The sequence below is a fragment of the Nematolebias whitei genome, chromosome 11 (genome assembly GCF_014905685.2).
Source record: "Nematolebias whitei isolate Nwh7 chromosome 11, NemWhi1, whole genome shotgun sequence".
NCBI classification, from domain to species: domain Eukaryota; kingdom Metazoa; phylum Chordata; class Actinopteri; order Cyprinodontiformes; family Rivulidae; genus Nematolebias; species Nematolebias whitei.
The window spans coordinates 24570763-24642851 of NC_056508.1; the positions used below are offsets into that span (position 1 = coordinate 24570763).

At 41.2% G+C, this 72089-nt stretch overlaps 3 protein-coding genes across 3 annotated transcripts in view; 1 reads left to right on the forward strand and 2 right to left on the reverse strand.

The window, feature by feature from the left end:
- Positions 1 to 1486: 1486 nt before the first annotated feature.
- mfn2 (mitofusin 2) lies at positions 1487 to 38842 on the reverse strand. Its single transcript, XM_037684046.1, has 18 exons — positions 38644 to 38842; positions 34080 to 34258; positions 33192 to 33327; positions 28551 to 28713; positions 28339 to 28463; positions 28137 to 28245; positions 27913 to 28020; positions 25723 to 25876; positions 22781 to 22848; positions 19916 to 20037; positions 16515 to 16641; positions 16304 to 16408; positions 12074 to 12176; positions 10886 to 11106; positions 7214 to 7369; positions 4694 to 4890; positions 4450 to 4584; positions 1487 to 2189 (listed from the first exon to the last, which is right to left on the reverse strand). The coding sequence occupies exons 2-18, from the start codon at positions 34252 to 34254 to the stop codon at positions 2120 to 2122; spliced, it is 2274 nt and encodes a 757-aa protein (XP_037539974.1). The 5' UTR covers positions 34255 to 34258; positions 38644 to 38842; the 3' UTR covers positions 1487 to 2119.
- Positions 38843 to 50535: 11693 nt separating this feature from the next.
- Positions 50536 to 51853, reverse strand: LOC119416857 (zinc finger protein PLAGL2). The gene has a single exon (XM_037684047.1). The coding sequence runs from the start codon at positions 51770 to 51772 to the stop codon at positions 50558 to 50560; it is 1215 nt and encodes a 404-aa protein (XP_037539975.1). The 5' UTR covers positions 51773 to 51853; the 3' UTR covers positions 50536 to 50557.
- A 20132-nt stretch (positions 51854 to 71985) lies between these two features.
- asxl1 (ASXL transcriptional regulator 1) overlaps positions 71986 to 72089 on the forward strand; it is a 51077-nt gene continuing 50973 nt past the window's right edge. The window contains exon 1 of the mRNA XM_037684454.1: positions 71986 to 72089. This exon is cut by the window's right edge and continues 180 nt beyond it. The gene's annotated coding sequence lies outside the window, so the exon portion shown is untranslated.

Genomic DNA, 72089 nt, shown 5'->3' on the forward strand with positions numbered 1-72089 from the left:
TTCTTCCATTTCATCAACTTAATTCCCCTGTAGTTGCGACAACTCTGTACATCACTCTTGTTCTTAAAATTGGGCACCAGCTCCATTCCTCAAGTATTTCTTACCCCCAAATATGCTATTGAATATCTGAGTCAAAAACCTTTCCAACCTGATTGAAAATCGAGAAAAGTCCTTCTCGCCCTCTTTAGCGTCCAGCCTAGCATACAACTCATCATACGCCTTCTGCTTTGCCTTAGTCTACCCCCCTCTTTGTTCAACGATGCATTTTCTTATATTCTTGCCTACTCTCTTCAGTCTTCCCTTCTCCTCACTGTCATCATTTCTTGGCTAATCTTTCTTTGAACAGCGTCCTGCACTTCACCATTTCACCACGAGGCTTCCTCAAGTACCTTCCTACCTCTCTCTACTGTTGTAGTAGTCCAGTCATTTGGAAGCGCTTTCTTACCCTCCAGAGCCTTTTAACAGCTCCTCTTTGAACTCTTCACATTATTCTTTCCTCAGCTTCCATCATTTGTTCTTCTTCTCTGATTTTATTCTTTCTCTTCTTCACAAAAGTCATTCTACTCACAACCATCCAATATCATTTGGACACGCTGTCCCCTGCCACATCCTTACAATCCCCAATCTCCCTTGGGTTTCCTCTTCTACACAAAATGTAATCGACCTGTGTACTCCTGCCTCCACTCTTACAGGTCACTCTACGGTCCTCCCTCTTTTGGAAACAAGTGTTGAATACAGACATTTCTATTCTCTTGGAAAAATCCAAAACCATGTCCTTCCTGGTTTCTTTCCTTCACACCAAACCTTCCCATCTGGATATGATTAAATGCATATGATTGAATATGGATTTGTCCCGGGGATCAGATGGTGAGGGTTGAGGGCCTTGTTCAGGGGCCCAGAGTGGGACAAATGAGGGTGGAGCGTGCTTCACCTTTCTCACCCACATTTTGATGTCAGTTCAGGGAGTCAAACTGGCAACGTTCCGATCACAGGCCCACCTTCTCTAAACTCTGCGCCACCACTCCCCCTGCAGTTTTAATATAGACATGCTGTTAAAATAAATGTTATCCATAATAGCTGCTATTATAACAGTCCATATCATAATCACAATGCTGTTAAGCAAAGATCAAACCTGCAAACTGAACTGTTTAATGGAACGCCGCCTTGAAGTATCTTCTAAAAGCTGAGGACCAACATTCAGGCCAGAGAAAACTTCTCAAATCAAGATTAAAACGGTCAGAAAAAAAAACAATACGTGACCCCGGTGCAGCCAAAAACTTTACAATCACATGAATATTTCAGTAGTGTGGTAGAAACAACATTACTGATGACAGAGGAAGAGATTTATTCAAGTCAGAATTAATTTAATGGTTTATTTTACATTTTTACAAGAAAATTCCCCACAATGACTAATCTGTTTTATCACTCGTGACTAAAGGTAAAATCAGAGTACAGTTCTGACTTGCCTCTGCATTAGTCTGTAGGCATAAGGCTGATACACACAATAACCAGTTTAAATATTTAAATGTTTTGAAACATTTAAACAAAAGGTTTTAGCTTTACTGACAGAATTCAGAGTTAATGAGTTCTTCTGTTTGTGTGTTTATAGTGAAAACTAAAATATGTGCTAGCTGTTATTTCATAAACCAACTTAAACATGCTCTTTCTTTGTAAATAAATAACTTTTAAATTTATTCAGTTCATTAACATATTTATTCTCGTTGTGTTCTGTCTCGTATAACTTTTAAGTGGTGATATTGACGTAACTTTAAGCTAAAATGTGGCGTTTCTAGCAGAAACCCTCAAGTTCTGATCCAGAAAGTCAGCCTCTGGATCTTCTGGTTTCTGCTCAGATAATCAACAAAGTCTTAACATTATGGGATACCGAGAAGGGGTTGTTAAGTTTTGAATTCAGTCAAGTATACATTGAGTTTTTACATAGAGGCGTGCTTATTCAGGATTTAGGTTTAGCTGTATAATGAGCGACAGACACGTGAAATGACTGAATTCAAATATCACAATCACTAATTTACTGCCAGGTTCCTGTTCTGAACAGAACAATGCCATGGATGAACTCTTGGGTCAATCCAAGCGGTGCAGCTGGGGTTGTCCATATGTGTCACTTGCTGTGTTGGAGGTACTTCTGGGTGAACATGTTGAGCTCACTGTCCAACCAGCCCGCCTTGTTCCTAACAAACACACAGAAAGGCAAGAATCCATATTTACAGAGTTCACCTCTACTCACAGAGGAACTGAATCAGAACATCAGATCAAAACAACTTGTGCTGATGAGCGGCTGAACGAGCAATTTCTGTTTGTACAGCAGAACACGGTACAGTGGAAGTCAGCGGTTTGTGGTCAAAAATAAACCAAAGCCACTTTGGTTTAAAACCAGGACTAACCTTTGATAAGATGTGCTCAACCATCTCTGGGCTGATATTATGAGCTACAGACAGCTCTGTCACAGAGAACTCTCGTGTGGTCATCTTCTAACTTATCACCCAAACTGTCACAGCACATTATAATTTTAAAAGTTGAAACCTGCTGGGTAAAGTCTTTAAACAACTCACTTTTCACTGTGAAGCAGAGCGAGAGCACAAACCGAGGAGAACGCAGAGCGAGCAAGTGGATCTCAGGAGGAAATGTGTCACCACAGACAAATGGTAAATGGACTGCAGCATCTTTCGATCTAATCAAGATACTCAACAAGCTTTACAACATCTGTGCGCTCATTTACCTCCACGCACACAAACAGCACTCTACTACAGCTATACAACGCTAATCCAAACAAATCATTCTAAAGAGACTAATCAGTGCTTTTTGAGCACATTCATACACTGATGGGACACATCGGAGGCAATGAGGGGTTCAGTGTCTTGCCCAGGGACACTTCAGGATATGACTGCTGGTGGAATCAAACCCTCGACCCTCCCATTGGAAGACAATCATAACTTTTATGGACAAAATTTCTTTGCACTCAAGGGGTGGAGGGAGTCTGGTTCAGTGGCCTCGGGTATAGTCTATTTGCAGATGACGTGGTGCTGTTGGCGTTATCGTGCCATGATCTCTAGCAAACACTGAAGCCGAGCCAAGTGTGAAGCGGCTGGCATGAAGATCAGCACCTCCAAATCTGAGGCCATGGTCCTCAGTCAGAAAAGGATGGATTGTCCTCTCTGGGTTGAGAGTGAGGTGCTGCAATAAATTAATGAGTTCAAGTAACTCAGGGTTTTGTTCACAGTGAAGGAAGACTGGAAAGACAAATCAACAGATTGTTCGGTGCAGCTTCTGCAGTATTGTCAACTCTATTCTGGTCCAATGTGGTGAAGAGGGAGCTGAGCTGTAAGGAGAAGCTGGTCGTCTACATTCCTACACTCACCTATGGTCAGGAACTCTGGTAGTGACTGAAAGAACAAGCTCGTGGATACAGACGGTCTAAATGAGTTTTCGCCGCAGGGTAACTGAACTCTCCATTAGATAGGATGAGAAATTCAGTTATCCAGGAGTGACTCCGAGTAGAGCCGCCTGCTGCTCCACACCCAGAGCTCGCTGGCTTGCTTGATTGCTTGCTGGCTGGTTCTAGTCTTGTTTATTACTTGTTTAGGTTAGGTTAGATGTCTTTTTGCATTTATTATAGATCTGTTTGCATTTATTGTACTGTTGCATATCTGCACTGTGTGTTGTTTTGTTTTGCACTTTATGGGAACACAGTTTCATTTCAATATGTACTTGTACGTAGCTGAAATGACAACAAAACCTCTCGGACTCCGACTCTTCAGGACCACCCCTAATCCATTTCTCTTTCAATCCACACCATGGTAAAACAACTTAAACCCTACCCCAATACTGCGAGCCTTGCTGCCCTTCCACTTGGTCCCTTGTACACACAAAACATCTACCTTCCTTCTCTGCATCATGTCAGTCAGCTCTCGATCTTTACTTGTCATCGTCCCTACAGTTAGAGTTCAGATGTAATCCTACACTCTTGAGTTTCGTCCTCTCCTGGTTTCCCTCCATGTGGTCTTTGACTAACAGTAGCACAATTTCCAATGGCACCCTGTTTGTCAACAGCATCGGTGGTGGTGGTGAACCTGGGCCTCAACTGATATTGTACAGTTGTAATTTGGATGAAATTGCATATGAGTTTTATGCTGGATTCCCTTGCTGACACAACCTTTATCATTTATCTGGGCTTGGGACTGGTGCAAGAGATACACTGTCTGATGTTCCCTAGTGGCTGGTTTGAAATAGAAAGGTAAATTAGTTCAAATAAAGTGGAAAATATCATGGTGAATAATTGCCAATGAACTTCAACAGCAAATGGTTAATAAAGTTCTCCATCTTTCCACTCTTTACTGTTCTTGAATGGATGGAAGATAAAGTTTTATTTTCATATCAGTGATTTCACAGTATACTCATGCATTTACCACAGCACACCAGTGAGTTTCTTACCTAAGTAGCTTGGCTTTGCTCTGCAGGTTGTGTAGTAGCTCAGTCTTTCTGTTCATATCACAAATCTCATCCTGCAGGTTCTGGCGGGTAACATCCACCTGCTGGCAGAGCTGAGCAAACACACCTGCCAACTCCCTGTACACCACAACAGCAGAGAAAAAAAGAGCTTACAAAGCATTTGAACAGGTCTGATGGGTTCATGTGTAATCACGGTTTTATCTTTAACATCATTAATCCAACTCACTGCTGGACTTGGTGGCTGCAATTGGATCCAGTGTAACTGACTATCAGCTGCAGCTTCTCGCTGGCATATTCCACAAACTGCTTCTTAAAGGCTCTTTCTTTGGCTTTGGTGGTCCAGGTGAGGCGCTCATAGACGTATAGGAGCCCGTACAGACCCAGGGAAAGGGCAATGAGACGCCACCCCACTGCCTTCCAGATCTGCAAATATTAACAGAGCAAAGTGTGAAGAAACACTGTGTCCACTAAGGGTGACAATAGGCTACAACTATTTTTGTCAGTCCAACAAGTCACAACTGGCAATATATTTGTCTGGAAGCAAATTTTTCACCAACTCATTACCTCATGGTGCAAAGGCAGAGATCATGGAGATGAGCTCCACAGGGGGCACAAGAGAAAACCGCTACAGAACTCCACAAATAATGCGAACAAATAAAACTACTACAGTAGTAGTTTGTACTTTCTTTGAGCAGTCTGTGTTTAACAGCCGTTGTCAACTTGATGGAACTGAATCTACCCATTGATCCTCTGCAGAGCAGCTTCATGTTGATGTTGGGTATATTATTACATTAGGCTGTTGTCTGATATTTACCTTAAAAAGTACACTCAGTCAAAACATGCACTGTAACCATATGGTGAAGATAAAGTTTTTATGTCCTTTATTTGGCTTGATTGATCTAAAATAATACCAGCGTTCATATTTCATATGTATAACCATTTATAAGTTATAGTGGGCAATACAGGATAAACAACAGTTTTTTCTTATTTATTTAGTTACACATTCACTTTTATGGCAACTATTTTAAAATAATTTTTTTTAGCTGCCAGCTCAATCAGTTTATCTGATGGGCTGCAAGTCTTAAACAACGTGAAGCTCTTTGTAATTCTGGAATTGTTTGAGATCATTAACACTTAGATGACCAGAATCTTTTTTTTATCTCCAGAGGCCTCATGTACAAAGAGTGTGTACGTACAAAAACGCAGTGTACGTACTTTTTCACACAAAACTTCAAATGTATGAAGAATGAAATGACTGTGGAAATGTGCGCAGCTCCACGACAACAAGGTTGATGCACGCAAGTTTCTATGGTTATTGGTCCATTGGTGACACTTGGAGATGCTACTTGGAAACTGTTGATGGGAAAACTATTGTTGTACACACTGGACACACATGATGAACAATTAATACATCCACATGTATGTAATTAGATGAGTGGATAGAAAAGCATGTGCAAAGTGGTACAGAAAATACCTTCAACAACAATGGCTTTAGCCTTAGAGGATAACAAATGTCAAAATACGCAGAGAGCGTGTATTTGGAGACAGAGAGAAGTTTCTGGCCCACAATGATGACGGGCTCATCAACTGTTTTAGGTTTCCAAGGGCAACCCTTTTGGGGACTGTGCTTGGAGCTGCAGCCGGTCTTGGAGTGTGACACAGCGAGGAGCCGTGTACCACCAGTACACATACAGTTGCTGACCACACTTGGGTACAGGGACATTTCAGAGGGAGCTGACAGACCAACTGGGACAGTCGACCCTGAGCCGAGCTAGGCTAGCTGTGTGGGATGGAATTATTCATGTCAACCAGATATATAAAACTCTCTACAATGCAGTTGAACAGGTCAACATTAAAGCACAATTTGCAGCGACAGCCTGTTTTCTTAAGGTAATCAGAGCTATCGACTGCACACACATTACTATAAAAGCACAATCACAGGATGAAGATGTTTGTTAACAGGAAGCATTTTCATCCAATCAATGTGCAAATTATATGTGACAAAAGCAACTAACCAACATTGTGGTGCGGTGGCCTGGTTTAATGCTCGATTCATTCTAATGAACAGCATGGTTGGGAACAGACTACAAGCTAGCACAGTGTGGGATGGGGGGGCTTCTTGATAAGTAAATTCATTTAATAGTCCTAATATGTCTGACCATTTTTTCTTAATTTCTGCATGCGCTGCTCTGACCCCATAGCATTTACACCTTTGTGCCACTCATTGTTCCACTCACTCTTCTTGTGCTTGGCGCTAATGTCAAACAGAATGTGTTTTTTTTTTTTTTACTATCCTCTACCTCATTTAGAAGTGTCGCCAAACACATTCTATGAAGTTCCTCTTTTTCCTACATGAAGACAAGCTTCTCCATAGTGGAGAGGAGATTCCTCAGGTGCAGGGCAGATTTAAATCTATTTGCATATTTAAATGGAGGTGTGTCAGGGGAGGAGTGTGGTATTCACTCATGTGCGTTCAGTTCCACATTGATTGGGATGCACAAAGGAAGTGTGCTTGGAATCATGTGTACAAACAGTTTCATACATCTGGATTTATTTGTGCGTGCTATGTTTCAGTAGGAAATCCACGCAAGCCTTTGTACATGACACCCCAGGTCTGTTGTGCATGATTCTTCAGAGCTACGAACCACTGCTGGGATTTTCTGTACAAACTTATTCATAGAGTATAAGTCTTAATCATCCACGTCTCACAAATAATCCACTGTTCAATGCAATTCTGAGTCCTCACCACACCACCAACCACCAGGACACCCATGGAGGTACGAGAAGTCAGGGAAGCCAGACTGGTCACCATGGAGACCATCAGCTCCTCCTGGGTCACAGAGTTCTGCGGGAATGGAGGCATGCTGGTGTTGACGGGAGTTAAAGCCACGGGCCGAGGAACCTGCAAGTAGCAGAACATAACCTAGTCTGACATGGGATGCAGAGCTTCCTGAGATCTTTTGCTATTGAGCACCAGAAGAAGACAACAACAACAACAACAACAACAACAACAACAACAACAACAACTATAATAATAATAATACTAATAAAATATGTTGCTTGTTGATGGCTGAGACTGGCTTAAGAATTTCCTTTATGATAAATCTCATAGTTAGGGTTGACGTGGGTTTCCTTAGTTATACTGCTATAGGATTAGGACTGTTGGAGGACAAACAGATCACATCTCTTCACTCTGCTGCTCTATTTACTCACTCTACTGTTCATGTTTGTATTTGTAATTATTTATATCATTAACATCTAAAAATGTCAAGTCTGGTCCTCTGAACATTCAAAAAACAAAACAAAGCAAAACACACACACACAAAAAAAGTAGAAACGTTTCGTCTTTCATCTGAAAGACGAAACGTTTCTACAAATTTTTATTTTTTTGCTTTGTTTTGTTTTTTGAATGTTCAGAGGACCAGACTTAACATTTTTAGATTTTTCTACCTGGATTATTGAGCATGCATCAGGATATATCATTAACATGTTTATCTTTGTCTTTATTTTTTACAGAAACTACACCTGGACCACAAAAACTACACTTGGACCATATAAACTACACCTGAACTTGTCCTCTTAGACCCCAGCCAGTCTGGGGTATGGTCCTGGTTTTAGTTCTGCTGGGTGTTTCTTTCTGTTAAAAAGGGAATTGTTTCTTTCTACTGTCACCGATGTGTTGCTCAGAATGGGAGATTGTGGCGTAGTGAAGAATCGACACAATCGGCTGGCTTCCATAGATACATAACTTTGACTAAGTGACATTTTATAATGCACTGCCTGGCCCAAAAAATAAGTCGCCACCTGGATTAACTAAGCAAACAGGTACGAGCCTCCTCTTGGATAATTACTGCGTGGACAATTATCTTTCAGCTGCAACAAGTTATTTAACCCCAACTGGTGCAATGAGCTGCTTCTCATTTCTTAAACAACCATGTTGAAAGAGACATCGTGTGGTCGTGGAAAAGATGTCAGTCTGTTTGAGAAGGGTCAAATCATTGGCATCAAGCAGAGAAAACATCCGAGGAGTTTCTAGAAACTACTAAAATTGGGTTAAGAACTGTCCAACGTATTTTTAAAAACTGGAAGGATAGTGGGGACTCATCGTCTTCCAGGAAGAAACGTGGTCGGAAAAAAATGTGGCCTAGTGTACAAGCCTGTGGGGGCAGTCTATGATCTGGGGTTGCTGCAGTTGGTCAGGTCTAGATTCAGCAACAGTATGTTCTCAAAGAATGAGGTCAGCTGACTACCTGAATGTACTGAATGACCAGGTTATTCCATCAATGGGTTTGTTCTTCCCTGATGGCACGGGAATATTCCAAGATGACAACACCAGGATTCATCGGGCTCGAATTGTGAAAGAGTGGTTCTGGGAGCACGAGACATTATTTTCACACATGGACTGGTCACCACAGAGTCCAGACCTTAACCCCATTGAGAATCTTTGGGATGTGTTGGAGAAGACTGTGCAGTGGTCAGAATCTGCCACCATCAATGTAAGATCTTCATGAAAAATTAATGCAACACTGGATGGAAATAGATCTTGTGACATTGCAGAAGCTTATTGAAACAATGACACAGTGAATGCACGATGTAATCAAAGCTAAAGGTGGTCCAACAACATATTAGTGTGTGAACTTTTTTAGGGGGCCAGGCAGTGTAGATGTGAAGATGTTTGTACATTTTATAATGTATATGGCACCATATAAACTGAAATAACTGAATTGAATTTAACCAGTTTTACATGTTGATAGCTAGCTAAAACATGAGTTAACGTAACTCACATTTAAAAACTAAACACCTTTTCCTGAATAACATTTTCTACGTAACTTTTCTAGATGGTATATAAGAAGTTTTATAAGAATTTCTTAGAGGAGATGATGATTACAGGTTTAGCACATTTTGCTAATTTGCACAGACAAGTATTTTTAAGCAAACTTGTATTGAGTAGATATTTCAGTAATCTTTAACAAACAGGGTGCCGTAAAGTTCTTTTTAGTGGGGCCTATTTTGTAGGCCTTTAACAGTAGCATCACCAATAGGTTGACACATGAAGTTTTTATTGTTATAGTAGTTAGCATTCTTTTTTTCCTACAAAACTTTCTCAAAATATCGGACACTTTAGGCTCCATGTTTAGCTTTTTGTGTTGTTTTTTTTAGATGCAATAAGTTACAACTTTACTTGAGACTTAGGACTTTAGGCGTGACCTCAAGGCAGTGTCCTGAAAGTCTGTGCCTAATTGGAGATGATCCAATCAGGCATTTTTGCATTAGCTTTTTTCTTTATAGCAAACCTTATTGCTCGGTGTTTGTCAAAATGAGTCTACGAACTCAGAATTGGCTCCCCAAACAACTCAACAAATTTAATCTCATCTACTATTGTGTTGAAGATATGTTTTTGCTAGCTGGAAAAGAATATCTGAGCAGGCGTAGCTTGTCTATAACATCCTATAGTCAACAAGGTATCCAGATTTAACATGACAAGTTTTTGATTTGACAATCAAAAAGTAGGTTTTGCAAAACAAATTTGGGACAGACATACAGTAGGTGTGGGTGCATATCATCTGACAGTACAGTGCAGGTCACGTGCACAGATATTAGGCTTTATAAGATGTGACAAAGTTTGCAGGGAAAAATGCAAAAACCTCAAAGATGGCGGCCATTTTTTCACATATGCAAGTCTGTTACTACCATGTAGATATTATCTCAATACTCTTTACAAGCTGGGCTGCAGTGTGACTTTTACTGAAGCAAAAACTAAAAACAAATGAATAAAAAATGAAATAAATAAACTGAAAAAATGTTTCAAAAGGATCCCATGCTCTGTTGAAAGCATGAAAATACCTGTATGTTGCCTTGCCTCCACGGGCTTGATCTACCATTATTGTTTTTGCCCGTGTCTGCATGTTTGTTTGGTTTTGTCTTTTAGCAAAATATCTTGTAAACCATTGGTTAAGTTTTGATAAAAATCTCAGAAAGTAATAAATGACCGTACATCTACAACTGTTTAACTTTTAGAATCTTTGTGATTCAAGATGGCCGACACAGCCAAGTGACCTTACCCAACACAAAATGGCTATAACTCAGTCACTTTTACAGATATTAAAATAAAATGTGGTGCGGTAATAGCCGAGTCATGCTCAGCATACACTGCCAAGAGATTACAAATCCCATAAGATCTTGCAATATCGCTTGAGATGCTTGAGATTGTGCAAAACATCATTTACAAGAATGGAGCAAAGTGACTTGACCATCTTTTTATCAATGCCTTAGTCTGAAACACTGGTGTGATGACCGTTAATATGCATTCCTCCACTAAATGCCAGGCATTGGTTTGATTTATTTCATACCTATGTACAGTTTTTAATTATTACTGTATAACAGTCCAGGTAATCAGTTACATCTTCAGCAGTGTTACCTGGTCGCTGTAGCCCATAAGGGCCCGTCGGGTGTTTTTGGGGCCCAAGAAGCGACTGACGAGCATGGTCCACCCCAGAGAAAAGTGAAAGCTGATGTCCTCTTGAAAATCACTACACAGCTTGTCGCAGGCTAGGTCATAAAGGAGACTGAAAGACTGACGAAGAACGATCTTGTCTACCTGCTCTCTGACAGAAGCTGGCAGCAGAGGCTTCAGACCCTCTGTAGAAAAACAAAGAGATTTACATCTAAAATACCAACCTCCATCACATACAGCCTCATACAGCTAGGGCTGTTCCATGTGCTGTGTATATTTTATATTTTGTGGCTACTAGGAGTTTAGCTTCTCAGGCACTTCCAAAAAAATCACAACTAACTCTATGGGCACAAATTCTGCTCATAAATATTTTGTACTTGTAAATTAGTTTTGTAATCTTGTAACATAAAATGTGTGATATGAGCATAGGTGGATAGGAATTTGTGTGTGTAAAAAAGATATGTATTTGTAAAAAATAATTACTCAAGTTACAAATCTTTTTTTTAATTTTTTTTAGTCTGTTTACAGACACAAAGCCAAAAACTACGTGCACATCTCTGTCTGTGGGTTTCATTTTACAAGCACCAATTTTGACCAGACTTTTTCTTCCTCTTAGCTGATTGGTCAACGTCATGTCAATCACAAACTTAACAATCCAATCAGAGAACAGATGGGTTGTCAGGGGTGGCACTTTCTGAGCTCTAAGTCCAGGGATAGCATTACTTTATGGTTTAATGGAACAAAACAAGATCATTGTGCAGATACTTATTTCTGAAAATTACATGCGATTACTTTGGATAGTTCTCTGTCACATGACCTGCTAGCTACCCTGACGGGCACAACATTGCAGTGCACAACGATGATCTGGAGTGATCAATAATGCTGCAGGTGTGCCCCCGCTCCCCAGTTTACAAGTGCCCTGCCAGGGCCAGTTACTGTATGTAGGGAAAACACTGTATTGTCTGTGAATATTTGTGTATTTCTGAGACGTTTGTTAAAATTGATGCTGTATAAATCAACAAACTGAGATAACATCTGGTGAAAAACTAACACTACCCACCAGAGGTCCCCCAGTTTACTCTGCAGTCTTGTACTTGTAACAAACAACAACCATGTGTGTGTGAGGAGTTCAGCTGTTAGAAGTGTTGTTACCGATCATCTCAGTCTGCGTGGCCTGAATGGAACTGGTGATGGAGCTGGAACACTTCTGTGACATGTTGTTGCCCAGACCCTCCTCGATGTGGCGATGGAGCTCCTAAACAAACAACCGTCTTTAAAAGTTGTGTAAAATGCAAAAAGAAAAAGAAGCCTCTGTGTCGAACAACAAGCAGAAAACAAAACAAAACGATGAGGATACTTCAGGAAAGGAGGACAGGATCCAGAATGCTGCAGCTCGTCTTCTAAACACAGACAAGAAAACTTGAACATCTATCTCCATTTGGTTCTCTTAACTTACTCCCAGTCTGTTTTAAGGTGGCTACGGTTTTAATGTTGACCTACAATGACCTGAATGGGTAGGCTCCAGCTTCATATGCCCTCCTGACCCCGTAAAAGTAATATACATTTTACTTTTAGTCATCCCAAGATCAAAGATGGTCCACAGAGGTGATGAGTCTTATGGTGTTTTGCATTGTAAGGTCTGACCCAGCCTGGGTCAGCACAGCTCGGGTCTTCCTCGGCTCTGCACAGCCTTGATTGATTTGGCATATGGGCAGGATCATCATAGTAAGAATGTTTGCAACACCCAACAATAGAAAGCATGGAGCCCATGCTCATGTTTATTGTTCTCTCATTATTAACAAGTTAAAACAGAGCCAGAGAAGGCGGCCTTCTGCTAGAAGAAACACAGCAGAAAGATACGAGCGTAGGTCACACAGCAGTAGCATGTTGATGTGGGAGTGTAAGACGACGTAAGAAGGGAAGCTAATGCTCGCTAATGTTAGCTTGCTTACAGTTGTCATTTGAATTTGCATGTAAAACTACAGCAGTGATGACCTGCAGTCTGCTGACATCTAATCTTCAGCACCAGTCGGCCCCCATAAAACCCCGGGTCTCTGGGTTCCAAAATTAGACCTGGAAGTGGGCCGGACGGCGAAATGCAAAGGCTCAGAACTTGGGTGTGAACCCAGGCTGGGCCTTACAAGAGCTATTAGTCATCCAAAGTCCAAACTGGTCCACAAAGAATGTTGGGTCTTTCAGTCGTTCTTAGTTCCAGGCTGATTCACAGAGATGATAGGGTCTTTTACAGGGCTTTGCCACTGTCTCATCGGTTCTGCACCAAACTGCATCAGTTTTTAGGGACTGCTCACTGTCAGTACTCACCCCAACTCAGACCGGTTTATGGGACCACCTTATTTGTGTTTCCAAGCAGACTGCTCAGAGATGACGATTTTGAGCAAACAGAGCCGTTGACTGGCCAGCAGAGCTACGTCACTGGATGACCCACCCAGCAAAACTGCAAACTACATCTGAACTTCCATTTCCTCTCTGATCGTGTTGACGGACAGCGCCACAAGAAATGAGCATCTTTACAGAGGGATATGATGATGGTGCTGCATAGCTACACCCGGACTTCTACGCAATGTCAGGATAAGCTAAAGAAATTGAAGTATGATTATAGGGTGATTAATGACCATGATGAGTGGAGTGGCTTGAACACAAGGACCTGTTACGATATCGCCCACTTTGCATAGACGATCCCACCCACAGAGCAGGGAAACAAGTCACAGTGGCAAATCACTTACACCTGAGAAAAACTAATAAGTGAGAGCCAAATGTAGTCCCAATATCAACGGCAAAGTAGCTTTAGTTAGTGGTGTAACGGTACATGTGGGTATAGTGAACCATTTCGGTACAGCATGTTCAGTTCAGTCCATGTGCGTACCGTTGCAATTATTTTTTCGCTCATTAAATTTTATTAGTGAGAGATTACGCGCAGCGGAACCAATGTTGCGCTGGCTTTAAGCATATGATTAAAGTTCTTGAGCCCCACTAGGACATCCCATCACGTCAACACTTCAGCCAAAAAGTTGTAGCAGCACTTTCTGAAAAAGCTAAAACTGATATTGTCAACAAGTCCTGGAGCCCAGATTTAAAGTCCTGCAACATGATAATAATGAGCGAGAGAGGATATTCAACCACCTCATAACAGAAATGATGACCGTGCAAGAAGAGGTATTGTTATTGTATTATTACTGTTATTGCGTTATTATGATCTGATTAACTTTTTTAATTTAAAATTATCATCTTATTAACTCATTTTTTTTACCTCCGTGTTGTTACCAGTCTGAGGATGTCAGCGATAGCAGCTGAGTCTTCTTCATCAGCAGGGAAATCATCCACCAGATCACCTCCAGCTAAGAAGTCTGTGATGACTGAACTCTTTGGCGAACTTTTCCAGGGACAAGTGGGAAGTAGCAAGTCCCTTTGGGAGCAGGTCCAAGAAGAGGTTGTGAGTACAGAGCTTCAGGGTACCCTTCCCTTGAAGCTGACCCTCTTCTTTGGTGGAAAGACAGTGAGGCCAAATACAGCCACACTTTATTCCTGCTACTGTTGTTAGTGAGCGGTTTTCTCCTCCGCTGGAGATAATAACTGCAACTAGATCTATGATTTTGACCGAAAATATGGACAAGTTGGTCTTTTGGCCAAAAACTTAAAACTTGATTATTTAAATCGTAAATGGTCTGTTGCTGCTTAATGTTCTGGTTCTGACTGTTGTTGTATTTATTAAATGTTTTTATTATTGTTAGTATAGTTTATTTATTGTAAAAAGTGCAGTTCATTTAAAATATTATCCAAATGGGTTGTTTTTATACAAACGTTGTATTGTTTACTTGGCATATTTTCAAAATAAATATTTTTGTAAGTCTTTATTTTGGCCTTTTTTGTACTGAAAATTAACCGAACCGAGCCCTCCTTGAAAACGAAACGAAATGTGATTTTAGCAAACCGTTACAACACTAGCTTTAGTTGACCCGATGTCCAGGCTGGCCCATAGAAATGATCGGGCTGGTTCACAGAGGTGATCTAGTGTTTTAGTTGTTCTGAGGTCCAGGCTGATCCACAAAATGGACCCAAATATGAAGAAATAAAGGATTTTTTTGTAAAACATTAAGTCCAGTGACGTAGAACGTGCACAAAATTTTGCAATGAAATCCTTGTTAAATACGGTCATAGGCGTCGCAACCATTATATGTGAAGGGGACAAGCCCCCCCCACATTAAAAAAACGTTCATTTGGACGAAACATTAGTTCAGGCGGCGCAGTTTTGCTTTCTTCGTGAACAAATCCATTCCACTTGATTAATAGGAGAATACTCAAGCTACTAAAACTCCACTCCAGGTTTTCCAGGTTACCTCCAACTCTAACACACAGAGCAGAAACTGTGCAGGCAGCAGCTGCTGAGTCTCCTGCTTCAGCAGAAAACACACACAGGTGGAGGAGATGGAGACACTTCTGTGTTACTAGCTCGCCAGTTTAGCGAGCTTAGTGTGGGCAGTTGTTGACCGGGGGGGGGGGGGGGGGGGATCATAAAAATATATTCATGTTAGGAGGGTGCTTGAGAGGAGCTACATCTGTAGCATGTTAGCTTAGCAGTAACTGTGACGCTGCAGGTGTAAGAGACGCTGTGTTCAGGTGCATTAAAGTTGAAATGTCTTTAAAACCCCACACCTTATTGTCCTCAAGCTTCAAGAGAAACATCCTTTACATGAGGAGTGTTGAACACAAGTAAAAAAGTCCAGTGGAGATGTTTTTTATTTCTTTATAAAGACAAATAGTGCTGATCTGACGCTCTGTATTAAAGTGTATTAAAGTTAAAATGTCTTTAAACCCACAGCTGAATTTACACAAACTTGGTAAGAAATGTTTTAAATGTGTGGAATTAAAGAAAATCTAGGTGAAATGCTGCTTTTTTTGGTACATTAGTGTACATGTCTTTGCGCACGCACCTACACACATCATTGTGTCCCCCCCCACACACACACACATTACAGATGCTTCTGACGCCCTTGAATACGGTATGTATTGTAAGTATTAGGATGAACAATGACAAAGCTACAACCTGAGAAGTGCTTATAATACAAAGTGTTAGTGTAATCAGTGTCTGAGTTTTGTTTTGACTTGTGTCCTTGTTACAAGAGCGTCTGTTCAAAGGCGGGTAGAAAGGAGACGCTCACACTGTGGGTCATTATAGAAGCTAATTTCAAAAGATTCAGTTATTTAGAAGCTTTAGTGAGCAAAACTAATAGGATATGCTGATAACGCTTACTGTGAAGGACTGAAGAAAGTTCAGTAGTTTTCTCACTGGTCTTGCACTGGTTTGTACAAGCCAACAAAACTCATACTTAAAGTCTCTGTAGTGTCTGTTCAGTTTAAACTCACATTTTTGTAGACCTTCAGGACCACTGGAGATGGGTGGAAGTCTAGGTGGAAGTCATCCACCAGTACATGAAGCTTCCGGATCTCCTCTGCCATGGTGTTAGATACCTTGGAAGGGGCACAGAGCAGGATTGTACCATCATTATCAGCATTTAGTAATGATGGAGATAAAACACTCAGTGTTCAGGCATGTGGTAGTGTGTTGTGGTTTCACCTGTCTTTCCACCTCCTCGGTAAGCGTCTTGATTTTGGCCTTACAATCTAATGTCAAGAGGTCCAACTGCTTCTCAATAAAATCCAACCTATCCAAACGGTCCTCTTTTGTCTCAAGGCAGTAGACACTGAACAAATTAATGCACATATGCACATGCACACACGAACACACACACACACACACACACACACACACACACACACACATTGAGTCATTGAGTTATACAATGTAAACGTCAAAAGTGTATACTGTTGAAAATACTAATTTATACTACTTCTCATTCAATCTAGTCAGTGGGAAACTTAAACTGCATTGAGCATTTGTTTAATACTTTACATCCGTTTCTTCTATGAATGACTCTTACTCTGAACTGGTCTGATGATTTCTTGCACTAGTTGAAGAATTAGGGGCACTTTTGTTTAACCAGTTCAAACAGAAACTCAACAGTGAGACCTTTAATCAGGGAAGAATCAAACCGACCGGCCTTCTAACACAATATTGGACCAAACTAATTAAAGACTTTTTAGATAGTGACAGTAAATTTATGCACTAGTTACTAAAGGGTCAGTGATGAACAAGCAAATTTCAAAATGGTGACAAGTTAATAAGTCAGGACAGCTAAAACGTTTACTGGTACTTGCCAACTAACAAGGTAATACCAGCTAGTTGCACCAATTTACAACCCTGTTCAACTTGTGCATCTGAAAATGACTGAACTCACCAAGTAACTGGACAGCTGTACAAAATACTAATGACAATACTGATGGCAACGAGTAGCATTTTTGTCAAACTAATGTAGGTTAAAGTCAAAGTAGTGAATGCATGTGTCGTGCTGGAAAGAAAGAGTCAAACTAACTGAATTTTAAACGTGAATGAAACTTTGAAACTTTAAATAAAATCAGGTTATAATAATAATAATGTGTTACGTGTTGTCATCATTGTATGTTCCCATACAATGGTGAAATTGGCTCTCTGCATTTAACCCATCACACCTGGGATACACTCAGGTGTGATGGGTTAAATGCAGGTGGAGCAGTGGGCAGCTGTTGAAAGCACCCAGAGAGCAAATGGAGATAGGGTCTCCTGCTCAGACACCACGAGATGTGCAATGACTGGGGATCGAACCCAGGACTTTCAGGTCCCGAATCGGTTACCCTGCCTCTGTCCCATCTCATTATACCCATACCCCATTATCGATTCCAAAGAACAATTTAGCAAATTCATTTTATTGCATTTTGACTACAGTCATCCCTCGTTATATCACAGTCCACTTATTGTGGCTTCCCTGTATTGCAGATTTTTTCTAATTATGTATCGCAGAGTTTTCACTATATAGCAGGATTTTGTTGTACATACTGTACGCCACAAGTGGAGGAGGAAGCCACCTCTCATCTTGTCTGCCCTGTACACTCGCCCTCCTGCTACGTCTCGTGCACGGCCACATCACGCTGCTCTCAGCGTCTGTCTCTGCCCTTCAGAGATCAGTCTCAAGGACTTCCTCTGTCTGCTCAGCGCCTGTTACACTGAATGTGTGACGCTGTTTCACAGTCGTATATTTCCTCTGGATCTCAGCCTCCAGAGGGGCTCAGAGCTCACTCCACCAGAGGAATCTCATCCTCCACGGCTCCTAAATGGCTGAAGAAAAATGCTATTTGGGAGTCTATTCCTGGTCTAAGTGAAACAGAAACTGAGGTGGGGCACACACAGCAGGTGGGCATGGACTAAAGTTTTCAGTGCTAAGCTGCACGATGAGTAGGAAAGGGTTGTAGGAGTGTGGGAAAGGTTTATAAAGCATATATATATATATAAATAATAAAATGAAGAAAACGCCACTACTTTGTGGATTTTCTCCTATCGCAGAGGTCTCTGGAATGTAACCCCCTCAATAGATGAGGGATCACAGTAACTGTAAATGTGAAGTATCATTTTAAAAACTGGATCGTAAGACTTTTTGTTCTGGCTTCTGTTCAGGGTAATCAATCTAACATGTGTCATGAAGCCCACATCAACTGCTTGGTTCTGAGGTTTGTGCATGCTCTGATCTTGAGAACTTTTTGAAGCCGACTGGCTTGTAGTCCAAATCTGCACAATTTACGAATTCTGCAGAGCCCATGCTTTGTTTGGACTGTGCCATGGCTTCTGCAGGTGTAGTGAACTCTGCTAGTAAAGACACTTTACAGACCATTCTTTTGTTTAATTCTTCAGTCTGCCATTATTCCAGAAAATCCACCACTCCACCTCTAGTTTAGTAATGCGCTATAAAATCTGTAAAGTCAACACCAATTCAGTTTACTTGTCATCTATAAACATTCAAATGTATATACTTGTTAACGAGCGACAGCAAATATCTTCACTTGTTAAAACATTAAATTTCCCACTTACTAATTAGTACTACCCAAAATACTCACGCTTTGTAAGAAAATGTCAACCTGGTACCAAAGTCTTATCAAATCTTTCTCTGATACAGAGAAAGAGCAGATTTACAGCTTAAAAACCTAAGGAGGAAGACTTTTTTCCTGAATAGCCCTAACATGCAGCCGTACGGACGAGTAAAGGGAACTGACGTTCCATATTGAGAAAATCGAAAAAGTATTTAAAGTGCATGTTGCAGAAGCAGATGGTTTGGAGGTGGCGGTGGAGCAGTGGTAGTTCAACCATCTTGGAACTGAAGAGTTGCTGGTTGATCAGTTAACTTTTGGTTCCCTACTATTTCCATGTGTTGCAGTGTCCTTGAGCAAGACATGTATTCCCTGCCTGCTGTGCTTGTGTGTTATCTCCCATGTGTGATGATTTAAAGCAGAGAACACGTGCAGTCACTGTAAGAACACATGCAACGATGATGAAACAGAGCACGTTCCAGTGTCTGCTATAGTGCAGTTTAATTCTTCGTTCTAATCTGATGCTTGTTTAAGATCAAATTTATAGTAGGAAGACTTCTGTACAGAGTTTAAAATTTGAAAGCTGGTGCCTTCAGCCCAAACAGTTCGTTCAGCCTTTTATCGTCTTTTACCATGTGGTACTACATGCTCTGCAGTCGTTTCAGTGGTGGCACAGGAACTAAGTTCTCTACAATGAAATAAAACACGTTTTATGACAAATCACATGAATTACCACAGGGAGTCTAAAGCACTGATGAACATATGGTAGCATACTGTAGCTCACAGTTCCTATGCAGGTTCTTCACAGACATGTAGGTGCAGCTTAGTTAGTGTTTTTCTTTCACACACCTATACCACATGGTGGATATTTGCGAAAACTGCAGTAATAGTTTTACACATTCCAAACTCTTTAAGACATCAGTGTGACTTTATTTTACCAGACAAGCAATAATTTAACCTCTACAGCCCTGACTTGTCCAAACAAACACATTTCTTATGACCACTTTGAGGGTCCAGACTGACCTCTGATCTTGGGCAGCAACGTGCACAGAGTCCATTATCCGGCGCAGAGCTTCAGAGACCTGCTTGGCTCTCACCGTATGCTGCTCAAACTTGGTCTTCACTGCAGACTGAGAGATGCACTCCTACACCCAGCAGACAGAAGATCATTCACACCACAATCAGCAGGATTGGTCTGAAACTCAATTCAAAGTCAGACTTATTTTGTTTGTTTCTTCAACCAAGTTTAGAGATGAAAAGAAGCCAAAGGTGTAGAGATTTTAGAGACAAACTACCCATCCATCAGTTAATGCATCCATTTATCCATCAGAGTTCAGAGCCATTTGCTCTGAACTAAAGCAGCTTTATCACATTTGCTCATTACCTTCCTTTGTACAAGTCCTTTGTTCTTTATTATTTTTATATAAAAATTTAATCTATTTAAATTAATCATGGGCAGCACGATGGCACAACTGGTAGAGCTGCTGCCTCTCAGCGAGCAGGTCCCCGGTTCAAATCCCGGTCCGGGGGCCTTTCTGGGTGGAGTTTGCATGTTCTCTCTGTGCATGCGTGGGTTTTCTCCGGGTCCTCCAGTTTCCTCCCACAGACCAAAAACATGTATGTGAGACTGACTAGTAACTCTAAATTGTCTCTAGGTGAGAGTGAGAGAGTGAATGGTTGTTTGTCTCGTTTGTCTCCATGTGTCCCTGTGATGGACTGGAGACCTGTCCAGGGTGTCCCCCGCCCTTTGCACAGTGATTGATGGACATGGGTACCAGTGATCCTCGTGACCCAAAATGGAAGAAGCGGGTAAAAGATAATGGATGGATGGATAGCGTATTTTTTGTTACAGTAAAATAATTTAGCAATAAGAAGTTATTTCGTTTCTAATAGAAATCTGAAACACTTGACATTAAATATAACTTTTTAATTACTTTTTACAAATAACAGGTCTGTAATAAATACATGACAATTCTTAAAATAAACATACATTTTAGGAGTAATTGTATAATTAATTCTACATCTAATGGTATGGTTCAGAGTCCAGACTTTTAGGAACTCTGGTGTTGAAAAGAAAACTCACCTTTGGCCTTTTTACGTCACCTACAATAAAATGGGAAAGAGAAGCTGTTTTTTTGGGTCCTTCCTTCTGCAGGGGTTGGCACAGTGGGCAAATTTGCATGAAATAAAGAACTGCATTGCAGCATTGCCCTTCCTAATGCAACAGTTTCTACAAATGTGTTCATCCAAACTGCTGCAGCAACTATGTCTGGCCTGCATGGGGAGATATATTGTTGCCATAAAAATACCAGATATAGAACAGAGCTGTCATTTCTAACCCAAACCCGAAACCCGGCCCAGCCCAACCGGGATTAGGGTCGGGCCGTTACAATGTGATTAATGGGCGGGCCGGGCCGGTCTCAGGCTTTTAATTAGGTCAGGATCAGCCGGGATCCAATTATATGATAACATGACCTGCCTTACTTCCACCAGCCGCATGCGGCCATTTCACCGTGAGCTGACCGGCCTCGAAGTTCAGTTAAGCTTCAGATGGGACTGTACTGCCAGGCAGCGATCCATCACCCAAATGGACGTTCATTCTGCAGCTACACTCAGCGGACGAGCGCGGACGACGACCCAAACAGGTGAGATCTCAAAGCAGACACGCGTGTCAGAGCTGTCCGTGTGTCTCAGTAATCAGAAGAATGCAGTCAGAAACAAGGTTTAAATGCTTTTTTACGACCATGAAAGTACAAACACCTCTCAGCTCCGAATCTTCTGCCCAGTTTATTCAGCTGTGTGTCCCCGACCGTTAATAAATATCGGGGGGTTTTCCAGGTTCGGACTTGTAATTACTGTTAATTCGTCGGGTCGAGTGGGGTTCGGAAATTATGACTGCAGACTGGGGCCGGATCGGATCAGATTTTTTGGACCCGCATACAACTCTAACACAGAACAAGGTCTGCATACACTGTAAACAACAGGAAGAAAAACAATAGGATGGCTAATACGAGGACAACTAAAAAAAGGAAAAGAAAGAAGAACTTCTACTTTTGGCCTTTTTGCATTGCAGAGCCAATAACCAAGAACTATTAAAGTTTCCAGAGGAGTATACTAAAGTTCAAACTCAACAAAGTTTGTCTTTCTTCCCTCTGAGGCTGAGACTCCACTAAGTTACAAGATCTACGAGGGTGGTTCTGATGCGACTTCAGTGTTTCCCCTAGTTAACTTGCCATGGCGGAGTGCTCATCTCTCATCCATTATTTTTTGTTGATGGGGGGACGGAGACATGTCTGAGCGCAGCTTGTACCAACAGTTTTTGAGCCGGGGGGGGGGGGGGGGGGGGGGGGGGGGGGGGCAGCATGAGGGAAGAGGCACCTTTAGCTTTTTAGCTAGAGCGCCTGTATTGTGCGCCGCTAGCTTAGTGCTATATCAGTGCCGGGTGGGGGGGCAAGTTTGGTTTGGTAGGCGGGGTGTTCAGTTCTGTTGAAGGGGTAGGAAATCTCGCTTGTATAATGGTAGAGGAAACATTGGACATTGTCTTTCCTTAAAGACGATGAACTTGATGCTGAGTGGCAGCTCTGAGGACTTGACTTTATGGACGCGTGTGCACATTGTTCATTCAACCTTTTTTTAGACAGGTAAATCCCATTGAGCCTCGAGGACTCATTTACAAGAGAGACCTGATTTCAACAAAGAATGATGACAACAATGGACAACAGCGACAACAATAACAACTAACAACAATAACAATTGTAACTGTACTCTGCTAAACAGAGCTATAAATCAAAACATACCGTAGGAGCTAGTCTATTATACAAGAATATCAGACACCACAGATGTGACAGAGAAGCTAAATATTTATAACACCACATAAAAAGATCTTACTTCAAATCTCCTCTCAAAGTTCTGGAACTCAAACATCCTGGCTTGAAATCCTTCTGCGAGAGCTCCACCTGAAGCACAAGAACACTTTATTATTAGGACCTGTTTTTGTAGTTTAGAATTGTTATTAGCAGCTTAGCTTTCTTTACCATCACAGCACACCTACCTTTAAAAAACGTAGGTTTCTCTAAAACTTCAGAAGTTATCCTGATAATACATTATTACAACATGCATCATTTTAAAGACTACTAGACTTTAAATTGGTTTTAAATTAGCTCATAATATTATAAGAAGTGAAGTGAATTTACTGCTGTAGATTGTCAGTCATTCAGCACATGGTACAGTAATCAAAACCAATTAGACTTCTTAAAATCCTGACAGGTTTTACTCCTTGACTAAACAACTTTTTCAGTTCTAAACTGAAAGCTCTGGAAGCTCTGACTTGTGTACAGGTGGTGGAGGTGTAGTTGTTGTGAGTCAAACTCACTCATGAAGTAAAGATGTGCATTTTAGGTAAGAACACTATTGTAGATCTTTGCTGACACCCTTTTGTCACAAATCACCCCTGAAACTTTTCTCCATCCACTCCATCCTGCCTGGACTTTCTTTTTCGCTTCTTTACCACACCATGTTTTCCTGGACAGTGGATCCTAAGTACTTGAAGTCCTGCACCTTTGTGACCTCTGCTCCTTGTAGCCTCACTGTTCCACTGGCCTCCCTCTCATTCACCCACATATCTTAGTACGGCTGACTTCCATTCCTCTTCTTTCAAGAGCATACCTCTACCTCTCCAAGTTCTTTTCCACATATTCCCTGTTCTCACCACAGATCACGTCATCTGCAAACATCATATTGCTATATATATGTTGTCATCATTTTATGTTCACATACAATGATGAAATTGGCTCTCTGCATTTAACCCATCGCACCTGGGATACATACAGGTGGAGCAGTGGGCAGCTATTGAGCACCTGGGGAGTAATTAGGGATTAAGTGTCTTTGCTCAAAGACACCATGACATGTGGGAAGGACTAGGAGTCAAATTGCGATTTTCTGGTCCCAAGGCAGCTGACCTCCTCTACCCCATCTCGTCCCCATCATAGTCCACAGGGATTCCTGCCTAACCTCATCTGTTAGTCAATCTATCACCAGAGAAAACAAAAAGGTGCTCAGAGCTGATCCTTGATGCACTCCCACCTCCACCTTGAAGCTATCTGTCACTCAGCACATCACACCACTGTCCTGCTGTCCTCATACATGTCCTGTACCAGTCTAACATACTTTTCTGCCACTTCAGATTTCCTCATGCAATACCACACCTCCTCTCTTGGCACTCTGTCATGTGCTTTTTCTAAAACCACAAAGACACAACAGAGTTCTTCTGACCCTCTCTGTACTTCTCCATCAGCATCCTCAAAGCAAAGATGGTGTCTGTGGTGCTCTTTGTCAGCATGAAACCATACTGCTGCTCACAGTTACCTCTCATTTAAGTCTTGCTTCCACAACTCTCTCCCAGATCTTCATTGTGTGACTCATCAACTTAATTTCCCTGTAGTTGCTACAACTCTGTACATCACCCTTGTTCTTAAAAGTGGGCAACAGCACACTTCTCCTTTCCTCAATCATTTTCTCACGCTCAAATATGCCATTGAATATTTGGGTCAAAAACCTCACTGCCATCTCTCCATGACATTTCCAAACCTCCACAGGTATGTCATCAGGTTCTACTGCCTTCCCCTTCTTCATTCTTTTCAGAGCTTTCCAGACTTCACCCTCACTAATCTTTCCCATTTCCTGGTCCACAGTTTCTATGACCTCTACTCTTCTTTCTCTTTCATTCTCTTCATTCATTAGCTCCTCAGAATACTTCTTCTATCTTCCCGTCACACCCTCCTCACTTGTTAGAACATTACCATTCCTACCTTTAACAAGCCTAACCTGCTGCACATCCTTTCCAGTCTGATCCTCTGTCTCGCCAATCGGTACAAGTCCTTCTCACCCTCTTTAGTGTCCAAGCCTTCCATATAGTGTCCAGCCTTCCACACAACTCATCAAAAGCCTTCTGCTTTGCCTTAGCTACCTCCTTCTTTTTTCTACAATGCATCTCCTTATATTCTTGCCTACTGTCTTAAGTCCTCTCACTGTCATATTTCTTCTTGGCTAACCTTTTTCTACTAACCTTTTTCTTTGAATAACTTCATGCACTTCACTATTTCACCACCAGGTTTCCTTATCATCCATTCTCTATTCAGACACACCAAGTAACTTCTTACCTGTCTCTCTAATTACTGTTATTGTAGTAGCCCAGTCATCTGGAAGCTTTTTCTTACCACCTTACAAAGCTCCTTTCTGAACTCCTCACAACATTCTTCCTTCTTCAACTTCTACCATTTGGTCTTCTTCTCTGATTTTACTCTTTTTCTCTTCTTCACGAGTCATTCTATACACAACCATCCGATGCTGTCTGGCCACACTCTCCCCTGCCACAACCTTATAGTCCCCAATCTCCCTCAGGTTTCCTCTTCTACACAGAATGTAGTCGACCTGGGTACTCCTGTCTCCACTCTTACAGGTCACTCTACGTTCCTCTTTGGGAAACAAGTGTTGACTACAGCCATTTCTACTCTCTTGGCAATATCCACCACCACTTGTCCTTTCCTGTTTCTTTCCTCGACAGAAAACCTACCCATCACTTCCTCATCTCCTCTGTTTCCTTCACCAACATGTCCATTCAGGTCTGCTCCAATCATTACTCTCCCCTTTCTGGGAATCCTCTCTATCACTTCAACCATAAATTGCACACTGGAGCATTTTCCTCTGCTGTGGCCAGTATGTTAACAAATATAAATTCATTTTGAAATAGTTTTGTAAATTGAAAAGGATTTTGAAAACTAATATTTTCTAGTTTTTCAAGTTGCTTGTTAAGAAACCAACGTAGGTCCCACCTGATTCTGGCATTCCTTGGGATTTTTGCACCCGAGCCTGAAGAACTTCTTTGGCAGAGACAAAGAAGATGCGATCACTGGCCTGGGCTCGGTCGACCACGCCCAACTCATCGACCAAAAAGTTGGTGCAGCGATCCATATGCTGCCTCCGAACCTGAAAGAACAAGATCAGATTAACACATGCTGCAACAAACTGTGCCGTTAAGACAAATTACTGACATATAAGAATGAAGAACTAAAAAAAGTTTACCAAATACTTTACATAACAAGCCTGGGTTCCAGGTTCCAGACATAACATTCTACAAAGGCAGAAAGAGGTCATAGAGTCTCAAGAATCTTTGGAAAACTATATTTGTTGTCGATTGTGTCTCAGCATTACAATGAAGCCTGTCCATGTTCAAAGGCTACTCCAACTGTGGTCTAATCAGGACTTTGTGATGGGTGCTCCAAAACACTGACTACTGTCTTTAAGATACTTTGTACCTAATTTGGTCAAATGCTGAGGGACATTGTCAATTTGAAGACCCATTTGTGTCCAAACTTTAACTTCCTGACTAATAACAGCTAATATAACAGTTTTCTCAATATTTCCACATGATGTTCTTTCCTCAATATGCCATCTATTTTATGAAGCACACCAGTCCCTCTTGCAGCAAAGTAAAACACCCCTCAATATGATGCTGCCACCACCATACTTCACATCATCCCTCCTTTTTCTCCAAATGTAATGATGGTCAATATGACCCAACTGTAAAACTTTTGTTTCATCAGCCAGGACATGTTTTCAATACGTTCAGGTCCTTGTCCCTGTAATCGATCTTTTTATGTTTGGAGTGCTGGCTTCGTCCTTGTTGAGTGGACTTTTAGCCCACATTGGTCTTAAGACGTGTTTAACTCTGAATAATGACCCCTATGAACAGCTTCAGCAGCATCTTAGGTCTTTAGCTTTTGTTTTGGGGCTGATACGTTTCACACCAAAACATCTTGAGCTCAGGAACACTGAACTGTCTCCTTCCTGAGCAGTAAGATGGCAGGACGTTCCCATGGTTTTTAGATACGTTTGTGTACAATGTTTGAACAGATTAGAGTGGCTTTTCCAAATTGTTTAAAAGGCACAGTACACATAGTTACTTTGAAGAAAGAAAAAAATGTTGAAAAGTTATAACTCATTATTTGGGCATTTACCAAAAAAAAAAACTTTAGGAATCCAAACTGCCCAATTGGACCTCCACCCCCAAATTTAGGAAATATGAAGATTGTCCACCACAATTTATCATTTGAGGAAACTAGAATTTTAAGCAATATACAGAAAAGAAAGCATATCCATCATTTATATAGGCAAAACAATGTATTCCTGCCTGTCAAGATTATTATTATTAATTATTATTATTATTATTGGACTTTGTTGTTTTCAACCAGTTTGACAAGACTGCCAGCAAGGAAGAGGGCCGGCAATGGAGGAGGGGCGTACAAAAGAGACCATCTAATCACAAGCAGAACTGGTTTGTTCCACTTTGGAGTAAGCTGTTGGAGGAAGAATCAGTTTTGTTGTGTGTTTCCTTGACTGATGAAGCCTTCCGGATCGAAGGCGAAACGTTTCAGAACAAAAAAAGAAACTGTCCAGATGACCTGACTGAAAAATGTTGGATTTTATACCTGGATTATTGAGGAAGGACTTTGTTGTTTATTATCATAAATAAACTGAATTGAACTGAATTAATAATTATAATTATTATTTATTTTAACTCAGTTTTATACAGTGAATTACCCATGCTCTTGGCAGGACATTAAATTGTGCATAATGTTATTTCTGAGGTTTGACCAAAATGGCCACAACTGTCAGTTCTCAACATAAGATTATCTTAGTCTAAAACTGTGGTATGAGAGGCAACAGGTAATATGCCTTTCAGTTTTCTGTCCATCCATCTTTTCTATTTGCTTCTGTTTTCCAGGTTGTGGAGAGCTGGAGCCCATCTCTAGCAGACAGTGTGTGTGTGTGGGGGGGGGGGGGGGGGGGGGGGGCGGGGGGGGGGGTTGGGAGACAGCCTTGACAGGTCTCACGTCCAGACCCTTCATTTTTTACACAGCAATGACTGAATTAGACCGTGTTTGATCTTTTTGTTCTTCTGATTTCTGTTCCTGTAAAGAGCCCTCAGGACTGGATGTGATGATGATGTGAAATGGACTAACCTCGTCCATGTACTCAGGTTCTGAGGCTGACGCGTCCCAACGGTTGTTGAGGATGAATATGTTGGGACTGGAGAGACGCTCATTGACTTTGTGGAAGAAGGACTTCTCCTGTTGAAAAATAGCAGTGAACATAGCAGAGAAATTATTTACTATCCTTCAGATGATTCCAGGTTCATCCCAATGGACAACAGATACAGAAAAGGAAGACAAACTGTTTGTCTCACCGTCTGCATGAGGGTGGATTCAGAGTTTGCCACCAGAACAAAGACATCAGCATCAAGGCAAAACTTGTCAATCCAGCTGTCCAGTTTAGTGGTGACATCAATGCCTGGGCTGGAAGGGAGAAGGAGACAAAAACACAATCGTTCAGTACATTTTTATTTTCTATTTAATGAGACATTAGTTCAAAGTAAAAGAATGTCTGACCTGTCAACCAACACCAAATCATCCCTGAGCAGAGCACACTTAGCTTTAGGCCACATGACACAAACCATGCTGCCAGCATCCAGGTCCTCATCCTGGTGGAGCGCATGGGCCAGCTGGTTCACCGTCTAATCACAAAACACACCATCAGCTGAGGTTTCATCCACAAAGAAACATTTCAACATCTACAAACCAGAAATGGAGAAGTTTACAACCTGTATGCTCTTCTTATCCTCTGAGCCTTCAGTCAAGAGGAAGGCTTCGCTGCCATCCGTGCCCTCCACCTTCAGGAAGCAGTTGGTGGTGTGGCCGATCCCAGACGGCAGTACTTTGTCACATAACATGGCATTGATCACCGAACTCTTTCCATTACTGGTCCTGCAGAAAAACACACCTGTCAGCATGCGAACAGCCTCTGCAACTTTCTAAAGCTGGCACATTGAGTAAAATGTTAAAAATTAAATTAAAATGACAAAAACTAAAATCAATGACTTGAATATCTCAAACTCATAGAAAAAAATTACACTAAGAAAGTGTAACTTTTTTTTTTTTAAGGCATTTTTACAATTAATGGCAGCAACATCTCAAAAAGAATGAGGTCAGAGGCAATAAAAGGCTGGAAAAGTAATTGGCATGACTAAAAACAGCTTTCTTATGTCCATTCATTATTTGTTCCATCATTAGTGACACTTGGCGCTGCAGCTGCAGGTGCAGGGCCCCAACCGCTACTTTCACAAACTGTTCAGGACCAATACTGTGCAGAACCAAGGCCAAAACCTATTGGATGAAGTAAGAATCACCAACAATGCAGTTTAAAAAACACATTAGCTCCATTTTTAGTCTTAGTTTAAACAGTTAATATGTTTACCATATTCTATCAGGAATAATATGGGATTATGAGATTTGAAAATTATTGAATTCTAGTTTTAGTCACAGTTTACACAATGTCATAACTTAATGAATACTTAAACTATTCCACCTTGCTTCATTTTTAGTGATTCATGCTCGCAGAGGGAGAGGAATGTTTTCATGTTTTCAGCGAAGCATAGAGTCCTGATTGAAACTGATCCAAGTTTTATTTTGTCCTTTAGTTCCATAAATTAACATCATACTGCGCCCAAACTGCAAGGAGTTTTAGAATAATATTTACATAGTGTTGATAAGTAGGGCCTGCACATGCAGCTCACAAACATACTCAGATATGTCCATCTATAGGAGGCGCTATCGTTCAGATTTGTGCATTTTATCTGTAATTTAACAGTCAGTAACACAAAGTTTGTTTTCTCAGTCATCCAGGTATAGTCAGGGTGGCTTCTGGGTAATACCAGATGGCTAGGCCTCAGACTGACGAAGCCTCTTGGATGAGGGGCGAAACGTTTCTTTTTAACAAAAAAACGAAGTCCAGATGACATGATTCAACATTTTTTGTTGTTAACAGTCAGTAGCACAAAAAGTCCTATTTCTACACGTCCCCAGACTGTACTGTATAAGATGATATAGGCCACGCCCATATCCTCCTAAAAATCTTTTGTCACATTTGAAAAATCTACTTTTGACTTCTTGAAGGTTTAAAGGTCATGAAACTCATCATGTTAAAGCTACATACCAAACTCAACACAGGTCCTTGTGGACAAGTTTAGGTTTTTAAAAACTTGCAAGTTATGCAATATCAACTTCTTCAATGAAATGCATACTGCTGTTGATGGACTCAACTTTGAATTAGAGGACCAAATTTCACTAATACATTAAGCCATAGGAGGGACTATTAAATGTTTTACACCAAAATGGCAATTCAGATTTTTATCAGCTTAGGCACGGACCTTCAGGACATTGCTTTGAGTTCAACACTAAAACACCCTGTTCAAGTTAAATGGGCGTGGCTTAGCAAGGAGTCTTCGGACAGAATAACTATCCTTTCTGTAGAGGATGCCTGGTTGAAGTAGGCTTCAAGAACACATTCAGCCAGATAATCAATAAACATGCCCCCAGCAATTTAGGATCAAAAATCAATATAGCTCTTCTGATCGCCCTTTGGAGGAAAGCTTGTTCCTCTTGGTCCCCCCGTTGATCGTCCTCTGGGACAAGCTCAATCCTCTCAGTCTGCTATTAACCATCTTGTTTACAGGTAATGTAGGCATAAAACAACACGGACAGTCAGGAACGCCAAGATCTCCCACTTTAGGGAGAACATCTCCACCTGTGGCTCTAATGCACGGGGATCAGAAAAACAATTGGCTATAAAAACCAAACTTTATTCTCCCTGTCTGCCAAATTCTATGGTATTTAATGATTTTATTACCCATAAGCCATGCATGGCCTCACCCCTCAACCAGCACTTTGGTAATTCAGCTAAATCTTTGTTTCCAGCTGATCTCACCACAGTTCTGTTTGTTAATCAGCATTGTCCATGTTGGCTTTTCCATTAAGTTTTTCCTCTATCCCAGAATTACAGGATGAAATAAATCTGCTGGTTCCAATGGTTCTGACCCCGTGTTCTTAAAAGTACCTGCTTGCATCACTGCTGCTCTCATCACAAACATATTTCACCTGTATTTAGGCTCTCCATTTTCACTTCTAACTAGTGATACGTTGTTTAAAGCCGACGCTTCAGAGCGGGTATAAAAAAATAAAATAAACTTGTTACAAGAGTCGGAGATTGATTTGTTCGGCAAAAGTCACATGATCAAAGACATCAGAAACTTGGATAGTGCTGAAGCTACGTCACTACTTTGGTACCTGGTTGAAAGGGTTATGATTGAAGAATTTAATCACTGACAGGATTCGTTTCCTGTTTTGGTGGCACAAATTGTACAAAATACTTAAAAGAACAGTGAATGACATTCAGTGAGACATGGAGCCAGCCTTTGGTTTCCCAGTTCATAAGCACCTTTACCCCAAGAAAGAAAGATAAACTGTAGAAAAACACTACAAGTCTGTAAATTAAAATATGATCAGACAGTAAACAAAAACTGGCTCATTACATTAAGTCATGGAGGCAGGAAACCTGCAGCACAAGCATCATTCCAAACTGGTATTAGTTAGACAACCATGATGAAGCTCATTTCATGCTGTGGTTTCAAGCTGATCTTTATCATTTTGTAAACAAGACGGCGTGAAAGAGGACTTTTGAAAAGCTTCGAGTAATGAACCCTTTTGTAAAACAAGCATCAGTACTTCAGGAAAGCTTCATTTGCCCATCACTCCTTCTAACCCTCACACCGAAGAGAAAACAGCTGAAAGAAGACACTCGGACTATATGGTCATTTTTTAAAGTAAAAAAAAAAAAAAAGTGACATTAAAGGGGCATGAAAAAACGTGCTAGTTTACAACTCATAGCCAATCAGTGAATATTTTCAAACTTTCCAACAAACTACCAGTAATGATTTAAATTATTATTTTTTTTACCTTTTGGCCCACCTTTTGTCGAAAACTTGAAAAATGGTAAAAAGATTGTATTCAGGTCAGATAAAGGTCATTCTGTGCCAAATACACAGCAGTTTGAAAGTTTCAGGGCTTCATTAGATAGCCGGTCACCAGATATCACACAGCGTGCACTCAGAGCGTGCAACTCACCTGATGACATGAACGCATAATTTAAGTCGGACTCTTGGTATTTTCTCTTGAATCCAACTTTCTTTTTTGGTGGCAGTTGTGGAGACTTCTGCTGTCTCATCATCATTTATTCAAAAAAGCTCTGCAGCAACGATTTTTACTCATTTTTGCTACAGTTAGTTTGAGAGCTTAGCGGTGCATGAAAAAAACTGTGACCGAGTCAAACGCTAACAGTGCGCTGGTGGAAGTGATTGATTTTCAAAGTAAAACACTGTGCAGACTAATGGAAATAGAAGAAAAAATCCAAAAGAATAACTTTTTATTCTTTGTATGCAACCTGGTACCAAATGACCCAAGGCCCATTACAGTTCCATGTCCCAGTGGTTGGGCACCCCAGATCTATAAACGTATAAAAGTTTCAAAGCAGTAAAATGTTTTGTTTGATTCAGACGATGGACATCAGCAGGGTTCTGCTCCACTTCTCTGTTGTGAGGATGCTCACTTCAATTCTGAACACTCACAAAAACAGCTGGCTCTATCGGTGATGTATGAATGACCAGAGGCAGCATAAAGACGGGCTGGTCTTTGCACGCATTTTGAGGAAATGTTTTGTGAAAGTGCCTCATGAAACATGGTGGTGGCAGGATTATGCTGTGGGAATGCATTTCTTCAGAAGGAATAGGGCAGCTGTCAGAGCTGCTGGAGTACTGTATATAGATATACAGGACAATCCTGAAAGAAAACCTATTAGAAGCTGAAAAAGACTTGACTGTGGTGGAGGTTCACTTTCCAGCAGGACAATCCAAAGAATCCAGAACTACAAAAGAGTGGGTCAGATCAAAGCTCATTCATGTGATAAAATGAACTGGGAATCTGCGAAAAGATCCAGTCTGACCGAGCTGCAGCTGTTTTCAGCAAAAGGTGGTTTTAGTTCTAAAAAGTGTTGATTTTTTTTATTTGGGGGGCGGGGTGAGTACAAATGCACACCACACTTTTCAAATTTGTATTTGTAAATAATGTTCAAAACTATGCATAATTTTCCATCCACTTTACACTGAATTGTGTTGGTCCTCAGTAAACACAGCAGCTTGTGTAATGTGCAAAAGTTTAGGAGTTCTGAAGACATTTTCTCATCACTCTACATCCTGTAATTCTCAAATAAACGTTGAACTGGCTCAGCCCTAATATCCGTGTCTGAGCTTTGCACAAGAAAAAAAACAAACTGATAAAATGTTCACTTGTTTCATGAAGAGGGTTAGGGTTAGACTACCAGAGTCAACCGCTGGTACATGGGAGTAGATTACCTTCCAAAGAAGACCACCTTCATTTGTCGACGAGCGAGCACTTCTCCGATCCCTGCTACTTTGATGAGGTAACCCTGGACCTCCTGGACCTGCTCCTCAGTGGTGACTGGGTTCAACTCTTCATTCTGGTAAGTATCTAACAAGTGCAGAAGACACAAGTCACTTGCTCAAATTGCTTTTCTCATACAGTTACTTTATTAACCTGATCAAAATCTGACAAATATATCTAATAAAAATGAATGATACTGTCAACTAAGCAGGTATCAAGCTTGTTAAATTTTACATGAATTGTGTGTGCCGAAAGTGGGAAGGTTTTTTATTTTTGTTACAAATGGTCAAAAAAGTTACAAATAAAGTCCAGTTGTTTTTGTCTTGAACGATTTTGAATTTCACCGGTGCTTCTAAACATTCATCCTTGGTGTACTATCATTTCTCAGTAACTGCTGCAGCAGCATCACCAAATGAGCTACAGCAGATTCATTCACCTCATATTTTCCACAGGACAGTGGCTGAAAACAGGAAGCCATGATTCATTCTGCAACACCTCCGATTGGGTCAAATTTAGGAGATAAGTGACTCGTGAGGACCAATGATTGGCTGAATCAAAGGCAGAGCTGGGGTACTATCAGCTAGCCAGAGGATGGATAGTTTGAGTAAACTGTAAATGTATTGGTCTTGGTCACAGGAAGGGAATTTTAGACCATCATAGACAAACTCTTTCATCATCAAAGAATCATTATATATTTGGCGATGTGTTTTAATTGCAGGTCTGTGTGCATTCAGTGTTACAAGATTACAGACAGTAAATTTATCATTTTTCTCTTATGAGCACCGGCTCCTTTTCCCCCCAGCTCAGCACTGGTCCATGTGTGTAAAACCAGACTGTACCTTCCAGAAAGGCAGCACTCTCCTTGATGTAGGCCCCCAGCTGTTCAAATATCCCATTGATCTTCTTCTTCGCTGTGACAAAATGTTTAAGAGGTGATGCCTTCATTTCTGCCATCGTTCTCTTTTCCTTCTTGCAGTGAAGTACAGGTCTTTTTCCAAGACAACCCTGAGACATGGCACTGGATACAGAAGAACAAATGGTTTAGCCCCAACATGCTCACTTACTGGTGAAAGTATGCAAAGAAGTTACTTTAAATATCTAATATCTATTCTTTCAGTCATGCTGGACTGAAATCCTCCAGGATCCTGTAGTCCAAACAAGACTTCAGCTGTGATCCAGAGGAACCACTTTAGACCAACTAAAAAGCTCTGTGTCTAAAGAAAAACAAACATTTCTCCCTCCACTTTTCATGCCTGACTTTCAGACTGAGATTGTCTCATAATGAGAAAAAATGAAGTAAAGCCATCTAACCTCAACAATGCACAACAGCGACAACAATAAACAGTTATAAAAAGTCATACAGATCTTTTTTTTTTTTTTAACAAATAGGAAGGCTAAAAAAAGAAAAGTAACAAAAAAAAAAAACAGCTAGATTATAAGGCGACTGCAGAAAACTAAAAACAGGAACATGTCTGCATTGGTCCCTGCCAGGAGAGTCCAACAGGTTCTTAAAGACACTTAGAGAGGTCAAGGTCGAGAGCTTCAGATCTTTTTGTAAGATATTCCAGGAAATGGGAGCAGAGTAGGAGAAGGCCCTTTTGCCAAGTTCAGTCCTCACTGAGGGAACACTGCAGGTAATAATGTCCTGAGAGTGCACGCTGTAGCTGCACTCACGCAGAGACATGAAGGAGGAGATGTATGAAGGCAACAGACCAAGAAGAGATTTAAAGATGAAAATGTACCAGTGAGAGAGTCTGCGTGAAGTTAATGATGTCCAGTTAACCAGTGAATACAGGGTGCAGTGGTGGGTACGATAATCACAGCCAGTTATGAATCTTAGTGCACCATGATAGACAGCATCCAACATCTGCAGGGTTCTTGTAGGAGCGTTCATGTAAATAATGTCACCATAATCAACTGAGGGAAGGAAAGTCACAGATACAAGGCGTTTTCTAGCATTCAGGGTTAGACAGGATCTGTTTCTGAAAAAGAAACCCAGTTTAACTTTCAGTTTCTTTACCAAGTTTTCCACATGGAGCTTAAAAGAGAGATGCGAATCGACCAAGATACCCAAATATTTATAGGAATCAACAAACTCAATCGGGACACCATTTGAGGATGAAATCAGAGGAAGAACTGCTGGGACCGACTTCCTGTTTGAAAAAAGCATCTTTTTGGTTTTGTCGGCATTTAGGACAAGTTTGATGTGGAACAAATCTGTCTGGATGATGTTGAATGCAGATTTCAAAAGCTGGAAAGCCTTAGCAACTGTTTTAGCTCAACAATAAACAACTGTGTCATCAGCATAGAAATGTATGGATGCATTAGGGATGTTTTTACCAACATTACGTATGTAGATTGTAAAGAGGGTGGGTCCTAAAACTGAGCCTTGAGGTACACCATTGTTGACTGTTAAATAACTGGAGGAAGTACCATTACGTTGAACACATTCCGGTCTGAGAGATAGAGAACCAACCAATGGTGTGTTCTGAGAAACCGATTTCTGAGAGCTTATGACACAAGATGTTATGATCCACAGTGTCAAAAGCTTTAGACAGGTCTAAGAAAAGTGCAGCACAATAATCCTTAGCATCCAGTGCTTCAACAACGTCATTAATAACCTTCAGTGAAGCAGTGGTTGTGCTGTGTTGTTTCCTGAAACCAGATTGATGACGAGGTAAGATGTTAAATGAGTCCAGGTAATTTTTGATTTGAGAGTTTATCAGTTTTTCTAGAACCTTGGTTAAAATGCAGAGTTTAGAGATTGGTCGATGGTGGTGTTTGAGATATTTGACTAACAAAACAACAGTGAACTGTGTCAATGAGTAGAACCTGAAGTTTGTATAGTAACTGACTTAGCTAAGAACACACCAAATGTCTGGACAGTACAGTATTTGTAAAATTAACTAAATTATACCAATTTTTTTGTTTGTTTACTAAGATTCCTTGGCTGCAGTGGTCATGTTAAAATAAGTTGGCTTCAAAAGTAATCAGTAGTAGGTTGTACCCTCAATATAAAAGTCCTGACTACCCACCCAACTATCAACTGTCAGTCACTGTCGATCAGAACATGATCCTTCTTCTAAAGTCTTAGAAGACTAATTAAAACCAAACATATGCTTGAATGTTGAATTATTTTGCATATTTGAACCATCTGAAGGGTTTTTCATGTTTTAGTCTGGAAAATGTCACAGCCAGCCACTAGGGAGCATTCATCCTCAGTGGTTTCAACTTGTAAGAAAAGTCAAGCTGCTCCTGTTGACCTGGAACAACCCATTTTCTGCCGACTCATCCAATCAATCAAAATGTTCTAACAAAGTTAAGTCAGGTCCTCTGGATGGATTCTTCTTGTTGAAATGTTTTGTCTTATTCAAAAGACTTCGTCAGCCTGAGGAGCTGCACTAAACTCAGTCTTATAAATAGCACCTTCCTGTTTAATGATGGAGCGTTTCTTTTAACAAAGATGGCCTCCTTTACTCCTCTCTCAAACCATCGTTCCTCTCTATCCAGGATGTGAACATCTTCATCCTTGAAAGAGTGACTGCTGGCCTGGAGATGAGTGTAGACCGCAGAGTCCTGACCTGATGATGTTGATCTTCTGTGCTGGGCCATCCTTTTGGCCAGTGGCTGTTTAGTTTCCCCGATGTAAGACTGATCACAGCCCTCCTGACACTGAACAGCATACACAACATTACTCTGTTTGTGCCGGGGGACTGGATCTTTGGGATGAACCAGTCTTTGCCATAATGTATTTTGGGGTTTAAAAGCCACTGAGACGTTATGTTTAGAAAATAAACGTCTCAGTTTCTCTGATACTCCCTCAACATATGGAATGACCACTGGTCTGGGTTCCTCCTTTTCACCTGATGGCTGACTGGAGTCCTGTTTGGGTTTCTTCTCTGCTTTCAGGAAGGCCCAGTTAGGATATCCACATTGCTCTAGAGCCTGTCTTGTGTGGGATTTCTCCTTCTGCCTGGCTCCTGAGTATGTGGGGATGCTGTCTGCTCTGTGATACAGAGTCCTGATGACTCCTAACTTGTTCCAACAGAGGAAAACCTGCATCCTACTTTGCTACAATAAACCACCGGAGAAAAAAACGCTGAATCAATCCAGAAAGATTGAAAACAGTGTGACAAGAATATCAGGTATGATTTCAAGTATAAGAAGGGCACAGCATTATAGTATTTGTTCATCTTTGGTGTTACAAACTTCTCTGCAATTAACCCAGGCTTGGTGATGGAGGACTTTAAGGCTTTGGCTGGGCTCTATGTCTGCTTTAAGGTAAATAGGACTGTATCCCATCTCTTTTAACTAAATGCCAGTAACCTTATTACTGTGTAGATACTATACTAATACTCCTCAGAGCTTTTCAGGTTGTTCTTGTTCACCATCAGAAGCAACCGAGTTAATAAAGTAGCTAAATAAGCTAGAAGATGTAATCTGCAGCCACTTCTTCAGGTCGTCCTCCATCCCTCGTACCCACTAGGCAGCAGTATGATTATACTGTGCTGTTTGAGCTTTGACAGGTGGTGCTCTTACATGTTTAAATTAAATGATCCACAATGCTCGGAGAAATCATATTAGCTCGTACTGTTCGCACATAAACAAATGCCAGTTCTGGTCTGGGCCGGAAGTCGTGCTCATAATTCATGCAAGGCACCATGGGGTGTAGGAACAAGGTGGCTAGGGACTACAGGCCATTTATTATAATGTTTTGAGCCCTTTAGTGAAGTTTTTTTGTTTAGATAAAGGGGATAAATGCCTCCCTATTTTATCACAGATCAACTGTTCCTGTTGGCATATCTTTTGAAATAAAACTGCAGAACAAAAGTAATCTAAAAAGTAATGGGTAGAAGATCATATCAAATTTCAATGTATTTCCTCAAGACTAAATGAAAAAAATGGGAGCGGTCCAGGACATTAATTTTATTTTATTTCTTTACTCTGGCCTGGGATTGGACAAGATTTTTTACTATGGGAATGGGACGGGACGCCCTCTAATCCACAACACGACCTGAGCGAACAAATCACGCGAGATCTCGCGATATTCCGTGAGATGACAGCAAACTTTTCAATGCCGATTAAAATGACTAGAACTGCGTAATTTTTCAACACAAAAATGTTTTGGTGTAAAACTATGGCAGGTTTTTAATCATGTCTATGAATAAAAACTACCTCTGTAACACGTTTTTGATGTTTGTGTCCACCATGATGATGCTGTGACCTTTGACTCACTTTAAGTTAGCTCCTTCCAAACAAGACTCACATTCAGATGAAACACATTCAGATAAATTAACTGTGCATACACCAACCATCACACCCTGGTACAGCTACAAGGATGTGATAGCAAGGCTCCCCGCCTGCTAGCTGCTGTTAAATCAGATCCAAGTATTTCTGCCTTACCGTAGATGGAGACCAAACGCTTGAAAAGGCTCTTACATCCTGGCTTTCACCTCCTAAAATCTTAACGGACAACTACCGCGGGAAATAAATAAACCTGAAGATTTCAGCGATCTGTCCGCTGATTTAAGGCAGTCAGTGAGCCGGTTCGGTGGATTTCGGCAGGTTGACTTTGTGAGAATAAGCCCCTGGCATCACGTGTCCAAACTGAATACAGTATTCACACGGGAATAATAAAAACACCAGGCTTTAGCTGCATATCGGAGTGTTCGCGATCTTCTTCTTTGTTGATGTAAATGTCGTCAGACTCTTCTTCTTCTTCTTTGCTTTAATGCCGGTTATAAAACAACGGATTGATGAGTTACTGCCACCACCTGACGTGAAGCGTGAATAACACGCAAAAATAGAGTATGGAACACCAACAAGCTCAAAATTAAATAAATAAATAAACCATTATGAAATAGGAACAATTTTCATTTTTATTATGTTATTTCATAATTGTGTTTGTCATGATAGCTTATTTATTTCATAATGTAGATATTCAGGAAAACTAATGGATGTGAAGGATCAGCCATTGGGCGTGCAGGTCCAACCCACTGATGGTGATTGACAGCTGAAGTCATTCTGCTGAAAAGTGGCATTATGAAATTAATAAGCAGTTATGAAAAACGCCATTATGAAATACATATAAGCTATCATGAAAAACATAATTATGAAATAAATAAGCCATCATGGAAAACACAATTATGAAATAAAAGAATAAAAATGAAAAATTTTCTTATTTCATAATGCTTTATTTATTAATTTCATTTTCAGCATTTTGATGTTCCACAGTATTGATTTTGCCAATGCTATTGTTTTTGTCTCTGTGTGTGTGTTAGCACAGCATCGTATAAACACAAGATTTTACTAAAACTTTCGTAATCATTACATCTCACATCTTTAATCTCTCTATAAGCAAAAATACCATTCGCTTGGAAAACAACTTTTGTTCTACCTTTACTGAAAGGAGACCCCACTATACTGAACAACTATTGACTAATCTCTAAACTCTGAAGTCTACCTAAGGTTGTAGAAAAATTGATAAACTCTCAAGTCAAGAAGTATTTGGATTCTTTTAACATCTTACCTCTGCATAAATGGTTTCAGGAAACAACAGCACAATAATTCGTTGAAGGTTTTTAACAAAGCTGCTGAAGCACTGGATCATGCTAAAGATTATTGTGCTACACTTTATTTAGATCTGTCTAAAGCCTTTGACACTGTGGACCATGACATCTTGACATCTTAGAAATTGGTTTCTCAAACCAAATGGTTGGTTCTCTAACCATCTCAGATGTGGCAATGTGTTCAACATAATGGCACTCATTCCAGCTATCTGTCGACAATTGTGTCCCACAAGGCTCAGTCTTAGGACCCACTCTCTTCACAATCTACATAAATGTAGGTCACATCATTCCTGATGCATCCTTACATTTCTATGCCGACGATACAGTTGTTTATTGTCGACCTACAGCAGTTGCTAAGGCTTTTCAGCCTGCATTCAACAGCATCCAGTCAGATTTGTTCCATCTCAAACTGGTGCTAAACACTGCAGGGATGTCGTTTTCAAACAGAAAGTTGGTACCAGCAGTCACTCTCATCTCATCTATGAACGTTGTTCCTATTGAGTTTGTCGATTCTTACAAATACTTGGGTATCTATCTTGGTCCATTCACATCTGTTTTAAGCTTCATGTTATACTCAATGGGAGTAACCTGTATAAAAGTTGAACGAATGTTGAACACTTGGTAAAGAAATTGAAAATAAAACTGGGTTTCTTGTTTAGAAATAGATCCTGTCTAACTCTGAACGCTAGAATACACCTTGTAACTGCAACATTCCCTCCACTGACTACGGTGACATTATTTACATGAATGCTCCTGCAAGCACCTTGCAGATGATATGCTATCATGGTGCGCAAAGATTCATAACTGGCCGTAACTACCATACCCATTCACTGCACCCTCACTGGTTAACTGGACATCATTAACTTGAGGCAGACTCTCACACTGGTACATTTTCATCTTTAAACCCTTGGTCTGTTGCCTTCATACATCTCCTCCTACATGTCAAATGTCACAAGAAGTGACAAAATACGTCTTACTGTGAACATGATCACATCTAAGTCGGTGTCCCAGGGTGTCCCGACTTAGACGTGATGCATATGGCAATAATTTGACCAATAATTTAACATATTTTCTACAACCACAATATGTCTTTCCACGTGGTTGTTGAACAAATGAGAATGAAGCTACTCACTGCATCAGTTAGGGTTAAATAACTTGCCTAGGTAAAACATAATCACATAAGTAGTATTTATCTAATGGGAGGCTTTACCCATTTGCTTAATTAAATCCAGGTGGGAATCTTTTTTGGCAATTATCTTCCACTCCATAAATAAAAATAAAAAAACATAAAAACTCATTTATAAATAGTGACATATTAAAATGTTCTGTACTTGTTTTTGAATTTTAATTACATCTGTACTAAATATTTCCCAGTAGCCTACTCTTCTGTTTCATGACAGAAGACGTGTGTGAACGAGGACAACGCTGGTGGAACAGTGAGGCTACAAGGAGCAGAGGTCACAAAGGTGCCAAGTACTTGGGTCCACTGTCCAGGAAAATGTGGAGTGTGGTAAAGAGGTGAAAAAGAGTCTAGGCAGGATGGAGAAAAGTTTCACCAAAGATTTGTGACAAGAGTGTCAGCAAAGGTTAAAGGAAAAGTTTGCAAGACAGTGGTGAGAGCAGCTACGTTGTATGGTCTGGAGACAGAGACATGGACAAAAAGACAGGAGACAGAACTGGAAGTGGCAGAAATGAAGATGTTGAGGTTCTCCATAGGAGTGACAAGGATGGAGAAGATTAGGAATGAGATCATCAGAGGTACAGCACAGGTTGAACAGCTGGGAGATAAAGTTAGAGAGACCAGACTGAGATGGTTTGGACATGTCCAGAGGAGAGACAGTGGTATATTGGTAGAAGCATGTTAGAAATGCATCTGCCAGGAAAAAGACAAAGAGGAGATATATGAATGCAGTTAGAGAGGACATGAAGGTAGTTGGAGGACAGAGAGATGGAGGATGACTCACTGTGGTGACCCTGAAGAGGGGAAAAGACCAAGAGCAATACAAACAAGACACTTCTGTTTCATGAAGTCAATATGTGCATACTGTTTTTGTAAATAATTTTTTACTTGTTTTTTCTGTACTCCTTTCTTGCTGCCATGACATCTGGATTTTCACATTGCAAGATAAACAAAATATTATGTTCTAACAAACTCTCATCCATCTGTCCAGCCTCTGAAATCCTTTTTTTGTTTGTTTTAGTAGCAAACCTCCACATCATCTGTTCAAAACACAACTATAACACAAAAACTGTGTGAATCAAAGCATTTCTTTATTTCATATTCATCTTCAGACAGTAAGAAAACGTCCTTGTTTTACTAGTTTATTAACAACAATAGAAATGTTTCAAAGAAAGCTAAGTTAAAAGTGGTCAACATTGTGTTTCTACTGGTATTGGATCTGAACAAAAGTAACAGAACAGAGTTCGACATTGGTTTACAGAAAGAAAACCTGGGCTCTGTTCTGCTGTCGTTACATTCAGTCTGACAGGACTCAACGTGTGCTCCAGATCCTTCTGGTCTCATGATGTCAACCCAAAGACTCCCGCTCCTGTTCGACACGTCTATGACTAGAAAAAATAACTTCTTGCTATCTTTCACACTCAAACCAGGTCATTTTGGTTATGTTAGTTCATAACCAAAATGAACTAATGAATAAAATAGAACTGAGTATCTGTAGTAGTTATTTTTGGCCTGTTCTTTGTTGGAAACATTAAGAAGCTTGGTTCGTTCCTAACGGTGATGACTTCAACCTTCAAGTTCCTCGAAGTTGTTTCCTTCAAACGGAGGCCAGACGAATGAGACAATGTTGAAACAGAGTCCATCATTTTTACAGTTGACAGTATTCACAGAAGACTTCATCAAAAAAATAAAAATAATAAAACAAAAGAAAAAGACATCTAGTAAACTACAAAAGTCTGAGTGTTTGTGGAGACACACCTACATGGACATTTCCTCAGCAGTTAGGTGGGCAGTCCCTTGTCTCCTCTGAGGTAGTCAGTACAAATTAACATCAAAACAAAAATAAAAACTTTTATTTTCCACCAGTTTCACTGAGAATCGGTTTCTTCAAAGTTCAGATATGCTTTCATTAGAAAGTACCAGGTTAAAGCCTGGGCAGAAACAGCTTTTCTTTGTTTCTCACACTAAGACAGAACTAAGAAACGTGTAACCTTAAAGCAAAGTAACAGAAGTGTCATGGTGTGGGCTGCTTTACTGGTGACGGGCTAGAACAATCTGAAGGCACAATCAACAGCACCACGACTATCGGCAGCACGGGAGAATCAGTACAACACTGACATGAACGGAACCTGAAAGAATCAAGGATGACCCAGTAGACGTGAACGGATTAGTTCTGGGCCAACCCAAAGTACAGAAGAGGGATGCACGATATTATCGGTATGGTATCGGACGATACTAGCGATAAGGTTAAATATCGGACATTGGCCATTCCATCAAAATAACTCAATATAAAAGGTGCTGTTATATATATATATATGTATATATATATATATATATATATATATGTATATATATATATATATATATATAAATATATCAGGCTCTGTTTTTGTATGACTGTTGGAGTGTTGTCATTGTGTTAGAGTAACTGTAATGAATAAATTTGACATTAAACATAATCCAAGTTGAAGTGTTACATCACTGTCAGCCCCTTTTTAGGCATCTGTATTTGGGAACAGGCCAAATTGATAAAGACCATGCAGAATAATGTAGTATTTTAATTCCACAACAGAAAAAGCTATGTACTCTATGTAAGCAGGTCTAGGAAAAAATAATAATAATAAATTCCGTATTGGTACTGGTTATCGGCCAAATAAGTTTTAACATATTGGCATATCAGATATCGGCTAAAAATCCAATATCGTGCATCCCTAATGCAGAAAGTTTCCAGACAGATGCAGGTTGAATTTCTCTGTGAGGAGAGTAAAAATCTGTCATCAAGATGTAAAATCCATTCACGGTTCCTGTTGGGTTGACACGGTTCCTCTTGTAGTTTGGACCCAACTGTACAATACAGAAAGTAACCAAAAGCAACTATGAACTGAGGAGTGTTCGGAACGGACACCCACGTGTAAAAACAACAACGGCCTGGGCTAGTTTAGTAGTTTAAAACAGGACATGGTAGAGGTAGGCAGTCTGGAGAGGTGCTCCTCAGGTTTTCTTTCCACACAAATGTATATGTTTATAAACGTGTACCCATAAAGTCCCCGTTCTACTCCTAGTTTTACACATCAGAGCATAAATCACAGCATTATGGTGCTCATCAGGTCTGAGGTTTGTTAGAAAACACTTCAAAGGTCACTTAAAGAACAAAAGCTAAACTAAAAAACTAAACCAAAATCCATCCACCTTCTTTCTCCAGAACTCTGGATCAGCTGCTGGTGCTGATCTAACGTTCTGATCTCTGGAAAGGTCCAGAACCCTGCAGGATAGGCTGCATTCAGGCCCAGGCCTGCCTTAAAAATAGAGAGCTGTACTCTCAGGGGGGTATGCCTGCCAGGAGTAGACGTCCCAGCAAATCCACCCCAAGGTCAGACTGTGCAGTGCTCAGAGAAATGAGCTTCAGACTCCACAGGCCTCAGGTTAAAGTTCATGACAGGAAAATTACACCAGAAAACAAGTCTAAACTTTTTTTGGTATTAAAACCTGCTAAAGCTGAAGGTCTGCCAGTTGTAACTGGATTACAGAACTGGTGAAGGGTTTTACTCTTAGTCTCCGTTCAGTAATATGCCATGTGTTGTTAATGTGAGCCTTTCTACCTGAGACCTGGACTACAAACCTGTTTATTCTCACTGTAACTTCAGTTACCTGGCTGAACGAATCCTAACGGTGGGGATGACAATGAAGGTGGCCGTTAGCTCTGTGGGTCAAGCAGGACTTCTGACTCTAGATCTGTCCAAACATCAGGACCAACCAGTAAGGAAGACCGAGTCAAAGCAAATGTTCAGACGTGTAATGGTGTCTGGTATGAAGAGCTGAACCTTTCAGGGTCAGAGGAGTTGTTGTAAATTCAGATCAAACTCTGACTTATACAGAAACAAATGTTCACTTGACCTTTTAAACATTTTAAAAGGTCAACGTGGAAACACGGAGATGAATGTATGAGAACATGCTGCCGTTTGCACAGAATGATGCTCTCTAACCTGTCAGGTCAGAGGTCTGGAACCAAGAAGTTAACTCCACCAACTCTTAGGTCAGAAGCAGGTTTTCGAGAACCAGAGGAACTTCTTTAATTCCATCTGAGCGCTAAAAAATGTTGAGTCTGAACTGAGCACGCTCCTCAGATGGAAGCAGACATTTGGCTTTAGCTCAACGCATTGTGTTCTCAGCAGCACACAAGCTAACAGTAACACAATATGTTTGTGTTCGAGCCTCCTTTAGCAGCAATTCTGCCATTATTACAGAACAGAAGATGTACTGAGATGTCCTCATCAGGATGAGACTTATCTCTTCACAGTGTGAACATCGGTCATGTTGCCCTCTTTCCAGTCCAGCTGACACTAAAGACCTCGGTTACTTCTGTTGATAAGCTGTTGAAATTAATCTGCCTTATGGTGGGATCTCACTGGACTGTGACTGTTGGAATCTAGTTAGCAAATTAAAAGAATGAGAAAATGTGAAGATGCTGTTTTACGTCATTCGGTTGTGCAGAATGTGTTGGTACTGCTCTGGTTACAAACGCCCAACATTGAAAATCACAGACGACAAACTGTTTTTTAGGTGAAAACATTATTTTTGTTGTCCACCTCGGCCCACATCACACCTGCATTAACACAAATTAGACAGAAACTTCCACAGACATGCTCTGTAGTTCAGACTCCAGGGAAAGAACCAAATTATTTTTAACGTCCTAAGACGAAAAACCTAACAAGTGTTCCTGTAAATAACCCCCTTACACTCAGGCCACCTGTTAACAGGTCAGATGGACCAACGTTATCATCAGAACCTCCTGATCTTCTCTGTTAAACAGTTTATTCTTCAAATAAACTTGCAGACAACATGTGTTTCTATTTGATGTCATCTGACTGAACTCAGGGTTAAATGCTGTCAGCGTCTGCCACCAGGCCGGTTGTGTCCTCGACTGAAGCTTTGCTTTCAATTATCTGACAAAAAAACTGAAGTTGGTTGTTTCAGGTGAACAGAGACCATGGTTAGATTTGTTTGAAAAACCAAACCATTGATTCATTTTAGAAATAAGTGCTTAAACTCAGTCCAGAGACTTCTTGGAGACAGACAAACCTTTCAACATGAAACACTTGGAAACTGGTCATGACAGTGAGAATCAGGTCATCTGTGTGTCTTGTTCTTTAAACTGGTGGGAAATACTGAATTTAAATTAAGATTAAAGGAACAAGCAGCCATGAAAAAACCCCGGTGACCGGATTAAACCCTCTTCACCCTGGATGACAACCACCTCTTAAGGATCTACACAATCTATCAGAAGGTTTCTGATCACAGAAAAGATAGAAAGCGTCCTTCAGTGTGACGCCATGTTCTTATCCCTCAACAAGTGGGTTTCTGTCTTCCTTCCATGTTAGCCTGCAGCTTTACATGCTTTACACATCTACAGCACATTCCCCCAATGATGCTAACACCTGCTATATGTCCACAATGGTACTGAACCCTAACCCCAGGCCTCATCTGGCACATCTGTCCTAGTTGGTTTCTATGACTCTTTATGTGACATCCACCCATCTACCGTCAGCAAGTATCTCACCGGGCTGGGCCTGTTTATTAGGTGCGAGGGAGTCTCCAGAGTATGTCAAACATTTTAAGACACTTTGGATTCCCAGTTTCCTGGCATGAGTTGGCACCGAATTTTAAAACACATTTTAAGAAATTTGTGCAACAAATTTTTCCTCAAAATTGAGTTGTTTAATGGGTCTCAAGCTCTTCTGTGTTTCCTTAAATGTAATTCTATACCACCAAAGTTGCCTTTAGACACTGATGGGAGCTCATGACAGAAATCATTGGAGGCTACAGACGTCCACGTCTAATAAAATTGGTACAAAAGTGACCATTTTAATTTACTTCAGTAGGGGCAGCACGGTGCCGCAACTGGTAGCACTGCTGCTTCTCAGCGAGCAGGATGCCCTGGTTCAAATCCCGGTCCGAAGGTCTTTCTGGGTGGAGTCTGCATGTTCTCTCCATGCATGCATGGGTTTTCTCTGGGTATTAAGGTTTCCTCCCACAGACCAAAAACATGCATGTTAGGTTGATTGATAACTCTAAATTGTCTCTAGGTGTGAGTGAGAGAGTGAATGGTTGTTTGTCTCGATGTGTCCCTGTGATGAACTGGAGACCTGTCCAGGGTGTCCCTCAACTCTCACACAGTGACTGCTGGACATGGGCACCAGTGACCCCCGCGACCCAAAAAGGAAGAAGCAGGTAAAGATAATGGATGGATGGATGGATTGGTACTTCAATAGATTAAATCACATAAACAATGAGAACAGGTGGCTTCAAAGTGGACTGAGGAAGGTACCTGGAGGGGCATGGCACTCTGTGCACGTAGAAAAGGCAGTGATGTGTGAAAATTGGCTGTTAAAACGTAGCTCACAGCACGCTGGTCATTTGGTGACAAACACTCAAAATGAAGTGAAAGTGCATCAATGTACGTGCTCAGTGACAAATGTCCTCTACATTTGACCCGTCACACATGTGAGGTACACACAGGTGGAGTGGCGGGCACCAGATAAGGATCAGGTGTTTTGCTCAAGGACACTGAGGTGTAAGGGCATCAAACCTGTGCCTTTCCAGTCCTAAGACTGCATGCATGTGCTAAACACCACCTCCAGGGTCAGCAGACGCATGTCACACATCCTACAAAATCCATCTGTCCAAACAAAGGCATGTGAACTCATTTTGGAAGGAACTGTTTTCACGGTCGAGACTAAAGTGTGCGCACACATGCCCATGTTGTTGCAACACAAAAATCACAGCGCCAGCTAGTGACCGGGCATGGAAACTACAACGGATATAACGCCTCGTCTAAACAGCGACTGTGATCACAGCATTATCGTGTAAACATGAAACTTTACACAATCAACATCAGATGGTCTCTGATTTTAGAGGTTGTTTACTTGTAAACAGAGTGCGTGCTCACTGCTGTCATGTATTGGGTCGCAGAAACCTGACATGAGTTTGATCAGACGAGTCTACTTCTCCTCAGTGGAGTTAATCATCAACATCTGGTTCTGCAGAAAGCTGCAGTGTTTGATGATCTTATGATTTATTTTACCCAGAAACTGCAGCTTTCAGCCTTGTGTGTTTAAAACTCCACCTCAAGTCTTAAACTAAGACAAGTGCAAGATAAGTGCTTTTAAATCTAACAATCTACAGAACATAAAAAACATAAATGACTAGTATTCCTTGAAGGAATACATGTAGCCTGATGCCTTTCTTAGTTTAAAACTCGACTTGTAGACTAAGATCTAATGATGTGAATAATGGAGTTGTAGTCCTTTTGGTCCAATGTGAATGTTTTGCTTGATCTCAGGCGTTATTATGAGACGTTTGAGCACTCAGAGTACATGCTGAGGATGACACTAAGCTACTGTCACACCAAACATCACCTCAACATCTGTAAAACCAACTGCCTTAAAGACGTTTGTTTGCTACGGTTCATTGTGTGCGGTAGCTAGGCCTGTCACGATAACAAATAAAAATAAAAAAAATGTTGCGGGGCGATTAATTCTCAGAAATTATTGCAATAAATGATAATATTGTTTGAAATTTGACAATAATTTGTAATTATTGTCAAATTTAAGAAGAAATGCTCGTAAATTTTTGTGTGTAGTACCTTTTTTGACCACCAGATGGCAGTATAAGACTGTCTGAACCGAAGGATGGATAGCGAGGGAGCGAGCAGCGTGTCGCTTTAAGAAAAATGGGAGGGATGCTCCTTGACATGACATGGGCTGTCTCTCTTTCCTTTTTTCTGGTTCTCCAAATGGCAGACGCTCGGTGTGGTTTGAGCTCTTTAGCATAGCATTTTTCACACAAAGCTTTTAATTTAAAAAAAATCAGTAAACAAGTTCTCAGCTTCTTTTTGCAGAGAAAAACTTTTTTACACGAAGGCACGGGTTTCAACCGTGAATTTTGGAACTTCGACAAGATGGAGGTTTTTTCCTGAGGTTGGCCTGTTAGCTTAGCTCGTAGCTTAGTTTCTTTTAACGATCCAAAAACGCGATTTTGGACGATTAAAACAGATTTTAAAGAGAAAAGAGAAAGGGAGGGGGTCAGTAAAGAGCACCGGAGTTGAGCCTTTTGTCATCCAGTATCTTCAGTAGAAAGAGAGAGACATGAAGAAACGATAAAGCCGATGAAAATGAGGTCAATAATTTTCATTTATCATGCAATTAATTGATTTATTTTTTATTGTGACAGGCCTAGTGGTAGCCACTTTTTAATTAGTGGCTCCAATTGTTAATTTCTCAGAAATTTTTAAAAATCTATCCAGTGGTTCATGGTATATTTTGCTAACAGACAGCACAGTTAATGGGAACATTTGAAACAGCTCTCACACAATCAACAAGTGCTCAGAGTATGCATCAGGGATGACTCTCAGCTCAATCCTACGACTTGGGACTCTTTCTAGCTGCCTCAATGTGATGTCTGAATAAATCAAGGTGATGGGGATTCGATGCCAACCCACCTCTGGTGCAACTTTGTAACTTTGTACCCTGAAGCGAGGTAGTTAGAGCCGAAACGGTCACTATGTGAAACCGTGAGCCAGTGCTGCTGCTCATTAATGTGGTGAAGTGATGACATCTGGTCTGTGAACCACCGGGTCCCTGAATTATAGAACAGATTTATTACAGAGGGGAGATCCATCATGAACCACAGCACATTCACTTTGAGTTTAAAGATACGTTTAAGAGAACGGAGTTAATTATCATGTTTTTAACAATGATATGGAGGAGACTAGACATCATGTCACGAGTCATCGCAGCAGAGTTCTGCTCCACGTCTCTCCTGCTCCTGTGGAGCTTGCTTCATCTCTGAAAGCTCCCACCTTAGTGGGACATGGCCAGCTCTGTTGGGGATCTGTGAACGTTCAGAGGCAGCAAGACCGACTGGTCTTTGTAGCCATTTTTTAGTGAAAGAGCCTTGTGTCAAACTGGCAGAGTTACAGCCAGTTTCATATTTGCTAAGTTTGTTTGGCTGCATTGACCATCTTAAACAGGGCTGACTCCATAAAGTAATTCATTGCTCATCTACTAATCACTAAAATCATGGTTTCTAAAGCCCACATGCTTGGTGGGAACTCAGAGTTTCATATGGAATTCTTCAGGTCACATTTGAATTGTTCATTTTACACTTTTCAGTCAGTTTTAAGTGCAGTTACTGGTTATTTTAATTACTGACTGCACTAAAATTAAGTTGAAGCTTTTAAGTCCTAAAGAAAACAGAAAAAGGCTTTTTACTTCACATCTAAGCGCCGATTACAAAGTTAAATTCTGAACAGAAAGTGCTGAAGAGATCAAAGAGTGGTTCAGTCTGGTTTAGGAAGTTTTCACAGGAGCTAGCTTGGTTCTGACGCCTGTTGCTTCCAGCTTCCCCAGAACCACCTGCTAGTTTGTTTATCAGTTATGAGGTAATACTGATGAGGTGAATGGTTGTTAACATGCGAGATTCACAAGAAAACAAAGTTATCATATGGTTTCCTCCCTTCTTCTGTCCAACACATAAGTGCACAGGATTGTGGAGGTGGTGGCTGAGTGGCTCACTGCTGAAAGGCCTGGTAATAGTGAGGTAGAGGGCTGGAAGTGCTCATAGCAGAAGTGTACGCCTGAGGTAGCTGGCTGTGAACCCCAGGGCCCTGGGGCACGTGAGCCTGTGGGGGCTGGAAGAACGAGAAGGGCCCCGAAGTCTGAGAGGTGAGCCCAGCGGAGGAGGATGGAGGAGAGGTGGTGGAGGCAACAGGTGGGTAGCTCATCACCAATCCCCCCACTCCCATGTGAGGACTGTAAGGGGGCAGACTGAAGGGCAGGAAGCTGAGCAGGGGCCCTAGCTCCATGTTAGTGGAGCAGGACAGCTCAGTGGTGGAGAGGGCGGGACTCCGAGACAGTAAGTGGGGGTCGCCCTCACACAACACCTCCCTCTGAGGGGAAGCAGAGGTAGACGTGTTCACAGCACACAGCTGAGGTGGAGGGGGTGCACTCTGCAGGTCCAGCAGGAAATTCTCCATGTCGGAGCGTGAGTATGAGGTAGAGCCATAGGATTGCTGCTGGAGGGCTGCTGGGGGCTGCAAGGGTTGAGGGTGGGGGGACTGGGTAGACATGTGATGACCCACCCCCATGGGTGAAGGCAACAAGCCCTGCATGAGCCCCTGAGAATGACCCGCCCCTGCAACTGGATTGGTGTAAGGGGGGCCCAGGTCCCTGACAAAAGGCTCCATGGGCTCCTTGGTGACAGAGGTGAGGTCAGAGGTCACCAGGCTGAGCTCTTCTTTCACCGGACAGTGTGAGGCGGGGTTCAGAGTAGCAGCAGGAGTGCTGGGGGGGGCCGGTGACATCACCCCCGACTCCTGTGCATGGCTCTTCTTCAGGTGGCGAGTCAGGTGGTCTCTACGGCCGAAACGCTGAGCGCAGCAAGTGCACAGAAAGTCCCGGCGCCCGGTGTGAACAACAGCATGTCGCCGTACGTCCTTTCGAGTGTAAAAACGGCGGTCACATCGCTCGCACGAGTACTTCCTCTCTCTGACGGGCACACTGGTGCTGCCTTCTGATGAAGGAGGCCTGTCGCTGTGGTCGCTCAGAGTCTCCAACAGGGAGGGGGGCTCTTCTGGGCAGGGCAGGCCCCCTGCGGCGCTGTGGGTGGTCACCAGGTGGCGCCGGTAACCCAGCTGAGTGTTGTACTGTTTTCCACAGTCCTGGCACTGGAAAAGCTGCCTGGTGGCTAGGAGGCTCTCCTGCAGATGGTCCTGCTGTCGGAACATGGTCTAACAGGACGAAGACTGGTGACCCTGCAGCTGCACGAGGACTCGGGCCAAGAGCCTGAGCCAACACAGACAAAGGACCATCAGTCTGCAGCCCTCTGGTAGTGCTCCTAACTTCTGAGAGCAGGGCTGGCACTCAGAACTGTGATTCTAAAGCAGAGATTTGTGATCCAACTGGCCTTACTGGGACACGCCTGAGTCCAGAGGTCGTTTTCTGCTACAGCAGGTGCCATAGCCCCCCAGTCCTCCCTCATAAACGTTAGAACAGGTTAATGTCTTTAATGAGAACAGCTCCTGTATTAGCAAGTCCTGAACAGATGAAGAGTAGACGAGTCACAGGAGCAGACCAAACTCTTTACAGACCTGCAAAACAGAAACAAAACAAACCGTCACTGTGGGAAAATATGACTTTTGACCTAAAACTATACTATACCAAGGCTGAAACTAAGTATCTATTAGTTTACAAGTTTTACAAGTTTGCTCATGTTCGTGCTGCTGTTCAGCGTATTGTTTTTATACTACTAGTGCTTAGTGTATTTCAGTTAACGTTTTTCTTAGTTCATATCTTAGATATTATTATTACCGTTTTTCTTTTACATTTTACATTTTTGTCGGATGTAACTGGGACCCTGTGTACACAATTTCATTCCACCTCATGTACCACATGTGGTGCGAATGACAAATAAAGAAACCTTGAATCCTTGAAAGTTGGAAACCCTTCATAAAGTTCTGCATCTTTTCAACCAATAGATGGCAGTGTCTGCTGTGTGATGATGTACTACAAGCAAAGAAAGGTTCATGGTTCTTCATTGTCTTCTGGGTCACATGTGGTACATGAGGTGGAACGAAATTGTGTACACAATTGAATTTAGTCCACACTGCACTCAACCACCTGGAGCAGAAAAACTCTTACGTCCGTATGCTCTTTGTGGACTTCACATCCGCCTTCAACACCATGATCCCCCAAACCCTGATGGACAAACTATCCACACTAGGACTAAGCCCCTCCATCTGCAACTGGGTACTAGACTTTTTAACAAACAGACCACAGTTAGTGAGGATCCACAACCTCTCCTCCTCCACCATAACCCTCAGCACTGGCTCTCCTCAGGGATGTGTGTTGAGCCCCCTTCTGTTTACTCTGCTCACATATGATTGTGCAGCTACCCATCCAGGCTGTCACATTGTAAAGTTTGCAGATGATACAGCGGTGGTGGGATGCATCACAAACAATGATGAGTCCAGCTACAGGCAAGAGGTGGAACACCTGGAGAGCTGGTGCAGAGAGAATAACCTTCACATCAATGTGAAGAAGACAAAGGAGATGATTGTGGACTTCAGAAGGAACAAAAACACCTACACCCCCCTGAACATAAGAGGATCTGCGGTGGAAGTGGTCTCCAGCTACAAGTACTTGGGTGTACACATGAATGACAACCTCAGCTGGAGCAACAACACCACCAGCCTGATCAAGAAAGCTCATCAGAGACTCTACTTCCTCAGGCGGCTGAGGCGAGCTGGTCTGGGAAGCTCAGTCCTCACCTCCTTCTACAGGTGTTCAGTGGAGAGCATCCTGTGCTCCAGCATCAACGTGTGGCATGGAGGCTGCACAGCTGCAGAAAGAAAAGCTTTGCAGAGAGTGGTGAAGGCTGCACAGAAGATGTTGGAATCAGTCTCCCCACCATCACAGACATCTACACCTCCAGATGCAGGAAGAGGGCCACCTGCATCATGAAGGACCCCACCCACCCAGCACACACACTTTTTGCCCCACTCCCCTCAGGAAGGAGGTTAAGGAGCATTAAGTGTAGAACCACTAGACTGAGGAACAGCTTCTACCCTGAGGCTGTTAGACTCATGAATCTCTAACTAGAATAATCACTGTGTAAAACCATATCATGTTGCTGCTGATCTGTTTCATGTTGCTGCTGATCTGTTTCAATGTTGATGTGTTCATGCGTGCACATCTGCTCACAGACTCATGTTCATGTTTGTGCTGATGTTCAATGTTTTATGTTATGAGTGCTTAGTGTATATTTAGTTGATGTTTTTCTTAGTTCATATCTTAGATGTTATTACTGTTTTTCTTATACATTTTATTGTTGGATGTAACTGGGACCCTGTGTACATAATTTCGCTCCACCACATGTACCACATGAGGTGCGAATGACAATAAAGAAACTCTGACTCTGACTCTGACAAGGTCCTAGTTACAACCAAAAATAGCAAAAATATAAACTTTAAAATAAACAGTATACAAGGATCTAAGAAATACGCTAAATAATAATAATGTAATACAATACGGTATATTAAACAGCAGTCTGAACATGAGTCTGTTGTGAGCAGATGGGTATGAATACAGCAGCTTAAAGGCAAGAAATCAGCAGCATGGATAATCGGCAGATTTAGTCAGAATAAAAAGGAAATTTTCAAATAAAAGGCTTGAAGAAATATCAAATGGTGTCTAAAATAAATCTGAGCTGAAAAAAAAACCAACAACAAAAAAACCTCAGTCACTCCATTTCAGATTATCGTATTTTTAGGCCTATAAGTTGTTTTTTGTTTTCTTTTGCATAATCTGCATGCCCTGTGACTTATAGGCCGAAGCAACGTATATGTGGATTTTTTCTCCCCATATTTATAAACCAATGTTTGGCTGAAATATGACCGTTTTCATTCATTCTGACTGAAAATATTGAACACTACCATCTTCAGCCACTAGATGGCAATCAAGTAGTATGGCATGCTGTTGTATCATGTAGTAGGTAAAAGTGGCTATTAATGACACAATCGGCTTGCCATAGCCTGCCACCTTCGTTCTGCTCGCTTGGACCAACCGTCAAATTAGTTTCATTTCGCTGCACTGCAAAATTGCAAAATTGCAAAATACAACTGATTTGACCATTAAAGTGAATTTACTAAGTAAAAGTTAGACTGAGACACACTTTTACTATAAACTCGAGCAAACAAATAATTGTTTTTAGGTGGTTATCTTGTTAAAGTTCAAAGAAATGAGCAGCGACTTGTCCCTCTGATCGTTCCTACATCTGCGTATCAGCTTTTGAAATACAGCTGATTTGACCTCCAAAGTGCATTTATTAAGCAAAAGTCAGACTGAGACACACCTTTACTATAATTTCTAACAAACAAATAATAGTTTTTAAGTGTTAATCTTGTTAAATTCTTGTTAAAATCGTCCTGTGCACGCTCCCGCAGCCACCAATTGGCAGCCGATAGATTTTGGCACAACACCGGCCCACATTTCCGGGTTGTCAGCGGTGACTCGTAACAAATGTGATGCGTCAGAGGTGACGCATAATAGATGCAACGTATACGGCAAAGCGACATATTTATGGATTTTTCCACTTTATTAGACATATTTGAACTGTTGCGACTTATAGGGCGGTGCAACGTGTACGGTGGAACATACGGTACAACAAAAATCCTTCCAGATTGCTGCTCCTTCAGGAATCAACTGCAGAAAGACTTGAAGTGGAAGGAGTTGTTCTCTGATTGTAAAGTTGTAAAGTTCATTCAATTTCTTTGGTGGAAGGGAGGTGACCCCACCTCACTGAACAACTATCGACCAATCTCTAAACTCTGCATTTTAGCCAAGGCTCTAGAAAAACTGATAAACTTTCAAATCAAAAAGTATTTGGACTCGTTTAACATTTTACCTCTCCGTCAATCTGGTTTCAGGAAACAACACAGCACAACCACTGCTTCACTGAAGGTTCTTAATGACGTTGTTGAAGCACTGGATGCTAAGGATTATTGTGCTGCACTTTACAAGGCAGCACGGTGGCGCAACTGGTAGAGCTGCTGCCTCTCAGCAAGCAGGTCCTTGGTTCAAACCCCAGTCCAGGGGCCTTTCTGGGTGGAGTTTGCATGTTCTCTCCGTGTATGCGTGGGTTTTCTCCAGGTGCGCCGGTTTCCTCCCACAGACCAAAAACATGCATGTTAGGCTGATTGGTAACTCTAAATTGTCCCTAGGTGTGAGTGAGAGAGTGAATGGTTGTCTCGTTTGTCTCTATGTGGCCCTGTGGTGGACTTGCGACCCGTCCAGGGTGTACATGGTGGACATGGGCACCGGCAACCCCCGTGACCCAAAAACAGAATAAACGGGTAAAGATAATGGATGGATGGATGGACTTTACTTACAACACCTGTCTAAAACTTTTGACACTGTGGATCATAACATTTTGTGTCATAAGCTCTCAGAAATTGGTTTCTCAGATCACACCATTGATTGGTTCTCTATCTCTCAGACCGGAGTCAATGTGTTCAACATAATGGTACTTCTTCCAGTTATTTAACAGTCAACAATGGTGTACCACAAGGCTCAGTCTTAGGACCCACCCTCTATACAATCTACATAGGTAATGTAGGTCAGAGCATCCCTGATGCATCCTTACATTTCTATGCTGATGATACAGTTGTTTATTGTCGAGCTAAAACTGTTGCTAAGGCTTTCCAGCTTTTGCAATCTGCATTCAACATCATCCAGACATGTCTCAAACTTGTCCTAAACGCCAACAAAACCAAAGGGATGCTTTTTTCAAACTAGAAGTCGGTCCCAGTAGTTCTTCCTCTGATTTAATCCTCAAATGGTGTCCCTATTGAGTTTGTCAATTCCTATAAATATTTGGGTATCTTGGTTGACTCACATCTCGCTTTTAAACTTCACGTGGAAAACCTAGTAAAGAAACTGAAAGTTAAACTGGGTTTCTTTTTCAGAAATAGATCCAGTCTAACGCTGAATGCTAGGAAACGCCTTGTAACTGCGACTTTCCTTCCCTCCAATGACTATGGTAATATTATTTACATGAATGCTCCTACAAGCACTCTGCAGATGTTAGACACTGTCTATCATGGTGCACTAAGATTCATAACTGGCTGTGATTATCGTACCCACCACTGCGCCCTGTATTCACTAGTTAAGTGGGCACCATTAACTTCACGCAGACTCTCTCACTGGTACATTTTCATCTTTAAATCACTTCTTGGTCTGCTGCCTTCATACATCTCCTCCTACATGTCTCTGCATGAGTGCAGCTACAGCGTGCGCTCTCAGGACATTATTACCTGCAGTGTTCCCTCAGTGTGGACTGAACTTACTTACTTGAAAATTATTATGATTGAAATAATTGTTTGAAAAAAGGGGGCAGATATAATAAGATTTTTTCTTCTTTCTGCTGCCTTTCATTTTAAATCTCTTGTATCTTTTTTTATATTGTTATGGAATTGTTTTGTACTTTTTAAAAATGAATAAACTTTATACCATACCAAAAAAAAAAAAAAAACTTTGCAAAAGGGCCTTGTCCTACTCCGCACCCGTTTCCTGGAATATCTTGTAAAAAGATCTTAAGTTCTCGACCTTGACCTCTCCAAGTGGCTTTAAACATGTTAAGTTCATGGCAAGAACCAATGCAGACATGTTCCCGTTTTTAGTTTTCTACACTGCCTTATAATCTAGCTGGGGTTTTATTTTGGCTACTTTTTCCTTTTGGTTGCCATTTTATTTTAAATTGTAAAAATAAATAAATTGATTAAATGTGTATGCCTCTTTTATGAATGTCTATTGTTATTGTTATTCACTGTTGTCCATCCATCCATTTTCTTTACCCGCTTATTCCATTTTGGGTCACGGGGGTCGCTGGTGCCCATGTCCAGCAATCACTGTGCGAGGGGCGGGGTACACCCTGGACGGGTCGCAAGTCCATCACAGGGACACATAGAGACAAACGAGACAAACAACCATTCACTCTCTCACTCACACCTAGGGACAATTTAGAGTTAATTCACTGTTGTCATCACTCTTTATTAAAGAAATCAGGTTTCTTTTGTAAATGAGTCCCAAGGCTCAATGGGATTAACCTGTATAAATAAAGGTTGAATGAATGAAAAAAGGACACCTCTGAGTCTGTGAACACGGCTGAACTGATAAGTGTATAAAAACAAGCTTCACACACTGAACGGGCAGATTTTCATGACTGGGCTTCATGCATGTATTTCCTGTATATCTGTGTAAACTGTCTTGAAAATCTGTCCTTGCAAGTAAATATCGGTTAAAAATCTTCTCTTGTCATCGGGTGTGGCTACTTTTGAGTAAATGAGATAAAGCGAGAATATTTTTCTCCACCAGAAGTGGTCTTAAAGATTAAAATCCAATGTGGAGCTGTCTCTCAGGGGGCAGGAAGACCCTCTACAGGAGGGGTGTCAAACTCACAAAAGGGGACCAAAAGTAAAACCTTTTTCAAACTAAGGGCCAATTTCAAAATCTACATTAACTCAAATCAGATCCCCAACATCTTTTCTTGGACAGAGGTTCCTCAACAAGAATTTGATTGTTCTCATTTGATGTTCTTATTAAAGAGATAGAAATAGTTTACGCTTCACATATCATCTTGGGGGCCAGAAAAGATGTCAACGAGGGCCACATTTGGCCCCCGGGCCTTGAGTTTGACACATATGCTCTACAGTTTGCCTACCAGCCCTGTTTTGAAGTTTATTTCCTCCCTTATTTCCAAAAGATAGCTTTTTGATTTTTAGTTTTAATTTCCCATTTTCTTTCAATATCTATTTCAATCCTACATATCTTCATGTCCATTTAGTTTTGTATTACTTTTGTGTTCTCAGTCTGTTAACAAGCTGCTGTAACATCAGAATTTTTCAACCTTAAGATTAATAAAGTTTATCTATCTATATTGGGTAATGGAGATAAAAGGTTCAGGAGAAAAACCCAGACATCCCTTTCCCCAGCGCCACTCCCCAACTCCTTCTGAGGGACCCTTGGACATCCCCATGTCAGAGAGGATATATATATATAATCCCTCCACCAAGTTATGAGGCTGCCCCAAGGTCTCTCTTCCCAGTGGGACATGCCCAAAAAAACTCCATATCGAGGGGTCCAGGTGGCATCCAAATCAGAAAGCTGAAATACCTCAACTGACTCCTTTCAATGCAGAGGAGCAGCAGCTCTAGTCCAAACCAACCCCAGATGACAGAACACCTACACCTCACTGTATCGCTAAGGCATGGCCACCATACGAAGGAAGCTCACTTCAGACACTTCTATGTGGGATCTAGTTTTTCAGTCATGACCCAAACTTCATGATCATAGGTGAGGGTTGGAACATTAACAGAACAGTAAATCTCAACAGTGAAGTTAAGTTGCCTTTCAACTCAACTCTTTCTTCACCACAGCCAAGATGCTGGGTGATATGGACCAAAATTAATATCTCAATATTTTTTTTAATGAATGGCGATATACGATATATATCTCGATATTTTTTCTTTCCATGAAGTACTGTAATAACAAAAATATATTTCTGAGTAAAAGCTGTCATAACTGTCACACAGCCACCTTTATTAACAAACAGCTGTAACTGTACAAAAGAAATGTCTCAAAAATATTTATTTTTTCTGCTAAATAAAACCTAAAACACAGCTGTAAATTTTAAACAGAAAATATACAGAGCAAACATAACGAAAGGCTACTTGCTCTTTTAAAAAGTCTGATTCTAATGAAGTATATTCATTCAACCTTTAATAACCTTTATTAACAAAGCTGTTAGAAAGCCCACATTGTTGTGTAGTTGGCTTGTTTACTGAGCTCGGTTCTGTTTGGTTACAGCTCGTTTCTTTCTGAATTTCATGGTTCCTATGCTACTGAATGAATCTTTACTCAACGTATGACAATTTAGGTCAAATACTATCATTTTAAAGCGACAGTACTAGTTCATAATTTCTGATCTGGCAACCCAACTGACGGAAACTATGGCGTTTTTCGTGTAAACCCAATCATTTTTTAGATTTTTTGGATTATTTAGCATGCATCAGGATACCAATCATTTTTTGTTTATTATCCCCAATAAACATTGAAAAAACACTAACATTTCCAGAGGTTGTTCTGTGTAAACGGGGCCTTATAGTAGGTAGATCACTTTGACTCGGTCATTTTAAAAGGAGCTCCATGCTGAAAGTGTGGGCACCCATGCTGCAGAGCCTCTGATTTTTTCACCAGCTCGTCAGATTTCTTGGTCAGCGAGTTAGCATTTCCCATAATCACTGATGGGATCAAGGGTTTGCCTCCACCGCTTCTCTGACTTCTTAGCTCTTTGTTTAGCATTTTAGCTCTTTGCTTAGCATGCTGCAAAAGAAAAATTCTGACATCACAGAAAATTGAAGAAAAAAAACATACAACCGGCAAAACAAATGCAAAGGAAAAACTGCTTTAAATACACAAAACACTTAAGTCCCCGCAAAACAAGTGCAAGTAAGAAACGCTGCAAACTCACTCCCCAAAACCAGTAGGGAAACTTGACCACCAAGTCATATGGGACGAGACCCTGTAAAGCCATTATAGCTGAGCAGCCACTTTCTAAACTCAGAATACCTTCATAGTATTCAAGGATATATAAAATCTCTCAACTAAAGCGGTTTTGGGAATGTAAGGAAACAAAAAGTAGCTATTGTTAAAAGTAAAGTAAGGCAGAAAATTAAACACTGGTTACACAATGGCTTTAAATCATGTAATTTGCTATTTCATAGGAAAACCAGAGACAATATATTAAGATAAACATGAAAAAGAAAGCATTAGAAAATGATGCCACAATATGATTTTTTTTTTCAGAATTGGGGGTAGGGTTAGTAAAACAAGCAGTAAGTCCAGCTAAGATGACTTGACATTTTTCTAAGACCTATCAATGTAAAGTAGAAATACTCCCAATAATGTTAATGTACACTATGTGTCTATAACACTGACATTAGTGTTTGGATAAGTGATAAACGTCTCGAGCAATTTACAAAAAAGGCTAGTTTTTAAAACATTTTTTCCCCATACTTCTCAATATTTTCAACCAAGTTCACTAATCTTTACTACCTTAATGCCAATATATTATGGATACATTAGGACAGCAAATATGTTCTTTAGATACTCTTGGAACTGTGCATAAGCAAAACAATGATATTTAGGATTTTTTCAGTAAATTATCGGGGGTACCATCACTCTCAAGCCAATTACTGCTCTGGCACTGTACAACCAGGCTTAAATAACCAGAAAACATTTCTCTTTAAAATAAAATACGTTGTAGCTTTAAGTACTCGGTTTTGCATGAAACGCCTAAAATAAGTAATTTTTTTGGCCAGTGGCTGCTCATCATTGATGTATTACATGGTCAGGTTCCATTTAGTTAACGTTTTTCTCAGTTCATATCTTAGATCTCATTACTGTTTTTCTTTTACGTTTTATACTTTTGATGGATGTAACTGGGACCCTGTGTACACAATTTCATTCCACGTGTAACAAGTGATGCAAATGACAAATAAAGACACTTGAATCCTTGAATTTGACTTGGTGATCAAGCCCCCCTACTGGTCTGGTGCACTTCTGCATTTTTTGGAGCAAATTTGCAGTTTCCTGCTTACACTTGTTTTCAGGAGGGTTTAGTGTTTTGGGTATTTGCAGCAGTTTGTATTTGTTTTGCTGGTTGTATGTTTTTTTTTTTCTTTCTTCTGTCTATTTTCTGTGATTGCAGAATTTTTCTTTTGCAGAGTTTTTCTTTTGCATTTGTTTTTTTGTTTTGTATTCATGTGTTTTCGTCGTTTGCGGCATGTTTAGCCGTTTGCAGCGCATTTGCATGTGTCAGCCACCGTAAATCTCTGCAGTAAAGCGCTGTCAAAATTTGAAATTTTACATACGTAAAAAACTCATTTCTTCTCCCTCACTCATATTTCAATTTTTTTAATGCACCTTAGTTTTTAGTCAAGTCAACTTTATTTATAGAGCACATTTAAAACAGAACCTGTTATCAAAGTGCTTAACAACAACAACAGCAACAACAGCAATCAATGAGAGTAAAATTAAAGAGAAAAAATAAATATATATATATACAATACACTAATAATAATAATAACTGAAGAATTAATAAAAAGCATTTAAAACATAGGGTCACAGATTAAAAAAACACTAGATCAGTTTACACTGTGTGAAATGCCTGAGAGAACAGATGTGTTTTTAGCAGGGATTTGAAGTGAGGAAGGGAGGGGGGCCTGCCTGATGTTGGGGGGCAGGTTGTTCCACAGTTTGGGGCCCATGACTGAAAAAGCCCGATCTCCTCTGAGCTTCAGTCTTGTTTTTGGAACAGCCAAAAGCAGCTGATCAGATGATCTCAGGGCTCGAGAGGGAACGTAAGGTTCCAGAAGCTCAGAGAGGTAAAGGGGAGCGAGGCCATTTAAGCATTTGAAGGTCAACAGAAGAATTTTAAAGACTATCCTCGTACGAACAGGGAGCCAGTGAAGGGAGGACAGAACAGGTGTAATATGTTCAGACCTACGAGTTCCGGTTAAAAGTCGAGCAGCAGCCTTCTGGACAAAGGCTGTTTGCACAAAGCATTTCTGCTCGTTCTTCTCATTTTGACATTAGTGGTAACTTTTGTCTGCCCCAAAACAACAGGGAAATCTGGTCTTCTGGGCAGAATGACCTCTTAGGTCAAAGGAGAAAGGCGGAGTGTATAATCAACATGGTACTCAAATAACCCAAACATTTTTCTAAATATTGAACTAGGGGTGCACCGATAAATCGGACGGCCGATTTATTGGCCCCGATTTCCTTAATTTTGGGAAACTGGAAATCGGCCGATACGTGCATGAGAAACCGATTTTACAGATTTTTTTAGTTTTAACAACAATTGTCTGAACTTTATTTATGGTTCAGAGCACTACCTCATGGCCAGTTAAAACAAGTTTGTATGGTTTATAGGATATTGTTCAAGGGTATGTTGTTCAATACAATAATATTGGAAAATTGAAGGTGCATTGTAGATAGATAGATGTATACTTTATTGTCCCCGAGGGGAACTTTGTCTTGGACATCGTGCACTAACAAAGATTCTTTCCACAATTAAATACACTACAACCAATAAAATCATGTGAACCCCATAATAAAATATAAAACACATATTAATAAAATCACACAATTCAATAAAAACACATATTTCAATAAAAACACATATTACACATTCCCACATACATTCCAGCAATTAAACGACACAACAATGAGACCAGAGCATCAGTGCATAACAAAAAACTATAGGCCTACTTTGTTTAACAATCTGATTGATGTAGGGACAAATTAATTTGTGACCTTATAGCACCTGAGTGTCGCTTATAAAACTAAATCGGTATCGGCCAAAATCGGAATTGGCAGGTCAGACTTTTTAGAAATCGGTGATCGGCCAGGAAACTGCAGTCGGTGCACCCTTATATTGAACTGAAGTTTGGTATGGTCGTGGCCAAAACAATCTCCAACACGTTCTGAATTCAAATAATAACGTCAAACTAACCGCTAAGGCCAAGTTTAGAAAGGGCTACAATTCAGCCATTTTTAGACGAAAAGCAGAAAATTGGTATAGTAGTCGACTAGTTCAAGTTCAAGGTTCTTTACCGTCATTCGCATCACATGTGGCACATAAGGTGGAAGGAAAGTGTGTACACAGGGTCCCAGTTACATCCAACAATAGCAAAAGTATAAACTGTAAAATAAAACAGTAATAAAGATCAAAGATATGAACTAAGAATAAGCTAAACACTTAAATAGTGCAAAAACGATACGCCGAACAGCACGAACATGACTCTGTGTGAGCAGATGAGTATGAATTAATACAGCAGCATCAGCAGCATGAGATCAGCAGCATGGATAATCAGCAGCGCATAACAACCAAAGTCTATCAAAGACTAGAACAATGTTTAACCAATTCTGAATGCTTATCAAAAAAATTCAAGGTGGCTGCCCAAGTTAACTTTAATGGGCTATTAACTGAAGACATGAGCACTGATCCTGGTGCAGCTGCTGTGAGCCTCAACACGAACATCTGCCTGCAGCCAGCAAGCCATGGAGGCATCAAAACATGGAACTGTTCTCCAAGTTCATCGGTGCTACAACTGCTACAGCTACACATGTAAACCTGATCCTGTTAGTAATCAAGTGACGGTGTAAGATTTAAGTTCCTGTCAGGAACATCAAACTGGTATTTTGTTTGAAAACGCTCAAACTCAGTCGCAGACAGTAACTTTGGAGGATTTACAGAACCTTCTTTTTCTTCTCTTTAACCCAGTGTGTTCTAAAGCAAGAAGTGTGGTTGGAACATTGTGAAATGGACCGAGGAGGTCCGGTCCAGAAGCAGCTGGAAACTCGTGGTTCGGACCCGGGGCTAATCTTCCCTGCTAACCTGTTGGTATTTATTTATCTTCTGAAACGAGCTCGAATACTTTACCGACCCGGTTCTCGGACATTCGGACGAATTGTTTGGTGCGACCCGGGGAAAAGTACCGAGTCGGAACCGGGTCCAAACTCCGATTATTACACACAAAAAGCAACGGGTCACCAAGTTGTGCCGGAGTTTGTTGTTCGGGAGCCAACTTCCATTTTCACCGAGCGAACAGGGTCCAAAGTGCGGGTTCGGCCAGCAGACGGACACGAAGCGGTACTCACCGACCGATTCTCCCCGCGGCTCTCGGTCCAGTCTCCATTTCGTGTCCAAGTCGACATTTTGGGACAAGTTTTAAAAATGATGGGTCGAGTTCGGGCCTGGACTGCTGGGGTCTGCGAGGAGCCAGGCATTCTGGGGAGGATGACGTCACAGCCCGGGCTCCGAGCACGTCCAGTGGACCAAAAATGTCCAACACCAGTACCATCAGACCACAGACACATTTTACCATCAGAACCCAGACACATGGTGCCATAAGAACAGACACTTCCAACCTACAAAGCTCTCAACAACCTAGCTCCATCTTATATTTGAGATCTTATTGTTCCATATTTTCCTAACAGAGCACTTTACTCTCAGACTGCAGGTTTACTTGTGGTTCCTAGAGTTTCCAACAGCAGAATGGGAGGAAGATCTTTCAGTTATCAGGCTCCTCTCTTGTGGAACCAACTTCCAGTTTCTGTCCGTAAGGCTGACACATTGTCCAGTTTTAAGACCGGGCTTAAGACTTTCCTTTTTGATAAATCCTATAATTAGGGTTGGCTTATGCTGCTATAGACTTAATTGGACTTATGGAGGACAAATTGACCACATTTCTTAAAATGAATTATTACAATTGAATAGTTTTCATTTGATACTATTTCTCTTAACATGTGATTCTTGACCTGCCATATTGTTCCTCCTTCCTGTCCCAGATGGTCAAAGATGAGATGACTTCTGTTGTGACTTGGCACTATGTAAATAAACTGAATTGAAATTGAATTGAATTATACCATTAGAACACTAACATGGTACCATCAGAAAATAGACAAGACAACTGCTACCATCTGAACATGTACAGGTAGCAGACCATTTCAGACCCAAGGCAAACCTTTGAAAAGGGGCCCTCTCCCAAACCTGCCTTAATGTACATCTAGGCCCTGAGGGTGAAAGCGTTTAGGACTGCCATAATTCATATACTGCAATACTGTGAACCAGACAGTAGTGCAACATTAATTATTTCCTACTTTAATATGATACAAATCTGTTTGGGAAAAACCTTACATTAACACTCAACACTACTATGTACATGGTAGAGGTGGGCAATGTAATAAAAAATATTCCTAAATTTAAGGGGAGTGGTGGCGCTGAAGCTAGAGAAGGTGGGCCTGTGATCAGAAGACCGCTGGTTCAATTCCCAGTACCAACAACATCAAAATGTGGGTGGAATAGGTGAAACACTCACACCTGCCTCCACCCTCATTTGCCCCACCCTGGGCCTTTGAGCAAGGCCCTTAACCCACACAATCTGCTCCCCAAGCATCCTAGATAGCAGCTCTCTGCTCCACACAGAGGGCTGTGGTAGCTCGATGTTCTGTGGTTGCGTCAGAAAGGGCATCCGGCGTAAAAATAATTGTCAAGTCTTCATGCGACTTAGTTCGCTGTGGTAACCCCTGAAGAAGGGAGCAGCTGAAAGAAGATTTTTTTTTTTCTAAACTTACAGATTTTCATAAATTTATATTACAATTCTTTTAATGTCTTATTGCATATTCCTCAGATCTTAAAAAAAGTTAAATCTGGTCCTCTGGACATTAAAAAAAACAAAGCAAAACAAAAAAATTGTAGAAAGGTTTCGTCTTTCATCCGAAAGACTTCTTCAGTCTGAGGTGCTGTATTCAGCTCAGTCTTATAAATAGCACCCTCTCACAGTTTGCTGCTGACAGCCAAAACCAGCTGCTCACATAATCAAGAAGGACCATCAGCCTAACGATGGATCATTAGCACACTGATGGCTGTTTACTATTCACAGAGGGCTGAGTGATACTAGCAATCACAGCATTGTAAGAGGGGGACAGTTGAACCCGGAGGCCTCCACCCCTGTTTAATGATGGACGGTTTCTTTTCACAAAAATTGCCTCCTTTACTCCTCTCTCAAACCATCGTTCCTCTCTATCAAGGATGTGAACATCTTCATCCCTGAACGAGTGACCGCTGGCCTGGAGATGAGTGTAGACCGCAGAGTCCTGGTCTGATGATGTTGATCTTCTGTGCTGGTCCATCCTTTTGGCCAGTGGCTGTTTAGTTTCCCCGATGTAAGACTGATCACAGCCCTCCTGACACTGAACAGCATACACAACATTACTCTGTTGGTGCCAGGGGACTGGATCTTTGGGATGAACCAGTCTTTGCGTAATGTATTTTGGGGTTTCAAAACTACTGGGACGTTATGTTTAGAAAATAAACATCTCAGTTTCTCTGATACTCCTGCAACATACAGAATGACCACTGGTCTGGGTCTGGGTTCCTCCTTTTCACCTGATGGCTGACTGGAGTCCTGTTTGGGTTTCTTCTCTGCTTTCAGGAAGGCCCAGTTAGGATATCCACATTGCTCTAGAGCCATTTCTTGTGTGGAATTTCTCTTTCTGCCTGTCTCCTGAGTTAGTGGGGACGCTGTCTGCTCTGTGATACAGAGTCCTGATGACTCCTAACTTGTGCTCCAAAGGGTGATGGGAGTCAAACTGCAAATACTGGTCTGTGTGGGTGGGTTTGTGGTACACCTCAGTTTGCAAATGTCCTCTATCAGAGACTGAGACCTCACAGTCCAAGAAAGCCAACCTGCCATTTTTTACATCTTCTCGTGTGAACTTGATGTATTTATCCACAGAGTTGATGTGATCAGTGAAATGTTGGACTTCCTGAGATTTAATTTTAACCCAGGTGTCGTCAACATACCTGAACCAATGACTTGGTGGTGTCCCTGAAAAGGACGTCAAGGCTCTCTTTTCTACCTCCTCCATGTACAGGTTGGCCACAATAGGAGAAACTGGAGACCCCATAGCACACCCATGTTTCTGCCTATAATATTGCTCCCCATATGTGAAGTAGGTTGACTGCAGGCACAGTTTCAAGAGTTGACACAGTTGTTCTGTGGAAAGCGTGGTTCTGCTGCTCAGAGTGGTGTCTGATTTTAATATTAAACTGACCACCTCTACTGCAACATCAACAGGAATGCACGTAAAGAGACCATTGTTTCATCAGTCTCCATGATGACATCCCTCACCTTATCCACAAAGTCCATGGTGTTCTGTATGTGGTGTTCTGAGCTGCCAACTAAAGGGATGAGTACAGATGCCAGATATTTGGAAACATTGTAAGTGACAGAGTTAATCATGCTAACAATTGGTCTTAAAGGTACACCTTGTTTGTTGAGTTTAGGTAAATCATACAGACTAGGTGTGGCATCCCCTGGGTACAGCCTGTGGTACAGAATATGGTCAGTAGCCTTGTCCTGCTCCAAAATTTTCAGGCAATCTATCAAATTCTTCTTGTAACCACTTCCTGGATCTCTTTTCAGAGGTTCATAAGTGGTTAAGTCACTAAGGAGTGTCATAACTTTCTCATGATAGTCTTTCTGGTTCAAAATCACTGTGCACCTTCCTTTGTCTGCTGGGAGAATGATGATGTTTTTGTCCTTGCTAAGAGTGCGGAGTGCATCCCTCTCCTCTCTACTGATGTTGGAAGGTGGTGGTTTGGCATTGCTGAGGCAGGATGAAACTTTGATTCTGAGTTGTTCTGCCTCATACTCTTTAATTTTGTTGTTTTGGATGGCTGACTCAGTAGCTGTGATCATCTCCACCAGAGGAATTCTTCTTGGTGCAACTGCAAAGTTCAGTTCCCTAGCAAGAATCTCTGTTTCCGGCTGGGTGAGATGTCTGTCAGATAAATTCTTCACCCACTTTTCTGTCTCCCTGGCATGTAACTGTCTACTGGAGTGTTGTCTTCCACTGAATGTGTTATTATTGGAATTGTGATGGTGTTGATGAGTTATCTGTAAGTTAAACTTGTTTTGTTGTCGAGTTTTGGACTTGACATGCTGTGCTAAGCATGCCTGATCTGTGCAGTCCACCACTTGATGAAGTGTGGTCCGATCTAGGCACGTTGTTAGTTGTTGTTTAATGTGCTCTTCTTTGGCCTTCAAAGCCTCAATGGTAAAATTGGCCTGTCTCACCCATTCAGCAGCTGGGTCTGTGCCTTCTGAAGGATCTTGCTTGCCCGGTGCCAGCTGACAGAAGATTTCAGTTCCAGGCTCAGTGATGCCACTTTTTCTGCATCTAAGGTTGAATCGCAAGTGGTTCCTGTAGACTCTACCACAGAGCAGACAGCGCCCCCACTAACTCAGAAGCCAGACAGAAAGAGAAATCCCACACAAGACAGGCTCTAGAGCAATGTGGATATCCTAACTGGGCCTTCCTGAAAGCAGAGAAGAAACCCAAATAGGACTCCAGCCAGCCATCAGGTGAAAAGGAGGAACCCAGACCCAGACCAGTGGTCATTCCATATGTTTTTCAAACAACCAATGACTCCACCCCCCCCCAGACCAATCAGTGATGGACAGTGTTCTGACTAGGGCATTAACAGAATACTCGAGTAATCTACACATCGATTGCTAGAACATCTATCGAGGTTAAAAATGTAAGGTCGGGTATCCGTAGTGACGTCATATTATGTGACCACCGTATGACCGTAGGGGGCGGTGTTGCACTGTTGCAGGTCACAGAGTATGGTGTAACACCGGGTCCAATCCACCGAACCAGAACCAGTTTCGGTTTAAGTTTCGTTTTTGACGTGCTGCATGTTTCTTCATGTTTGCAGTTTAATAATAATAACTAATAGTTTAGTTTTTCCTGCGACTTATTTGCAGTATGATAAATGGTAGGAGCATAATATACGCTCCCAATGTTTTGTTGGTATTTTTTTTGTAAATAATTACCTTTTTTTGCGGTTTTATTTATTTATTTTTGTATCTTGAGATCTATGACATCATCAAATACTCGGTTCTACTCGGGTTTTATGTTAATGTCGAGTTTAAAAATTACATACTTGTTCAACCCCTAGTTCTGACATCACGTTTTAGGGCCTGTTTGGCATGGTTGGAACCCCAGAGAAATGGGTACTAAAAAAGGACCGGTTTCACAAACCGTTGCTAGTGGAAAAAGCCTTGGAACCGTGCCGAGTCGAGTCAAACTGTGCTGTATCGTTACTAATAGAAAAGGGCCATAACATGTACTGCTGTCCTCATGAATGTCCATTACCTGTCCAACATGACCAGCTGTCATTATGTATGTCCTTTACCAGGTTTACATGTCCTGCTCTCTTCATGCATGTCCTTTACCTGTCTAACATGCCATCCTGCCCTCATGCATGTCCTAAACCAGTCTAACATATATTTTTCATTCATTCAACCTTTATTTATACAGGATAATCCCATTGAGTCTCGTGAACTCATTTACAAGAGAAACTTGATTTTAAAAAAGAATGATGACAACAGTAGACACAACAAAGCCAACAATAGACAATCATGAAAAGCATACAAATTGAAAAGGACAAATAAAATAAAATGGTATATAAAACAAAACAAAAACAGCTAGTAAAGCAACGTAGAATACTAAAAACAGGAACATGTCTGCACTGGGTTTTGCCAGGAACTTAGCAGATATTTTAAGCCACTTGGAGAGGTCAAGGTTGAGATATTCAGATCCTTTTGCAAGATATTCCAGGAAAAAGGAGTGGAGTAGGAGAATGCCCTTTTGCCTAGTGCAGTCCACACTGAGGGAACACTGAATGTAATAATGTCCTGAAAGTGCATGCTGTAGCTGCACTCACACAGTGACATTTAGGAGGAGATGTATGAAGGCAACAGACCAAGAAGTGATTGAAAGATGAAAATTTACCAGTGAGGCTTTCCGTATGCATGTCCTTTACCAGCCTTACATGTCTTGCTGTCCTCATGAATGTCCTTTCCCAATCTTGCATGCCCTGTTGTCGTCATACATGTCCTGTACCAGTCTAACCTATCCTACTGTCCTCATGCATATCATGTACTGGTGTAATGTCCCCTGTTGTCCTCATGCATGACCTGTACCAGTTGAATGTGCTCTGCTCTCCTCATAATGCCATGTACAAGCCTAACATGCCCTGCAGTCCTCTTACATGTTCTGCCCTAGTCTAACATGTTTTACTGTCCTCATACATGTCCTCTACCAGTCTAATATCAACCTGTCAGATGCTTTTTCTAAATTGACAATGACACAATGGACTTCTTTATGACTCTCTCTGTTCTTTATCAGCATCCTCAAAGCAAATATAGCCTCTGTGGTGCTTTTTCTTGGCATTATACCATACTGCTGCTCATAAATGGTCACTTTCTGTTTACATCTAGATTCTACAACTCTCTTCCAGATATATGTGGTGTGTCTCATCATCTTAATTCCCCTGTAGTTGCTACAACTCCGTACATCAGCCTTGATCTTAATGAAACCATACTGCTGCTCACAAATACTCACCTCTCTTCTAAGTCTAGCTTCTACAACTTTCGCTATGCCTAGGGGCGGCTGTGGCTGAGTGGTTAAAGCAGTCATCCTCCAGTGCAAGAGTTGGGGGTTTGATCCCACCAACAGTCACATGCTGAAGTGTCCCTGGGCAAGACACTGAGCCCCTCATTGTCTCTGATGTGTGTACCATTGGTGTATGAATGTGATAAAGCACTGATCATTCTTTGTACAGAAATAGTAGAGTACTGTATGAATGGGTAAATCAGGGCACAGATTGTAGTGTAAAGTGCTTTGAGTATCTTGACTAGAGAAAAGCGTTATCTCCTTATTTCTGTCTCTTCTCTTCAGTCCTCTCTCTGTCATATTTCTTCTTGGCTAACCTCTTTCTTTAAACGACATCCTGCACTTCGTTATTTGACAGCTTCCTGCACTTTATTATTCCACTACCATGTTTCCTTATCATCCATTCTCTGTCCAGATGATGCACCAAGTACCTTCCTACCTGTCTCTCTAATTATTGTTGCTGTAGTAGTCCAGTTATCTGGAAGCTCTTTCTTACCACCCAATGCCTTACACAGCTCTTTCTGAACTCCCATCACTTCCTCATTCCCTCTGTTTCCTTCACCATCATGTCCATTCAGGTCTGCTCCAATCACCACTCTCTCCTCACTGGGAATCCTCTATCGCTTCATCCAGATCTTTCCAAAATTTATCTTTCTCTTCCACATCACATCCTACTTGGTAAAACAGTTTAAACCCAGCTCCAATGTTACAAGCCTTTCTGCCCTTCCACATGATCTCTTGGACACATAAAAAAAAATCTACCTTCCTTCTCTGCATCATGTCAGCCATCTCTCTACCTTTGCCTGTCATTGTGCCCACATTTACAATTGCCACCCTCAGTCCTACATTCTTGACTTTCCTCTTCTCCCTGTCTCCTGATACGTTTTCCTCCTCATGGTCTTCTGGCACCCTGTTTGTCAACAGCACCGGTGACGTTAACTGGGCCTTGACCAGTACGGTATTGTGTTGCGTTGATGAACTCGCATTATAGTTTTGACAAAACCGTTTCACATCAAATGCCCTTCCTGACACTGCAACCCTTACTATCAGGGTTTGGGACTGGCACAAGAGATACACTGGCTTGTTCTCCCTCATGACTGGTTTATACATTTGGTTTAAAGTTTATACACGTCAATAGCTGTCATTTGGCTATATTTTAAACAGTTAAATTGTAATATTTTATATTTAATTTTAAAAATAGAGATTAGTGTATATTTTGCAGTGAACAGTCCTGGGCCCTGCAGCTCATCATGTTTGTGTGCAGCAGCTGATAAATGACCCTCTGATTATCCGCCAGCGGAAGGGCGGGCTGCTGTGTTGCATTCCTGCGGAGGCTGTGACCTTTGACCCGCCGCTTGCATTCCTGACTGAGCGCTTCCTGCAGCAGCTTCAGCCTCAGATCGGACTGTGTGTGTCAGCCGAGACAACCCGGAGGAGCATAGCTGTCCTCGGCTC

Bases quoted from the DNA above. Each gene is read 5' to 3' on its own strand.
- mfn2 (XM_037684046.1), bottom strand. From the start codon at position 34,254: ATGTCTCAGGGTTGTCTTGGAAAAAGACCTGTACTTCACTGCAAGAAG. The intron at 4,585-4,693 runs GTGAGTTGGATT...TGTGGTGTACAG, and splicing joins TGCAGCCACCAAGTCCAGCA to GGAGTTGGCAGGTGTGTTTG. The intron at 2,190-4,449 runs GTAAGAAACTCA...TGTGTTTGTTAG, and splicing joins AGCAAAGCCAAGCTACTTAG to GAACAAGGCGGGCTGGTTGG.
- LOC119416857 (XM_037684047.1), bottom strand. From the start codon at position 51,772: ATGTTCCGACAGCAGGACCATCTGCAGGAGAGCCTCCTAGCCACCAGG.